This window comes from Vulpes lagopus, chromosome X (assembly GCF_018345385.1).
Source record: "Vulpes lagopus strain Blue_001 chromosome X, ASM1834538v1, whole genome shotgun sequence".
In the NCBI taxonomy this organism is placed as follows: domain Eukaryota; kingdom Metazoa; phylum Chordata; class Mammalia; order Carnivora; family Canidae; genus Vulpes; species Vulpes lagopus.
In genome coordinates, this window is record NC_054848.1 from 38,737,436 (window position 1) to 38,809,524 (window position 72,089).

Here is a 72,089-nt window from a genome sequence, read left to right on the forward strand (position 1 = left end):
AAATGCAGAGGCCAGTTGGCAAAAGCCAATAACTCACTGATTTTCTTAGTCTATTTTATGAAGGGCTTCTAAGAGACCATGCATGGTTTCCAAATCATCTTTTAATCAATTGCCACCTGTGCCTTCTTAGTAAATGTGCCCATAGCAGCCATTCACATTTTGGTAGAAACTTAAGTCACTGTTCTAGAAGTATTTATATTCAATTTATATTGAAAGATCTTCAAACACGCTCAGAAAAGCTGCCAAAAACAGTACAATGAAATCCCGAACACCCTTCACCCACATTCAGCAATTAACATTTGTCACATTTGTTTTATTATTGTCTCTCTGTTTCTTTTTCTCTAATTTTTACTGAATCATTTGAGAGTAAGTTGCAGACATCATGGCTCTTAACTCCTAAATTCTTCAGTATACATTTCCTAAGAACAAGGACATTCCCTTATAGAGTAACAGCTAGATTATCCAAATCAGAAAATCTCATGTTAACGTAATGCTATAATCTGATATACAATCTGTATTCAAATTTTGCCAATTGTCACAGTAATATCCTTTATGGCCTTTTTCCTTTTCTTTGGATTCCCTGAATCCAATTCAGAATCACAGATTGCAATTAATTGTCACATCTCTCTAATCTCTCTTTTTTTAAAGTTTTGTTTAAGTCATCTCTACATTCAAAGTGAAGTTCGAACTCACGACCCCAATAGCAAGAGTTGCACACTCCTCCATCTGAGCCAGCCAGGAGCACCTAATCTCTTTTGATCTGGAACAGCTTCTTAGCCCTTTTTCAGCTTTCATAACATCAATGTTCTGAAATAGTACAGGCCAGTTATTTCCTGGAGTGTCTTTCAATTTAGTACTGCATGAGATTTCCTCATGCTTAGATTCAGGTTATGCATTTTTAGTAAGAATACTACATAAATGGCATTTATGTTTTAAATTCTATTTCTATTTGTGATGAAGACAATATGTAATGTAATTTGAAGACTATCAGGGACAGAGAAGTTAACTATTTTACCTATATTTGAAGCTAATATTATTTCTTTGTGAAGTATATTCATTGTGATCTAAAAGAATAGCATACTTTAAAAAGAGCATATTGTAATTACTGTCATGCAGTAATTATGGGAAGGTTTTGGCTCAATATAAAAAACTTCCTAAGTTTTAGAGCCACCGAAAAATGTCTTCAATTTTATGAACTCCCTAGTCGTGAACAACAGTGCTGGGAAAGACAAGGAGGTCATTTAGGTATCAGATCAGAAACAGACTAGATGACAACTCGGGTGCTTTCTGACCCTGATATGTGTTCCAGAAAGGTTGATATCTGCATTGGCTCCAGCTTTCTAGTTGCAAAGATATCACTCTTTGAATCAACTGGAAATTGTTTAGTCTACATATGAAATGAGAAGATGCTCAATTTCACTCAATTAAAGCAATGTAAATTAAAACTGTGCTGAGATACCATCTTTTATCTATGAGATTGGCAAAAATCTAAAGGTTTAATAACAAACTGTGCTGGTGAGGATGCGGGAAAATATTCATGTATCATGAGGATATGGGGAAATATGTATTATGGTAAGAACACAAATTGGTATACAACCTCTTTGGAATGTAGCAATGGCTATCAAAATCATAAATTTATCTCTGAAAACTATAAAACACTGATGAAAGAGATTGAAGATGATACAAAGAAATGGGAAGACATTCCATGCTCATGGATTGGTAGAATAAATATTGTTAAAATGTCTATACTTCCCAAAGCAGTCTACACATGCAATGCAATCCCCATCAAAATACCACCAGCATTTTTCACAGAACAAACAATTCTAAAATTTGTATGGAACCACAAAAGACCCCAAATAGCCAAACCAACTTTGAAAAAGAAAAACAAAGCTGGAGGCATCACAATTCCAGACTTCAAGTTAGATTGCAAAGGTGTAGTGATCAAAACAGTATGGTACTGGCACAAAAATAGCCCCATGGATCAATGGGACAGAATAGAAAACCCAGAAATGGACCCACAGTTATACAGTCAATTAATCTTTGGCAAAACAGGAAAGAATGTCCAATGGGAAAAAGACCATCTCTTCAACAAATGGTATTGGGAAAACTGGACAGCTACATGCAGAAGAATGAAACTGGGTCATTTTCTTAAACCACACACAAAAATAAATTCAAAATGGATGGAAGACCTAAGTGTGAGACCTGAAACGATAAAAATCCTAGAAGAAAGCATAAGCAGTAACAGGTTACCAACTTCTTTCTAGCTATGTCTCCTGAGGCAAGGGAAACTAAAGCAAAAATTATTAGGACTTCATGAAAATAAAAAGCCTCTGCACAATGAAAGAAACAATCAACAAAGCTGAAAGGTAACCTGTGGAATGGGAGGAGATATTTGCAAAGGACACATCTAATAAAGGGTTAGTATCTAAAATCTATAAAGCACTTATGCAACTCAATACCCAAAAGACAAATGATCCAATTAAAAAATGGACAGAAGACATGAACAGATATTTCTCCAAAGAAGACATCCAGATGGCCAACAGACACATGAAAAGATGCTCAACATCACTGATCTGAAGGGAAATGCAAATCAAAACCACAATGAGATATCACGTTACACCTGTCAGTGGCTAAAATCAACAATACAAGAAACGGCAGGTGTTGGCGAGGATGTGGAAAATGGGGACCCCTCTGGCACTGTTGGTGGCAAACTGGTGCAGCCACTCTGGAAAACAGCTTGGAGGTTCTTCAAAAAGTTCAAAATAGAGCTACCCTACCATTGAGCAATTGAACTGCTAAGTATTTACCCAAATAAAAAAAAATGCTAATTCAAAGGATACTTGAACCCCAATGTTTATGGCAGCATTATCTACAATAGCCAAATAATGGAAATAGCCCAAGTGCCCATCAATTGATGAATGGTAAAGAAGATGTGGTATATATAGACAATGGAATATATGTGGTATATATAGACAATTGTCTATATTGGAATGGAATGTGGTATATACAGACAATTGTTGCAAATGGCAAGATCTCATTCTTATACTCCAGTCAGAAAAAAGAATGAGATCTTGCCATTTGCGACAATGTGGATGGAGCTAGATAGAGAGTATTATGCTGAGCAAAATAAGTCAGTCAGAGAAAGACAAAAACCATATGATTTCACTTATATGTGGGATTTCAGAAACAAGCAAAGAGGAAAAAGAGAGAGAGAGAGAGAGAGAGGCAAACCAAGAAACAGACTCTTAACTGTAGAGAACAAATGGGTGGCTACCAGAGAGGAGGTGGGGAGGGATGGGTGAAACAGGTGGTGGGGATCAAGGAGGGCACTTGTCGTATGGAACAACACCGGGTGTTGTATGGAAGTGTTGAATCGCTATATTACACACCCAAAACTAATATTACCCTGTATCTTAACTAACTGGAATTTAAATAAAAGCTTTAAAAAATTATAAATTTATTTGCCCTTCAATGAGCAACTAAATGTTGGGGAATGTATTCTACAGATACTCTGGCATACTTGGAAAATGATACATACACAAGGATACTTAATGCAGCACCATTTGTAACTGCAAAGGATTCCAAAATAATGCACATCCATAGCAAATTGTTTAAATAAATGTTTACCTATCTGCCCAATGGAATACCATGCAGATGTCATCAAAAGAGTGGTAAGGGGAAACCCTCCCAGTACTGATGTGGAAGGAACTCTAAGATATAGTAAGTGAAAAAAAAATGCAACAATTTTTATAGGCAGAACAGTTTTTATACTACCCCATCCTTTGTATAAAAGGAAGGAGACTACAAGTCTGTGCGCGTGTTTGCTTGTATGCCCACATACAAGCGCAGATGTCTTGGCAGATGGGGGGCAAGGGTCAGCAGAGACTTTCACTGTGTATCTTTTTGTACTTCCAGGCTTTTCAATCACAGAAATACCTTACCTATTCGAAACATAAATTTAAAAATAAATGAGCAGAGAATGGTAAGACAAACAAAAACGAATATATTTCCCTTCCTGTCCATCTGGAGTTATGAACTCCAGAGGCAACTTTCTAAAATTTAAGACTTTTCCTTTGTTACATGGGAGAACACGAGGCCCGAGTATCAAAAGGCATTTTTAGAAGTGAGTAAGTGAGAAAGAGATATATAGAGAGAATGACTAAATTTGTTTTCTTCCAGAAAACCAAATCCCCATGTATTTGTATGATACATGTGTGGTAGAGCTGACCCTGTTGGTGCTCTGTGTAAATTCCCTCGGATCCCTGTTACGTTTTCTGTGAACTCCCCCTCCCCCGACTTCTGTGTGTTCTGCTTATAATGGCCTGCACCTGTGACACTTTTGGGCTGTTAAAGCTACTTTGGGCTGTTAAAGCTATCTTGCCCACTTGCAAAGAGAGCAAGAAATGCTTGGGTATTTATTTGCCCTGGGGAAGCCTTGACCAGTTGACTAATCAGTGCAGGAGTATGAAGTCCTAGCTCCTTGCCTTTGGTCCAAACAAACTTGGAGGTATAATTTATGTTCCAGAGTCCTTCACAAGATCAACCTGAGGCTGGGACCTTGCTTGAATTCACACTTTTTTGGCTTCTTTCCCTTCCATGCCCCACCTCTCCCACCCCCTTTCTGGTTTCTCCCAGGAGGACTTCACTTCATAAATCATCTGTACAGGAGTCCATGTCCTGGGATCCCTTTGTAGAGAACATGGCCCAAAGCATACGGTTTATTAGATTTGGAATAGCTATACCATGACACCAAAATTTGATTGCTTCTAATATATAGATTTGAGAGATTGGGGTATCATTATTATAAGTTCCAATCCCACCTCTCGAACATTATGAACACTCCAGATTATACCTCATTATGTAATTATTTTATGAAGCATAATAATTTCAATACCTTGCTTCTGTGAGCAAATGGGTTTTACCACATGCCTAATCATATTACCAATTCAGTTAATGTCGAAGTCCTGCCCCTAGGGTACAGTATTTTAAAAGACTATAAATGGAATTTACAATGTTTCAGGTAAAATAATACGAGGTAACAAATGAAAAAAACCCTCCCATATCATCTTGGGTTATCTGCTACCCTCCTGAAGCACGAGATTTGATTTGATTTCCTTTATTATTAGTTTTGCCTGCCTACCTAAAGGTGTCATTAAAGTTCAAAGGAGAATGCAGCTAATTTAGCAACTGCACATTTGTATTCCTCCCCCTATGAACTCATTTTCTCAACTCTAGCACATCTTTACTCTTACAAAAGGACTAGTTTCCTGAGCAAAATTTTCTATAACCACTTCACCATAAATATCACTTTGGCATCTGGAATTGTCCTACAGGTAAGGGCTTTGATCAAATGTTTGATCGTGTTAAAAAGCATCCACAGTACGGCAAAAGTCAGAGAGAACATTCTTGCCGTTTGTGGGCTCCCAGTCTGGGACAGAGGAATTAACGTCTACATCAGAGGTCAGCAAATCATACAGGCCAAATGTAACCTACTGCTTATTTTGTCACCACCCTGTGAGCTCAGAATAGCTTGTAGATTTTTAAATCATTGAGAAAAAAAATAAGAATATTATTTTGTGACACAAAAATTATATGAGACTCAGATTTCAGTGCCCATAAATAAAGTTTTATTGGAACACTGCCTTACTTACTCGCTTATATATTGTTTATGGCTGCTTTCAGTTGAGTGGTTGCGACAGTGACAGACTGGCCCTCTGCAGTAGGCAAAATAATGCCCCTTCCCCAGCTATATCCCTGGGACCTGTGAATATGTGACCTTAGATGGCAAAGGGGACTTGGCAGATATAGTTAAGTTTATGGACCTTGAGATGAGGAGATCATCCTGGATTATCCAGCTAGGTCCAGTCTAATCATAGGAGCTCTGAAAAGCCGAGAACGTTCTCCAGCTGGAGTCCGAGAGAGGTGACAGAGAGATCAAGGTATGGGAAGGATTTGACATGCTGTTACTGGTTTGAAGATGTAGGGGACAACAGGCCAAGGAAGGAGCTTGTCCACTAGCTTTCTGAGAGTTCAATTTGATAGGAGAAAATGAATTTGAACCACAGGCCAGTTTTTTCTTGGCCTGATCCTACATTTGGTTATCCAGCCAAGCTACCTCTTTCCCTGCCATAAAGCACAATTATGGTCTCTCATTATTCAGTTGGCACTACTAACAGATGTAACTGAGGGGAAAAAATGTATGTTCTATCCGTTTATGTATAGGCACCACTTTAAACACAGAATATTAATTTGTTTACTTATTTATCATCTATTTTCTCCTACTGAAACATATTCTTCTTTGGTAAGGGACTTTGTCTTGTTCATCATTCCCATTCTAGAACTGCACCTGACACAAAGGAAGTGCTTGGAAAATATCTGTAGGGAAAACAGACTGCAGCCATTTGGATAAATACTATAAAATGTTGTCAGATATGTATGGACATAGGAGTCAGGCAGAAAATGTCTTCTGCTCGTTTAGATCCTGCTGGTCAAAGAAGTCAATTTCTAGCTCAGATATTTTCAAATCCCACTGATTAGGATGGTAAGGGTTTGGGGGATGAGAAAGGTGGTAATAGAAGTTTAAAACAGAAATATGTAACGTGGTTCCTATTCTATTGTCAGAACATTTAAGGTTGGGTATCTAAACTTTAGGATGAAGATAAACCTTTGAACCTGAATCACAACACATATGATCCAGACTGTTTTTCAAAATAAAAATTTGAAGCCAGTCTTTACAATCCTTTTCATAGCAGCCAGTATGCGTTAAGGCAGAAGTAATTATTATAATGATTGATTTTAATTTAGCACAATTCTGTCTTTAATAAATGAAACCTTTTCTCTCTTAAATCTAAAATATCTTGGAGTGGTTGTCAAGAGAGGAGAGAGCTAAGCTTTGCAAGAAGAAAAAAGGAAGAGAGCAAGCGAAAGCATGATGTTCTTATGGGGAATTCTGAAGAGTATTAAAATTGACTAATTCATTAGAAGAGTCTTTTGTGAGCTTATTACACGTTCTTCATTATTACAGGTCTTCCAAAAGAGCTTAAAGGGCTTTTGAATGCAAAATGAACACTACATCTTGCTTTGATGTTTCCCAAATATCTGACTTTTTGAAAATACAGTAAGTAGATAAAAAAAAAATCCATACATATTTTCAGTTTTCCCGGTGATTTTAAATGTTGTTCTATAAGATTCAGATAGTTCAACAATTTTTGGTTGTTATTCCACTTGGTTCCATAACATCTTTAGCTCATACACAAAATATGTGTATTAGCGTATACAAACATATTTTATTAACTCCTTACATACTCCAAGTTTACAATGCAATTCAATCCTTCAGGGATATTAGCACCCATCACGATCCCCTCATTTTTTGATGGGGCCATGGTTCAGTATAAAACCATGTAGATACAAAAAAAAAAATCCTCTTTTTCCTCATTCTGTGGTTGCCGTTGGGCCAGCTCCCTGGGTATCTGATGCATTTAAGGCTATTTGAAACCCCATTTTGAGTGGAAACCTTGCCATCTCCTCTTAAAAAAGGTTTCAATTTATATGCTCCCCAAATATTCATCCTCCATCTGGTAACTGTTAAGAAAAATTATAAAAGAGTGAGAGACAAGGGGAAAAGGCAGATGTCATAGCCTTTGAATATCAAATGGAGAAGAAGGCTCACCCAAGGGTGGTCTAGGGGAATGTACCTTGTTTGCTCACTTGACCATTCATTAAAAGTCAAAGACTTTGTGAAGTTATGTAAGAACTTAAAGAATTTTGTCTTCTAGAGATTCAAATAATTTCTGTTCAGTAGAAAAGATAACCCCAGGGGTCATAGTTTTTTTTTTTTCCCTGTAGAAAAGTTTTGTATCTAACCCAGCTATGTCATCCTTTATTAAACTACCTATCCGTATCGAGCTCCTGACATGCTCTTCTATACTCAATATCCTACTGGTTTCCACATTCATTAATGAGTTGAATAAAATCTTCGGCTTACATACCTTTTGTATGTGCTCAAGAATCATGATTTCACTTTTTTCTGGAAATTATACCTTAGTGCCAGTAGCAAGTAGGTTCCAAATGACCCCTGTAAGAAAGCAGATCAGAGAGAACTTTAATACAATAAATAAATAAATAAGAAAAATTACTGAGGTAAGGAAAAAAATACCTTCAATCTTTGAAGAGAAAAAAATAAATAAATCAGTCACCATGGGAACCAACACGGTAATGCATCTTCCTCAGCCCTGGTTCTGTTCCCTTTATTAGGAAAAGGAAAGGATTGGGTTCAAAAGTCCCTGGGATCCTTTAGCTGATATATACTCTTCATTTCCTTTTTGCTCATTAAAAAAAAAAAAAAACTGATCCCTCATTTTCCTGAAGCATGACTCTTACCTCCTTGCCTATCCCCCTTTTCAAAGGTCACCTGAGTCATGTTTCAGGCTTGAGTGAGCATTTGGTTATTACCAGATTCTTATCACCAGTGTCAGTCAAGTAAGGATAAGCCATGTCCCCTCCCCTCAAGGAAGTCTTGGCCTCAGAGAGAGAGAAGGCAAAGGAAACAAGTGAACACAGGTCAATGGAGGACAGAGGGATAGTCTGGAAGGATCTACTAAGATTTGTCTACAAGTAGGAGTACTTCAGTCTATACTGAAAAAAGAGGTGAAGGGGTTCCACCTCGAGAAGACTTGCGCCTCAAGAAATAAAGACAGCAGGTTGAAGTCCAGTTGGATTTTTAATTATTTTCTAAGAAATGAGTAGAGAACCTATGGATGAGATACCCTTCCTTTAAAAATTGGGTTAGACTCTGGGAAACGAACAAGGGGTGGTGGAAAGGGAGGTGGGCGGGGGGTGGGGGTGACTGGGTGATGGGCAATGAGGGGGGCGCTTGATGGGATGAGCACTGGGTGTTATGCTATATGTTGGCAAATTGAACTCCAATAAAAAATTTTTTTTAATAAATAAATAAAAATTAGGTTAGAGCTCTTAAACCTTATAATGTGTTCATTTAGCAAACATTTTCTGAGAGGATCAAATTTGTGTTAATGTCTTTTTAAATTTATTTTTGGTAGGAATCTCTATACCTAACTCGCACTTGAACCCGTGACCCCAAGATCAAGAATCACACGCTTTTCTGACTGAGCCAGCCAGGTGCCCACAACTTGTGATATTTTTAACTTTTTCAATTAGTGAAGAGCAATAACACATTCTCAAATGAAGTTGCCTTTTTTTAAAAAAAAAGATTTATTTATTTGTGAGAGACACACAGAGAGAGGCAGAGACATAGGCAGAGGGAGAAGCAGGCTCCCTGTGGGGAGCCTGAGGCGGGACTCGATTCTTGGACCCTGGGACCAGGATCTGAGCCGAAGGCAGACACTCAACCACTGAGCCACCCAGGAGCCCCCCTGAATGGAGTTGTCTTATGTGCTAACCTTTGGCCTTCTCTCCAATCGTGGGGGGTAGGGATTGGAAACAAAGCCTCAGGGGACCTACCAGTGGGACAGCAGCTTTGGAAAGGAGACAAAAGCCAAGTGTGTGACATAAAGGGAACATAAAGCTTGGGAATCCAGTCTGGGGCAAGAAATGTCCCCTTGGGACACAAGTAACTAGAGCCCACATATTAATGGTATATCACTGAGCTGGCCCCTCTGCCATATACACTGCTCCAGTTGCCCATGAGTGACTTCCTCCTCCTACTGCCTTGAATTTCATTTTAACAAAATTATCTGCTCATTTGTTCTGATGTAAATGTATACAAGCTAGGGAATAAAGAAAACCACCAAATAGAAATTGCCCCTGCCACCTCACAGAAGTAACACTCAGTATCTTGATAGAGGCCCTCCTTCTGCGTGTATTTTTTTTTTTACATACCTTTATTAGTTTGCCATAACAAAGTATCAGAAACTGGATGGCTTTGACAACAGAAATGTATTTCTTCATAGTTCTGGAGGCTAGAAAACAAAAATCAAGGTGCCAACAGAGTTGGTTGTTTCTGAAGCACTGTGAGGGAGACTCTGTTCCAGAACCCTCCACTTGGCTTGTAGATGGCTGTCTTCTCCCCTTGTCTCTTCACATTGTCTTCCTTCTATGTATATCTGTGTTCAGATCTCCCCTTTTTTTAATAAATTTTATTTTATTTTATTTTATTTATTTATGATAGTCACAGAGAGAGAGAGAGAGAGAGAGAGGCAGAGACACAGGCAGAGGGAGAAGCAGGCTCCATGCACCGGGAGCCCGATGTGGGATTCGATCCCGGGTCTCCAGGATCGTGCCCTGGGCCAAAGGCAGGCGCCAAACCACTGCGCCACCCAGGGATCCCCCAGATCTCCCCTTTTTATAAAAACACCAGTCATATTGGATTAGGGTCCACCCTCATTATTTCATTTAAACTCAATACCTCGGGAATGTGAACTGGTGCAGCCACTCTGGAAAACTGTGGAGTTTCCTCAAAGAGTTAAAAATAGACCTGCCCTACGACCCAGCAATTGCACTGCTGGGGATTTAGCCCAAAGATGCAGATGCAGTGAAACACCAGGACACCTGCACCCCGATGTTTCTAGCAGCAATGTCCACAATAGCCACACTGTGGAAGGAGCCTCAGTGTCCATTGAAAGATGAATGGATAAAGAAGATGTGGTTTATGTATACAATGGAATATTACTCAGCCATTAGACACGACGAATACCCAACATTTGCTTCGATGTGGATGGAACTGGAGGGTATTATGCTGAGTGAAATAAGTCAATCAGAGAAGGACAAACATTACATGGTCTCATTCATTTGGGGAATATAAAAAATAGTGAAAGGGAATAACGGGGAAAGGAGGAGAGAAAATGAGTGGGAAATATCAGAGAGAGTGACAGAACATGAGAGACTCCTAACTCTGGGAAACAAACAAGGGGTAGTGGAAGGGGAGATGGGCAGGGGGATGGGGTGACTGGGTGACAGGCACTGAGGTGGGCACTGGACGGGATGAGCACTGGGTGTTATGCTATATGTTGGCAAATCGAACTCCAATAAAAAAATATACAAAAATAAATAAAATAAACTCAATTATCTCTGTAAATACCCCATGCCCAAATAAGGTCACATTCTGAGGTATCGGGGGTTGGGATGTCAACATATCTTTTTTTGGAAGACACAATTTAATCCATAGCAATACTGACATATTGACTGCAGGATATTCTCTGTTTGCATCTCATTTCCCACCTTCTCAGTCTTGCTCTATGTCCAGAGGCTGACCTGAATGGATGGCATCAATGGCCGCTCTTCCTCTGGTTTCCAGTTGAGTTGAGCCAATAGAAGGCATTGACTGAAGAACAGAGGGCAGAAGGAGGATGAGAGTTGGCATTTATTTACTCAATTTCTCCCCTTTTTGTCAGATCTATGGATAGTAAGGGTTTCCTACTTGTCCTAGTGCCTAGAAACCTCAACATCTCTTTTTGATCTTCTTAACCCTATTCCCCCTCCCTGCCTCACTCCCTGCCCCACAAGTAGTCTGTTTATTAAACACTTCCCAGTTAAAACCTTTGGGGTGGCACAAATTTCCTGTGTGAGATCTAATACTTAGACATTCAACACATTTTATATCACTGGCATATTATTTGTTAAGAAAAAATGCCTAAAAGTTTGGAAATAAGGCAAAGGAGGGGAGGCACGTCATCTCAGTGTTGTACTGGGAGCATTGTGTCATAGAATTATTTAATTCTCTAAGAAAATGTCTCTGTGTTTGGCTTCACTTTTTACTATTTGATTAAAGCCCAGACACTGTGAAGTTGTAGTCAACTTGTATATTATTTCTGTCTGGTACAAAAGATAACTCTGAAGGTTATGGTTTTATAGCCTTATGAGTTATTTAATCAGATTTGTACCTTATATAGTGCTTATTCTAATGTTCTTTATTCATGCCTGTGGATACCCAGTTCACTAATTGCTCTTTGAACCAGCTTTACAATCTGTCAATGCCCTCACTAATGAATCAAATGAATCTTTGTTACATGTTTAGTCTATATTTATATAAGTTTAAATTTTAAGTGTTTGAATATTATGCTTTGACATACTTCACAGTTTTGCACTGATTTTTTTGCACCTTACATGTCATCAATTAATTTCACTCAACTACTCCGTAGGTGTTGAAGATTTAGGTTACTTGTAGTCTTTAGCTATTACAAATAAGCATTGCTAACGATATTCACTCTTTTTGAGAGAAAGAGAGAGAGAGAGAACTATAGGGGGAAGAGGCAGAAGAGAAGGAGAGAGAGAATCTTAAGCAGGCTCCACACCCAGCACAGAGCCTGATTTGGGGCTCGATCTCATAACCCTGAGATCATGTCCGGAGCCCAACCAAGAGTCAGGTGCTTAACTGACTTAGCCACCCAGGCACCTCTGATGATATTCACTTCCGACTGTAATTCACATGTAGGCAAATGTTTGTGGGAAGGGGAATGGTATAAAGTTTGTATTTGGGCAGCCCGGGTGGCTCAGCGGCTTAGCCCCACCTTCAGCCCAGGGCCTGATCCTGGAGAACCCGGATTGAGTCCCATTTCGGGCTCCCTGCGTGGAGCCTGCTTCTTCCTCTGCCTGTGTCTCTGCCTCTCTCTCTCTCTCTCTCTCTCTCTCTCTCTCTCTGTCTCTCATGAATAAATAAATAAATAAAACCTTTAAAAAAAAGTTTGTATTTGGCCTTCATCCTGCATATTCAAGATAATCCTGCTCTCCCTTCCTTTCCTGTCCTACCTTCATCCCATCTTACCCCATTACAGGCACCAGGGTGCCCTTCTGGGACTTACAGTCAGTTTGGAGCATGGCCTGAGCGCACTCCTTGCTAACAATAGCACCTGACATGCATTGAGTCCTTACTTTATACAAACACTGTAGTAAGTGTCTGATCTGCACTATCAAGGTCCTCATGAGTATCAGTCAGCCAGGCCCTATTATTAATCCCCTTTTCTCTGTGTGAGGAGGCTAAGTTGGGATTTATTTTTTTTATTTTTTAAAGATGTATTTATTTATTTGACAGAGAGAGAGCATACAAGCAATGGTGGCGGGGGGGGGGGCAGCAGTAGAGGGAGAGGGAGAAGCAGGCTCCCGGCTGAACAGGGAGCCTGATGTGGGACTCTATCCCAGGACCTGAGCCAAAGGCAGACATTTAACTGCCTGAGCCACCCAGGAGAGCCCCTAAGTTGGGATTTAAACCCAGTTCTGACCATAACGTCCATGCTCTTAAGCACTAAGGTGGGAATTGACTGCATAGATATTAGATACCTGGGCAGATGGATAAATGAATGGTCAAAGCCCTCCTGAAAGGGCCAGAGTAGCTGAGTCTCACCAGCTGGGTACAATGCTGGTTGGGGCTGCCTTGTCAGCCTTCTTCCTTGTTCCTTCTAGGTTAGGGGTTGCCAAGCTTTTCTAGAGGGCTAGACAGTAAATATTTTAGGCTTTGCAGGTCAAAGAGAATGTCTTTCACATATTATTATTATTTTTTTAAAACCCTTCAAAAATGTGAAAACCATTCTCTCCTGGGCCATACAAAAACAGGCTATTAGCCAGATTTTGCCCACAGGTTTTAGTTTATAGACCCCTGTTCCAGGTCACTGATTCTCCCTCTAGATTTGTCTAACCTGTTACATCCAACCCCTGAATTTTTAATTTTGGTTATTGTATTTTCTTTTTTTAGCTCTATCGAATTTTTTAGTGTAGTTTAGAATTTTTATTTCATTTGTTTTAATATTTGCAGTTCTCTGCCAAATTCTTAATTTTGTTCTTTATCTCCTTGGGCATAAGGAGGATCATTCTTTTCTTTTCTTTTCAAAAGATTTATTTATTTATTTATTTGAGAGAGAGAGCGCGCGAGAGAGCTAGAAGGAGAGAGAGAGAGAACACGCATGCCCACACACTGGGGGAAGGAGCAGATTGAGAGGGAGAGAGACTCTCTAGCAGACTTAGTGCTGAGCACAGAGACCAGGATTCTGAGATCACAACCTGAGCTGAAACCAAGAGTCAGATGCTTAACCAACTAAGCCACCAGGTACCCCAGAAAGAACTATTATTTTAAAGCCTGTGTCTCATAATTTTAGTATCTATAGCCTGTGTGAGTCTGTTTCTATTTTCTGTAATTTCTGCTGGCTTTAATTTATGGCATCTTTTCTTCTTATGTGTCTCATTATTTCTTGTCAAATGCTGGATATTGTATTTGCAAAGCTGTTTGCAGAAACAATTTGATGTATAGCTGTTCTCCTCCACAGAAGATACATGTTTACTTCAGGAAGGAATCTGGGCATGCCAGGCGTTTGGGATGCACAGAAGTACTAGCACACCAGAATTTACTTATTCCGTGTTTGGTGATTAAGGTGATTCCAGGCTACAGCTGTTGGGAGAATTTGCTTCTGGTTATAGGATGCAGCCCGTTGGGGTAAACACCCGTCGTCCCGTATATCGTTGACAGGTTCCTCAGTTTGGCAAGGCTGTGAAAAGTTCTGTTCAGCTTTTCAGCTTTCCTATTAGAATTAGTATAAGTGCCCAGGGGAAAAACCGCTCCCTGGGTCTCTTCCTTCTCCTAGATCTTGGGAAGGTAGATCAAGGGACCTCCCTTGAGCCTTCACACAGACTTTTTTTTATTTCACCCACCTTCTCTAGTTGTCCCAAAGTCATGCGTGCGCGCCAAATTCCCTAGTCCACCATTTCAGAATCCAGAGATAAATTCTCTATGCATATGAATTTGGTCTTGTTATGGAAAGAGAAACTTGAGAAGAGGCTTATACTATCCTTCAAAAATTCCAAAGAAGATGGATCAAGCAAACAAGCAAAAACATACGAACACATACCTACTAATTTGTTCTAAATTTCCTCTGCAGCATATTTTTATATATAATGGTTAAATCCTTGATCATCAAAATAATTTCTAGGTAATTATTAATTATCTGTGATACTCTAAAATCAACAAAAATTAACTGTATATTTTGAGATTATGAATAAAGCCTAGGTTTATCAGCGAACAGGTTTCTGTATGGACATGAAATTTCCTTTCTCCATGGTAAACATCCAGAGGTGAGATGGCTCAGTCTCACAGGAAGGGTATGTTAAATCTTACAAGGAGCATACTGAGCCATTTTCCAGAGTAACTATATTATTCTGAATTGCGACCAGCAAATTGTGAGACTTCCAGTTGCTCCTCATCCTTACCGGCACTTGGCACTGTCATTATTATTAAAAATGTTATCCATTAGGGGCTCACCTGGGTGGCTCAGACCATGGAGCATTAAGCTCTTGATCTCAGCTAAGGTCTTGGTCTCAGGGTCGTTGAGTCCAATCCTCATTGAGATCTATGCTGGGCATGGAGCCTACTTAAAATAAAATGTTATCCATTATAATAGGGATGTAGTGGTATTTTGCTGTGGTTTTTTTTCAAGATTTTTTAAAAATGTACTTATTTGACAGAAAGAGAGAGAGGAAGCAGAAGCAGGGGGAGAGGGAAAAGCAGGCTGATATTAGTATAGCCACTCCAGATCTCTTAGGATTACTGTTTGTATGGTATATATTTTTTCTGTCCTTTTACTTTCAAAGTATTTGCGGTTTTTTTTAAAGATTTTATTTATTTATTTGACAGAGAGAGAGCGAGAGAGCACAAGTAGGCAGAGCAGCAGGCACAGGGAGAGGGAGAAGCCTCCTGCCGAGAAGGGAGCCCAATGTGGGGATTGATCCCAGGACCCTGGGATCATAACTCAAGCCAGAAGTAGATACTTAAACCACTGAGCCATCCAGGTGCTCCTATTTGGTTTTGAGACTATTGTGTGTCTCTCGTAGACACCATAGAGTCAGATCATGTTTTCTTATCCACTCTGCCAATCTCTGCCTTTTGATTAGGGTGTTTCCAGGGAACTGCAACAAAAAAACAGATAAAGGCAATTCTTGGGATGAGGCTTGGGGGAGCTCCAAACCTCTTCTGCCCCCTGTGGCTATTAGGTTGCTAGTTTTCACAGCTACTTTTGTTGTGAGATTGCTGGATTTCAAGGCTTCCAAGGAGACTGGAAGAGGAAGATGTTATGAGGCAAGTACCACAAAGCTCCCATTCTTGCTGAGATTCCACTCTTTTTCTTGAATAAACATTCTGTGAATTGTTGCAAGCCTTCACTTAGTTTCCAGAGTTCTGAAAAAGTTGATTTTGACATTTTTTGTTAGCATTCTCATTGTTCTTATTGGGGAGAATTTTTGCGGATATTTTTGTGCCACCATTCCCACGGACGTCACTCCTCTGAATCTGCTTTCATATCTAACAATCTATGAAGGAAAATCTATTAAGTGTTTATTTTTTACAGGATTAGAAAGTACATATCTATATATTTTCTGGTACTTGAAAAATAAAACTGAAAACACCTTAATGAGCAGGCATATTTATTTATTTATTTATTTATTTATTTATTTATTTATTTTTAAATTTTTATTTATTTATTTATGATAGTCACAGAGAGAGAAAGAGAGGCAGAGACACAGACAGAGGGAGAAGCAGGCTCCATGCACCGGAAGTCCGACGTGGGATTCAATCCCGGATCTCCAGGATCGCGCCCTGGGCCAAAGGCAGGCGCCAAACCGCTGCGCCACCCAGGGATCCCAATGAGCAGGCATATTTAGAAGATACAAAGAAATAAGGAACAGAGAATAAATTATATATAATTCGGAAAGATAAGGAGTAATTTGCAACAGAGAAGCAAAGCAACTCAGATTTTAATTTTAATTCCACAGTTTACAGAATTCAACAAATTAATGAACCCAAACTCAAAACTCCCTGAACATTTTCATCTAGCACCTGGATCTTCCTAGTATACTATATTAATTTTCTATTGCTGCCATAATAATAACCATAAGCCTCATGGTTGAAAACAACACTATTTCTTTGCTCACCATTCTGTGTGTTAGAGGTCTAGGCAGACTCAGTACTTTCTCGTTCTGGGCCTCATAAGACTGAAATGAAGGTGTTGGCCAGGCTATATTTGTCTTTGGAAGCCCTGAAGAATATTTCTCCTTCAAGCCCATTGAAATTATTGTTGGAATTCAGTTCTTTGCAGTTGTCGGACTGCTGGCTGTCATCAGGGGCTGATTTCTGCTTCTAGAGACTACCTGCATTCCTTGGCTTATGGCCCCCTTTTGCCCGTCTTTAAAGCTAGCAACAGTGAGTTGACTTCTTCTCGTGCCTTGAGTCTGATGTCCTCTTTTGTTGCCAACCAGAAAAAAAAAGTCTGTTTAAAGAGACTCACATAGTTAGAATTGGGACCACTGGGATAATCTCCCTATTTTAGGGTCAGTTGTGCTATGTAACATAATGTAAGTCGGGGGGGGGGGGAGGCTGTTTTTATGGTACCCACAGGACCTGTATTAGGGCATAGAATCTTGAGGGAGCCATACTTAAAATTCTGCCTATGTGAAAGCCAGTTTGCAAAATGATTGGCCTGACTGCAAGTTTGAAGGCAAGGTAGAGTCCTGCACAGAGAAAACTTTTCCCTAAATTTTGACTTTGGAAAGTTGCAAACATACAAAAAATTTGAAAGAATAGCGTAATGTACACACACATATATAATCAATAAGATTCAAGAGCTATTAAAATTTTCCATGTTTGCTTTCTGTATCTGTTTTCAAGTATGATGCTATGAGAGTCCTTAATATTTGAACATGCATCTCCCAAGAATAAGGACATTTTCTTAGATCACCACAGTGCCATTATCACACCTAAGAAAATTAACGATAATTTCCTTATAATAACTGCTATGTAGTTCATAATCAAAATTCCCCAGTTGTCCAAATATGTTTTATGTAACTGCTTTTTTTGAAAAGTGATTTAAAGTTGATGAAATGTATTTGTCATATCTCCTTTGTGTCTCAACAAAACTGTCTCAACATCTATTTATTTATTTATTTATTTTTAAAGATTTTATTTATTTATTCATGAGAGAGGCAGAGACACAGGCAGAGAGAGAAGCAGGCTCCATGCAGGGAGCCCGACGTGGGACTCAATCCTGGGACTCCAGGATCACGCCCTGGGCCGAAGGCAGATGCTTAATCAATGAGCCATCCAGGGATCCCCTCGACATCTTTTTAATTTGCACTCATAGACTTTGAAGAGACAAGATCAATTTGTCATCTTGTTGAATGCCCCACATCATCCTGAATTTGACTGTTTCCTTGCGGTATCACTTAACTTGTTCTCCTGGCCCCTATATTCCACGTGAAAGGTTGAAAGGCAACACTATTTCATAGGTTATGCTGTTTCCTTCATATTGTATCAGACTAGGTGTATGTAATGTCAGACTTCCCCAGCCTTAGTGCTGTTGAATTTGATTCCTGAGTTGGTGACAACCACCAGATTTCTCCACTGCAAAGGAATGCATTTCCCTTTATAGCAGGCGAATTATTTGTGAGGTGACAATTTGGCACCACGCAACTCTTCTGTTCACCAACAACCTGACAGCTGACCATTTTGCCATACATTCATAATCCCTTCTTGAATCAGTTGTGCCACTAGGGTTTACACATTGGTGATTCTTTACTTCTATCATCCTTCTATACTTATCAATTGTAATTTTTCTGTAAAGAAGAGGCTTCTCTCTTCAATTAAAGTAGAGGAAAAACTTATTTTTTCTAATTACAAATCACCAGAGAAAAAGTTGATGTAGAAATCATCTGCAATGCTGGCAAATGAGTGGTTTTTCTTTCTCTTCCTTTTCTTTTTTAATTATCAATATAAACTTAAGTATTTTATTCATTTTGGGACACCTGGGTGGCTCAGTCAGTTATTTCAGCTCAGGTCATGATCTCAGGGTTGTGAGAGTGAGCCCTGCATCAAGCTCCATGCCCACCTTAGGATTCTCTCTCCTCTCTCTGCTCGCCCCTTCCTTCTTCCTCTCTAAAAAAGAATAATAAAAAAAGAATTTTATTTGTCTTGTGTATGTTTGTTATCATCATTATCATTATTTGATACTCAAATTGCTCAGTCAAATTGGACAGTGGGAACCCTTCAATGTAATGCCAAGATTCTTTTGAAATGACTCCATTAATCTTGGAGATTTCTTTGGTTTTGTTTTGCTTTCTGAAACAAGATAATTCAGGCTCATCTTGAACTTTTCCTGCAGAGATCTGGAATCAGCTCTCTCTGAAAACCCTTGATTGCTTTTAAGGGAATGCAATTCAAAAGCCAACATAAGTGCTAAATGTTCTCATTGTTATTGGGGGAAGGGGCATGGATTCTATACCAAGGGTCAGAAAACACAACAAACTCTGGCCCTTTAGCTACTGCTTGCTTTTGTAAATAAATTTTCATTGGAATACCATCATGCTCCTTTGTTTACATATTGTCTGTGGCTGCTTTCACACAATAACAGCTGAGTCAAACAGTTGCAGCAAGATGAAGTGGCCTGCAAAGCCTAAATTGTCTACTATCCAGCCATTTCAGCCATACAAGAAAAATTTGCCAATTCTGGTGTAAACATCTAGGAATTATATATTATAATAACATTCCATGTTTCTGTTTTTCATTCAAATTGGAACTCAAGTGTTTTTCTTGACTTCTTTGATTTTATTTTTGTATCTCTATTTTCTTAACTGAAAGTCTTGTTTTTTCATAACATGGACATAGTTATATGTTTTACTTTACTCTATAATACATAAAAATAGCTCCAAAATTGCAATGTCAATATTACTTCTAAAAATAAAATGACTGAGGAGAGCTTAAGGTTTCTTTGTAGTGTTTTATGCCTTTATAATATATTCCACCAAGAATGTACACAGTACTGTGCACAGGCCACTTAAAATAAGGCTTTTCCCTGTGGGTTCATTTGTTTCACTCTATTTTTAATTTTGGAGTTTGCCTTAACATTCCTTTTTATATTGATATTATCTGAAAATATGGGGTGCCTGAGTGGCTCAGTGGGTTAAACTCTTGGTTTCAGCTCAGGTCGATCTCAGGGTGGTGAAACCGATCCCTGCATTGGTTTCCGTGCTCAGCACACAGTCGGCTTGTCCCTCCCTTACTGCCCCCACCCCCAGCACTTGAGTGCATGTGCTGTCTATCTCTCAAATAAAGTCTTAAAAAAATTATGAAGATATGTAAAACACAATCCTAATGGAGGATGTTAACAGGCGTATTAGAAACTAGTAAATTAAAGCTATAAAATCCAAGGGAGGATATAGAAGAATTGGCAATACCATTAGCAAGTTTGAGAAAACTCCCCAATTCATGTTATAAAGTCAATATAATCTTGGTACCAATAATGAAAGAAAAAACATAGGAAAAGTATAGGCTGATCACTCTTACAAAGGCTGCTACCCAAACCCCTAACTACAAAAGGAAAATTAGCAGACCAAATCTACTAGTATGTGTGCATGTGAGATAGGTACTTGATGGAGAGATCGATGGATAGACAGACAGGCACACAGAAGGCAGGTTTAACCTGGAAGTTGAGGCAGTAGACTGGGAAGCCAGAATGCCAAAGTTTGAATCTCAGCTTCACATACTGCTATCTGTATAAACCTGGGCAAGTCATTTAATGATTCCGTGCCTTAGTTTATCTGCGAAATGAGGTTAATGATAGCACCTACCTCCTAGGGTTGTTGTGGGCCATTGATCAGTTAGTATAGGTAAGATACTCTATGTAAGAGTGTTAAGTAAGTGTTAACCTGCTATTGTTGTTTTTCTGGTTGGAGGACATCTTGTCTCTAGAGTGGTTAGAGTTCAGGGCTTCTACTCAGAGTTAGCCAGACTTGAGGTTAGGGGCACCAGCAGTATATGAGAGACATGATGATTGGTTAACAGGACTGACTGGAGGGGCGCCTGGGTGGCTCAGCAGTTGAGCATCTGCTTTCGGCTCAGGTTGTGATCCCCTGTCCTGGGATCGGGTCCCGCATCGGGCTCCCGGAGGGGAGGCTGTTTCTCCCTCTGCCTCTGTCTCTGCCTGTCTTTCTGTGTCTCTCATGAATCAATATATAAAATATTAAAAAAAAAAAAAAAACAGGACTGATTTGAATCCCAAAATGATGGGAAACTCCCATAGAGTGCAGGGCAGTAGACCTCCACCCCCTACCCCAAATCTGCCTCACCCACTTCCAGGGCCAACAGGGATGAGAGAGCAGGAGGCTGAGCAGGTGGAGCATTTCACGTGTGTGCTCCTGCCAGGGCCCTGTGTCTCGAAAGCAAAGCAGGGTAGAGGCCAGGAGAGAAGGTTCTGGAGTTAGACTGCCTGAGTTTAAATCCTGGCTCTATTTCATACGCATGCCGCCTACTGCAGACTTCCTAATCTCTGGGAGCCTCCATTGGTCCGTCTCTAAGATGCCAATAATATTAGCACCCAGCTCAGAGAGTGTGGATCACTGAAAACAGGGCATGGCACTCTCCAAAAGCGTTCGCTGTCACTGTTCTGTGCCATGTCTGTGAACTTGTCACCATAGAGGCACGCCTTTAGCACTGAGGGCTGTCTACCTCTCTCCTGGTCATGAGGGAACAGGAGACATTAAGAACCCACATTGGCCTAGAAAGTTCCAACTGAAAGAGTCCTCAAAGAGCTGCCCTCCACCTCCCCCCCCCCCCCCCCGCCCCCGAGTTGGGATGACGCCTGATCAGCGGGTTCACTTAGGGCCTGTGGGGGTGAGGGGAGCCGGAGAGTGAGGCTGAGCCCTGGGCTTGCATTGTTCAGAAAAGGAAAATCTGTTTTAAAAGATTTTATTTATTTATTCATGAAAGACAAGGAGAGAGAGACAGAGACATAGGCAGAGGGAGAAGCAGGCTCCTCGCAGGGACCCGGATGCGGAACTCGATCCCGGGTCTCCATCCAGGGACTCGATCCAGGGACTGGATCCAGGGAGTCGATCCAGGGAGTCTAGGATCACGCCCTGAGCCGAAGGCAGATTCTCAACCACTGAGCCACCCAGGCGTCCCAGAAAAAGGAAATCTGATAATGCAGCTTGCTCCCACTACAGCCTGAGGCCTGCCCTTACCCCGCCCCCCCCCCAAGGTAGGCAGCAGCACTTCCTCCCAATCATGTGGCTCGAGAGACGTCCCTTCCCCCATAGTTGCACAAACAGGAACTGCTTCTCAGCATTCTGCTCTTGACATCCACATCAGACCCTCTAGATTGCAGCCGCCAGCCCACAGGGGCCTCACCCAGTTTCCAGAGTTCTCTGCATTTGGCAGACGTCTTAGCAGCAGAATGATAGAAAGCCAACTAGAATCACTTATGCAAAAGAGGATTTGTGGCAAGGACACTGTGGGTAGCTTCTAGAATCAAGGGATTTGCTAAGCACACAGAGTCACGTAAGCAAAATCGGGACAGCTCCAGGAACCTCAAAGGATGGAAAGAAGTTCCTCAGGATCTGTGTGCTGTCTCTTACCCTGTGACATTTTCTCAGATCCATTTAGGCCCAGAGGCTGAGACCAAGGCCCTGGAAGCTTCCAGCCTCCTATCTACTCAATTTCACGGCCCCATAGGAAAGTGGGAAAGTGGTCTCTCTCTTTTGTGCTAATTAAAATTACTCTGGTGGGCACGGGCCTGTCTTAGGTCACAAGCTCATCCCTGAGTCCCACCACTGTGACCAGGGATCAGGCCACTTTTGGCAGGCGCCACCTCTAACCAATCACCATGCCCGAGGAGGTGGCGTCTGTGAAAAGATGGCAACTCCCCTTTGACCCTCGGGTTAAAGGAGCATCTCCCCGAAGAAAGCAGAGTCTTCAATCCGGAAGAAAGGAGGGGAGTTTGATATTAAAAAAAAATAATAAATTAATAAATAAATAGATAACCTTACCTTCTCATTAAAGACAAAAATCGAACCTGTGAGACCTTATACAAAGTGACATGACTTCCAGTCATTGAGATGAATATTCATAATGCTGCAAGTCCAGACTTAACCCACGTGTGAGAAAATGTGTCCACCTAAGTGATTTTTCTAGCTAACAGAACTTTCTCTTTTTAAGTGCTAAAACTTGTTTCTTCAGCTCATTTTCTCTAGTTTCTCTAAAATATAGCCCAAACAACTTTCCCTTCTTTTATAAAAAGAGCATCCTGAATAAAATTTCACCACGACTTGTCACCACGTGATGGTTGTCAATTAATGAACATCAATGATGTTCTCCTGGATCACTGAGGCAGGTAGAGCTGTCTGCCTCTATGCCAAGGGCAATGGACTGTGCATTTTGATTTCTTGTTTCACTTTTAAGTTTCTGTCTCATGTTCTGAGATGTTTTTTTCCCACTACTGTCACTGGTACCTGTCCCTACTATCTTTCCCCCTTAAGCATTCCCCCCACCCCCCTTGCTTATTTGCTAATTCTAATCTACCATGGATTAGGAAACCAGATGACCAAGAATGTTACAATATTGTGTAAAATATTTGCAAATTCAGAAGCTAGAATTTACTGCCGTGTGAAGAAATGGTCTCTGAGTGAAAGCTGGGGAACTTGTCTATGAATAAATTATGAAAACTCGAACACTTATTCAGGTATTTCTGCACACCTGTCATTTTTTTTTCCAATGTTCGTCTGTCTCTGCTCAGAGATGCATTCTAGATGGTTGTGTTACCAAAAGTACGATTTTACTTTTTATTTTTTATTTTTTTTCAAAAGTACAATTTTATAAGAACTGAGGTATTTCCTTACTTCTTTTCTCCATAGTATCTCCTTACTAGATTTTTTTTTTTTTAATGCTCTCTGCATTTAAAAACATCTATTTATCTGTGAGTCCTCACTCAGCTAACTATTTTAGGCCATTTCCAAGAAGTCAAAACCTGGGCCTCCTGTCCCCCACCCCTCCTTTAAATCAGTAAATGAATACACAGGGGACAAATAGCATTAAAATTTGCACTGACCCAGCAGCTTCCAGTCACCGGAATAGAAAATTATAGAGACAACTTTTTCTATAGATAAATCCCTATTAAACACTGTGATTTCAAAATTAATGCTGGGCAGTGCTGAATTCTGGAAACCGATAAAATATTTCCTTGTGGGAAAGAAAGCTTGCAACAAAAATTGACAGGGAATTGAGAAGAGATCTGAATTCAAATACACAGATCCTGTTTTTACCAGAGATAATAAAAATAGAAGAAAAAGAAAAAAAAAAAAAACCAGCCCACTTCTCTGCTACTAAATGAGAGTAGATTGAAATGATTATGGCCTGCATGTCCCAGATATGAAGACCCACTCTGGGAACTTCATCTCCAAAAATAGCAAGTCTGGCTCTGTCTATACCAGGCTAAACAACAGTTCGATGGCTTGATTCAGGGGAAAATAAAACTGATTGTATGACGAAGTTAAGTAGATATTACAGTTACTTTGGCTGCATAATAAACCACCCAAAAACTTGTAGCTTAAATCAGCAGCATTTATCTTGCTCAGAAATCTGCAATCTGAACAGGGTTCAGCAGGGACAGCTCATGACCGCCCTGCTCCATGATAGTGGAGGGGACTCGAAAGCCAGCTCCACTCGCCATTGGCAAGGGATGCTCCAAGGCTGGGATCTGGAACACTCCAAGGCTCATCTACTCACAAATCTGGATGTTGATGCTGGAAGGACTCAAACAGCTGGAGACCGGGACACCTCAGGCAGTCTTTCTGGGTCTCCATGTGGGCTCTCTAGCATGGTGGCCTCCAGGTAGCCAGACACCTGACATGATGGCACTGGGATCCCAAGGCAGGGATCCCAAGAGCAAGAGCCTAGCAAAAGCTGTATTACCCTTGATAACTCAGCCTCAGCAGTCACTCAACTGTCACTTTGTCTGCATTCTGTTGGTGAGAAGTGAGTCACCATAGGCCAGCTCATGTTCAAGGGGAGGAAATGGTGGCTATAGTATACAAGAATTTGTGAGTATTTTAGAACATCCCAGTTGGTGACCCTGTCTGCCCAAGGAAGGCCCAACAGATATTGCTACATCAGGCTTCTTAATGTGGCAACTCCAGACCTAATTCCCTTCCCTCTTAATTATTCTAGCCAGGGAGCAACTCTTCCTGGCATCTGCTCAAAGGCATCAGGTTTCATGAGTCTGCTGACTTATTTTTGGATGAATTTGAGACAGAGGAAGAGAAGAAACAGAAGGGGTGCCTGGGCTTAGTTAGTGTTTACCCCTTTCCAGAGGCCTGGCAGCGAGGAAGCTTTGCTGAGAACAAGGTGAGCGCACACATGTTTGGGTTTCGTCAGAACAAGATTCTCAGAGCCAACGCCTACACAGAAGCTGCCGTGGTGAGAACCTCAGGGAACCCAGCCTGAGCAAGAGATTGAGACAGCTTAGGTTTACAAATGCTCCAGAGTCACCAAACAGTCCCTTTATAGTCTTTTACATTTGTGAGGTAGGGATTCTTAAACATAGGAGCAATCAGCAATTGCACTACTAAGGGTTTTTTTGTTTTGCTTTGTTTTTTTAAACTTTTATTTGGGGCACCTGGGTGGCTTTAGTCAGCTAAGCATCTGCCTTCGGCTTGGGTCATGATCCCAGGGTCCTGGGATTGAGTCCCACGTCAGGCTCTCTGCTCAGCAGTGAGCTTGCTTCTCGCTCTCTCTGCCTGCTGCTAAAAAATAAAATAAGTAAATAATAAAAAAGATTTTATTTATTTGACAGAGAGCAAGTGAACACAAGCAGGGAGGAGCTACAGAGGGAGAATGAGAAGCAAGCTCCCCACTGAGCAGAAAGCCCAACTCAGGGCTCGATCCCAGGGCCTTGGGATCATGACCCAAGCCGAAGGCAGGTGCCCAACAAACTGAGCCACCCAGGCACCACACACTACTAGGTGTTTATCCAAAGGATACAAACAGTGATTCAAAGGGGCAAATGCACCCAATATTTATAGCGGCAATGTCCACAGTAGCCAAACGATGGAAAGAGCCCAGATGTCCATCAACAGATGACTGGAGATATATATATTTAATGGATTATTACTCAGCCATCAAAAACAATGAAATCTTGCCATTTGCAATGACATGGATGGAGCAAGAAAGTATTATGCTAAGCAAAATAAGTCAGAGACACACAACTATCATATGATCTCATTCATATGTGGAATTTAAGAAACAAAACAGATGAACATAGGGGAAGGGAAGGAAAAATAAAATAAGATGAAAACAGGGAGGCAAACCATAAGAGACTCTTAACTCTAGGGGAACAAACAGGGTCACTGCAGGGGAGGTGGGTGGAGGGATGGGGTAACTGAGTGATGGGCATTAAAGAAGACACTTGATGGAATGAGTACTGGGTGTTGTATGCAACTGATGAATCACTAAATTCTACCTCTGAAACTAATAAAAAAAATATAAGAGCAATCATAATAAATGCTTTGGAGTTGTAAATTACTTTGGACCTTATAAAGAATATCCACATAATCCTCTCAATTTCTACTCTGTATGGCAAAACTTCTGATTATTTCTTCTCTACCAAAAGGCAGGGGACGACACTATTAACTTCATCTTCAAGGAGGAAATTGGATCAGTCTTTGAAAAGATGGCATCTTATGTTAGGGGAGGCTTGGGTAGCTGCTTGCAGTGGTGGTTTCTGCTGATCAGGGTGATTTTTTCCGGAAGCTCTCTCTCATACTCAAGCTGGAAGGAACTACCCCTTTCTCTTCTCTCATAGCACAATGATCACATCTTTATTTCACGTTTATTCTCTTGTGGGTGCCATTTTGGATAGCTCTTCTCATATCCCTACTGTATTCCCTAAACTCACCACACAATTGTGAACTTTCGAGCATTGTGAACTGTTTTGATCCATTTTACTCCTTGAAGCACTTACATGCTACCTCACACGTATCTGTTTGTTGAGGAGTGAATGTATAAGTGAGTCAGTGAAGGGTCATGAAAATGTAGTATATGGAAACTTCAATATAAAAAAATGTGAAGTCTTATGAAAATCACACTCATAAACATGAAGGATGTCTCTTTTAACTAGAAAAGACAAAGAAAAAATGTAAAAGCACATAATCTCGTTTATGCATGCTATGAAGAAGTATTTCAATATCACTATCCATCCATTTTGATAAACACGTGCTTGGTGTATCTTAGTGGGCCTACATCAATATTTGCATCATTATCATCAAAAGAGAATAGACTTAATATTTTATAGCAATTTTATGACCCTATCATTTGAAAATTGCATAGATATTATGAGAGACTCATTGTTTTAATAAGCTAGATTTATGGAAGATATTTCCAGTATCAAATGAAGAGGAGCCTCATCGTACTTTTGTTGTAAATGACTTTTCATATTGCCAAGTCAGTTATTATGGTTCTGAGACACTGAACCCAGAAAATTCATTTCAGAGTCAGGAATACTCGATCTGTAAGATGTGAAGGGAATGGATGCCTTTACGTTGAATTATTACCAAAACCAAAGATAGACAACCTATTAGTTTTGGAGGGAAGAAACTCAAAAGCCAACGAGATGAGACAAATTATTCACCTCATGGGCAAGTAACTGATTGTCCATGTAAATAAGCAAACCATGGGTTCCATGACAAGGACAATGCCACTCACTCCATGAGGAGACTATAAGACCGTTTGGCGTGTCCAGGTAAGGGGGCAGAGTGCATGCTGGCATAGCCTGGAGCAGGAAGAGGGTAGGCTTCCATGCACCTGGGTCAAAGTGATGGCCATTCTATCTCAGAGACCCGCTCACTCAACTACCAGGCAACAAGAAGGATCTTACTGGCTATAATGGACAAATGTTTCTGCCCCCAAGGTAAGCAACCCCAGGAGAAAGGGAGAGGGCAAAGCAGATGTTGTTCCTCTTCATCCTTGTGAGAAGGGCCCTGAATAAACAGAGAGGGGAAACTGGGAAGATCTGAGTTGATCTAAGTAGATTCAGAAATCTGATGGATTTGAATGTTTTTGTTCCACAAGTAATTAGCACCGGCCTATGTCCCCCAAAGGAAGAAACAAGGTCCATTATGGGAGTGAATGAAGCTCATGCTCCAGACCCTCCAACTTCACTAGTATTCCAGAACGACTTCTTTCCCTCCCTGGTGGCTTGAGGGTCCTCAGAGACATCACCTGCACCCTGTGAACTTTCTCCCTGTCACCTTAGGCTACCTGTCTTCTCATGGCTTGCAGGCTGACCCCTGCCAAGCCAAGCCCCAAGTCACTTCTCCTGGCACCCAATTTCTTGCTTTTCTAACTGGGTTTGAGCTGCATCTTCCCATGAAAGGTGGGGAGAAGGCCAGTGTCTCCCCAAGGTGTCTTTGTTTTGGGGCACGAGGCAGAGCCCACCATCTGTACCCTCAGGCTCTTCCTGAATCCCTAGAGGCAGTGGCCCATCATGTGGATCAGTCTGTCCATTTTTTCTTTGAAACCCAGATCGAGTCTTTGTGGGGAGGCAGTTCTGTCTTGAGACAGCATAAGGGGCACTGCTTGGGCTCACAGACAATGAATGTCTTCTCCCCACAAGTCCCTTGCCTCAGGCTGCACCCTGGATCCTCCTCCCCCACCTCTCTCAGCGTGAACTCCCAATCCATCTATTACTGTCTGAGACTTTATGGGGTGCTTGGTAGACTGCTGTTTTAGGGTGTCTCACCCCTAGGGGGAGGGGCAGATCTCAGCAACCACTAGGACCAAAAGGTCTTTTGTACCCACTCAGAACAGACCATTCCAAGCGGACAAGTGGCATGAGCTGGGCAGGACCACACCAGCATGCTGGACAGGAGAGGCCAAGAAGAAAGATATCAGGGCCTGAGAAAACAAGAAGGAATCCCATTGCAAGCAGTCCATCCATCCCATGCCTGGGCAGACCAACAGACACCACAGAAGGGCAGGATCCAGGGGACAGATAACACAGGCAGTGGCCAGATGCAGATATGACAGGGTGGGCAAGGTAGTCCAAAATTCAGTGATTTACCTGCAAGGCCTCTTTCCTCGGGGCTAGGGTAGTGTTGTTGAAGGGGCATGGCACCTGCCTTTGTTCAAGATTCCCCCACCATATGGCTTAGGACAAGGACTTGGTTGCAGGTAGTTTATTTGGAAGGTGACCCCAAGAATAAGAGTGAGGGAGTGAGGAGAGTGAGACAGGGAAAGAGAAAAAGCCAAAGGAATGGTGCTTTGTTGGGCTGGTTACTGCTGTGGACTCATTCTCACTGGGAACCCATTGATGGATCAGAGAGACTGAGCTTCGGAAACGTCCTTCCAGAGGACAAGAGGTGAGACCGTTTATCCATGGACTCCGATCTCCCTCTGGTTGGTGGGTACCCCTGGGGCTTTGCCTCCTCTAAATTTCTGGATGTTTTATGGGCTTAGACAAGTTCACTAAGCTTTGGTAAAAAGCCCTAAGTTAGAGAAGCTAAGAGGCCCTGGAACACCTATGCCAGCTGAAGTCCAATAAGGCCAAGGGCATGTGATAAAAAATACAACAAGCATCCTCCACCACTCCCTAACAGCCTTAGCGGGCCAAATACACCCAGGCCAGAAGCGGCGTGATCCCCTGAGCTCACAGTGGCACATACTTGACACGCTCACACTGGCTCTGCTGCTGTTCCTTATGGAGGCCAAAGTTTGCCAATGGGGCGGTGGACGGGGGCTCCCATCTCTTCCCCAAGAAGATTGTTACCCATACATTCTTCTTGGCCACCTGTGTCTATGAGAGCTGCCTGGATCAGAAGGTGTCAGTTGGACTACCTGGTGCCCAGCTTACTTCTTTTCTCTTGCCTTGTCTGCAAAGTTTTAGATGACAGCGGTTTTCCTCTGGAATCTATAAAACCCTGTTCTTCCTCCCATTGCTTAGCTCATCTAAACTATAAATTCCTTGCCAATGGGCAAAGAATGACATCTATCTTCCTCATCACTGTACACACAGTGCCTGCCTCCCACTTAGTAGGTTCTTATTAATAAATGCTGAATAAGTGAATGGATAAACAGATGGATAAGTAGACCAATAATATTGTAGCTCATTCTGATGCCCCTATTCACCCTTTCTGATGCCTTGAACATCCCCATGGCTTCTATCCACCTTCTGGAGTTATGTTTTTCCTTTGACATTTTCTCCCCCAGGGTTTGGTCCAGTTGCTATTAGCTCAGTCCAGGGTTCACAGGCCATTGGCACTTGAGGACTAAGAAGTGGGGTCAGGGAGGATGTTGGGCAGAGTGGTACAAAGACCTGAGGATCTTGGTATTAAAGATCTTGAGTGAGAGACTGGGGAAGAGGGCCTCGAATGCTGGCCACAGGAAGACTCTAATGACAATGGCCTTGATGGTAAAGGTCAAGGACTGGTTGGCCTCATCATCTGGACTCTGTGCATATGAATGATGCTTTAAAAAAAAAGATTTTATTTGAGAGAGAGAGAGCACTAGAGAGAAAGCAAGCACAAGTCAGGCAGAGAGAGAAAGAGAAGCAGACTCCCTGCTGAGCAGGCTCCTCCCCCCCAAACACACACACACACACACACACACACACACACTGTTTAGGGACTCGATCTCAGGACCCCGGGATCATGAACCTGGGCAGATGCTTAACCCACTGAGCCACCCAGGTGCCCCTGGACTGTGGGCATACAGATGATGCTTTATAGCAGATCCTCTTCTAAATTACACAACATAGAAAAACATTTCAAGTGATCATTTTCTTAATTCTTCCAAAGACGGTACATAACTAGTTTCATTCTAGAGAGATTGGAGAGAAATTACTTTATTACATACAAATGGGTGCCTTAAGGTGTAATTCTCTCTTTCTCCAGCTGAGAAAGGCTGGTCTATACTAAAATTTTCTTTCTGGTAATAGACTGTGCCTTTTCATCTTTCTCACCTTTCCAAAGGTAAAGGAACAGCTAAGTTGTTTTTTTTTTTAAGATTTTACTCTAAAGTAACCTCTACATTCAACATGGGGCTTGAATTCACCACCCCAAGATCAAGAGTCACATGCTCCTCCAACTAAGCCAGGCTGCCACCCCAACAGGCACAGCTAGGCCTATATATAAATCCAAGTTACCTGATCAGGATCACATAGGCCACACAACTTCTGTTACCTAGTGCTCTGTCCTGACCATTCTCCAGGTCATGAAGAACTACTCTGAAAGCTCAGCCTTCAATGCCTAGACAATAAGTAACTTCATTACATAAAGGAGACAACGTGCCTCCAAGTATTTCCCTGCTGTTCAACATCCTGGCTGCCTCCAATTTCCCATAAAGCTTTTTTCTTTTTTAAATTAAAGCAACCCCAGCAGCAATATGGAGTCTGGATCACTTAGCCAGCTATTGCAATGGCTCAGAATGAGACCCCAAATCCAGATGAAGGCAGAAGGAATACAATGGAATAGACTAAACTGGATACGCAAGAAAAAAGACATTTGGGCCTTTGAGATATACAGATGTCTGTTTTGCTCTACACCCATAGCTTTTTCAAAATTTAGTTGTTTTATTTTTTAAGATTAATTTATTTATTTGGAAGGGGGAGGGGCAGAAGAAGAGGAGAGAATCTCCAGCAGACTCCCCGCTGAGCAGGGAGCCCAGTGCAGGGCTCCAGCCCAAGACCCTGAGATCATAACCTGAGCCAAAATCAAGAGTGGGCAGCTTAACCAACTGAGACACCCAGGTGCCCCTCAAAATCTATGACTTTTATGACATAGTTAACCAAGTTTGAATTCTTTATAATATGCTTTCTTGAAATGTAGCATAGCACTCTGGTTTCTGGGCAATTGTTTCTTCTCCATTTTTCCCCTTGAGCAAACTCTAACTCTCCCTAATTCTGGGTATCTGCTGTCAATGGCTTTGCACACTGCATGGTGTGCCTAGTTAAGAGAGAGCTGAAGTCAGCTGACTCCTTGGGGGTCTTCTGCCCTGAGGACACGTAGCAGGTTGCACACCTCTGCTGGAAGTCAAAGGCTGTTGGAAGCAAAGAGCTCCCATTTCCAGCAAAATTGTTCATATCACTGGGGCACCTGGGTGGCTCAGTCAGTTAAGTGTCTGCCTTTGGCTCAGGTCATGACCTGAGCCCTGCATCCAGCTCCCTGTTCTGTGGGGAAACTGCTTCTTCCTCTGCCCCTCCCCCTGCTCATGCACACTCTCTCTCAAATAAAGTCTTTTTTTTTAAAATTTTTATTTATTTATGATAGTCACACAGAGAGAGAGAGAGAGGCAGAGACACAGGCAGAGGGAGAAGAAGCAGGCTCCATGCACCAGGAGTCCGACGTGGGATTCGATCCCGGGACTCCAGGATCACGCCCTGGGCCAAAGGCAGGCGCTAAACCGCTGCACCACCCAGGGATCCCTCAAATAAAGTCTTTAGAAAAATTGTTCACATCACTAATTAAAGAAAAAAATTAATTATCTTCAAATTTTATGATTTTTCTCTACAGAAAGTCATTACTCTTACCAGGACAGAATCTAAGTTTAGGTGTCTAGCTATGTTTTCCTGAGGAGTATACCTTCAGTCCTAAGAGCTGAGAGTCAAGATTCTGGATTTTGGATAAATCCAATGCGGGGCTCCATCCCAGGACCCTGAGACCATGACAGGAGCCAAAGGCAGAAGCTTAACCTACTGAACCACCCAGGCGCCCCAATACCAATGTTGTTTAATTCAAATTCAGAAATGCTGATTCCTGATATTTTGGAAAGAGAGATATATAACCAAAGTAAAGATACTTTGCAAGAGCTCCACACGTGATCTCCACCATATCCCTGCTGTGGTTGCCTATGCAAGATTTTAAAATGTCTTCTTAAAAAAAACAAAAAAAAAATAAAAATAAAAATAAAAATAAATAAATAAATAAATAAAATGTCTTCTTAACACCTTGCCAAGCAAATAACGTAAGCCTCATAGAGAATTCAGAAATCTGCTTTGCTCTCTTTCTGGTGCATGCTTCAATCAACACAGATTGTTTTTTTTCAAGATTCTAGAGTTTGGTTGCCATCAGATTCTCACTTAGCTCTTCAGCCTTGAGACCTTTCCTCAACGTAGCAGCCATTGGTTAAAAAGGAAAAAACAATCCTTCCAGATGCCCAGTTGCATATTTTTCTGTGTTAATTGTATTGTCTTCCTTCCAGAAGAATTTGAAAAAAAAATAATAAGGATTGTCCCTACTTTCAGTTATCAGAGACAACAAAGTTCCCTCAATGGGTGGGATGAGCTCTAAAGAGATATCCAGCTCCGAATCGATGGTTTTTCCAGTCACCTTCCAAGTTGTTTTTGAAATAGCTTTCCTAACCAACAACAAAAGGAAACTGAATTTTCCTTCTGCAACAGTCCTGTACACCCTGAATTAGTCAAGGTCAAGGTCAACTATGAACTTTACAGTGAAGCCACACTTAATGTCCTCAAGTCCAAGATGGTCATAGCAAAGTGGAAGGTAGGGAGATCGTTGGCGTTTAGAACCAGAGAAAGTGGTAAGAAGCCTCTTGATGAAGATAGAAGAAAGAGCATGTAAATATCAGGGAAGCAAATTGTGTAATGAAAACTGAACACTTTATTTTGGTCAATTTGCACCTGGGCCTACAGAGATCTACTGTTCAAATGTCAGCAAATGTTGCCTTCTTATTTTTCGTGCATCCCTGTGACATGGAGTCCTTGCTAACCATGTCTCAGCAGAGAGACCCTTTAGAGGCTGACTGGCACCAGCCTATGAGGGGAGCATTGCCCCTGGTTCCTGTCATTCCTTATACATCTGCCTCTCCGAGTTCCTTGACTCTATTGGTCACAGTGCCACAAAGCAATGTGGCCTTAATGGAAAGGACAAAGACAAGAGATTTAGGGAAATTTGCTCTAGTCCTCCCAGTACGAATACCCACAGAGTAATCGCCAGCATAATCTCATTAGCTTTCTGGGCCTCAGTTTCCTCTGAGGTGAAATAAAGGACTTGGTCTAGATAATTCTGTAAGTAGTTATTTCTCTCCCATGTGAACATACTTCTGGGTTTAGGACTCGGGGTCTGTCAAGCCAATGAGACTCTGAGCTGTTCAGAACAGCTCTCTGTTGGGTAAGAGAGGACAAATATCTGCATCCAGCCCAAAGCACTCGCAAGCCACCTGGCCATGTGTTAAAGCTCGTTCTGGGAATGGCCCTGGTGGGATTTTAATTGGCAGCCATATGTCACCCACCGGTAGGGTGATCATCCTATTGTGCTTGAGCCCTGGATGGGGGTCCAAAGCTAAGTAAGCCCTCTTTAAAGATCCTAACGATCTTTAAAAATTAGGAATTGATAGCCCCCAGGTGCTTTCAGCTGTCACAGCAGCTAGCAAGGCCCCTTGGAAGTGCGCAAGAGATTCATGGCCTATGGTGTTCCCTTCCTGACCCTAGTAATTCATGATTTCTCAACATCATTCTATCATAAGTAGTTTGGAAACATGGACTGGGCCATCTCATAATAGAAGCTATCCTTTACCACAAGTTGACTCTGGGCCAAAGACTTGCAGTGCTTAATTTTCCCAGAATTAAGATCAATACTTGAGCAGCCTGCTCTAATCAGTACCATTATTATCTTCATAACCCAGATCAGAAAACAGAGTCCCTCACGGGCCTAGTAACTTGCCTACAGTCATCCAACTGATAAGCGGCAGAGTTGGAATTCCAAGCTAGGGAGCATTATTCCAGAGCCCACACTTCAAAAAATAACAAAAGTGAACAAAAGACTTTCATTTTGACACAATTTCTAACTTCAGGTTGCAAGAATGGTGCCGAGAATTCCATACACTCATGTAGTCAGATTTTTCCAACTATTAACATTTTACCACAATTTGCTTTATTTTTCTCTTTGTATGTGTATACATATGTTTATATGTGTGGGTGATACCTAATATATATATATATATGATATTTATAATCATTTTTTAACCATTTGGGAGTAGATGGCACACATGAAGTTTCTTTACCCCTAAATACTTCTGTGTATATTCCTTCCAAACAAGGATATTCTCATATAAACACTGTATAATTGTCCCTTACTGTCAATGAACATGGAAATGACATGATTAGATCCTCAGATCTTATTTAGATTCTACCAATTCTTACAATTACGTCTGTTATAGAGAAAAGTCTTATGGTTCAACATCAAATCCTTGATCACACATTGCATTCAGTTGTCATATCGCTTTAATCTCTTAACCTGGAACATTCCTCTGTCTTTCTTCACCCTTCATAATCTTGACATGGTGGAAGAGTACAAGCCAGTTCTTGTATAAAATATCACTCAGTTTGCTTTGTCTGATGTCTCCTTGTGTTTAGATGCAGCTTACCCATTTTTGACGAGAGCACTGCACAAATGACTCTTAACACCATATATAACTACTGCTAGGCAATCCGCACTCTGGTAGCCACTGAAGATACGAAGAGCCTCCATGGAATTCTCCTCACAGATAGCTTATAATTATTGGGAGGACAAGTGGGTGGTGATGTATTACTTCACTATTCATCCACAAATCGTTCTGTGAACCCCACAGACAATTAGAGTCCGAGGAATTCAGAGGTAGAAGTGACTTTTGAGGCATAAGGGTGGCTTGGAAAGCTGCTTTGGCAAGAGAACTGGGAGGGAGGATGGCTCTGGCCATCACCAGGAGGTGGGAGGGGTCAGTTTAGGAGGAACTGATTTCGGAGGGCAAGAACAGGGTGCCAGTTTCCTACTTGAGGGATCCTGGCAGCCATTCTGAAGGGCTGCTTGCTGGGCACATCAGCTGGACCAAAAAAAGATGAAATTCAAGGCCTCCTGGGAGCCAGAGGAGGGGTAGGGTGGCTGACCCAGAGCAGCATTGAAAAATCTGGCTGAGTGATTCCCTTGCTCCATTTTACCAAGTCTCAACAGCATGTACATGTGGACATACCTGTTCTCAGGACATGCTCATGGTATTTCCAGTGCCAAGCCAAGGACATTCAGCCAGAGTGGAGGTTCTCCGTGTAGGAATAATGTGAGCTACGGTAGGAGGGGATAGATGGGGATGGATTGGGAGACACTTGGGGGCTCCATTCAAGAATTATTTGCACTGCCTCAGCATAGAGATTCTATGGACATAGATTGTATCCTGTGCCCACACAATGAAGTAATGGAATCAGAGGTTAAAATTCTGTCTCTCATTTCACTGGCTAAGCCTAAACTCAAATGAAAATCTTTTCAGAACGCCATTTTCGCCTATTTCTGTAGTAAGAATGGGCCCTAGCACTTCTCTGAAGTGCCCTTTGCCTCCAATCTGGCTCAGAATTAAAGTGCCCTAATTAAATGGAGACCTCATTATACTCTCCTGTAATCTGTGGCCCAATCGTAATGCAATGATTACCTTGAACTATTATTGCACATACTTCCACCCACTTATTATTATGTCTCCGTACTTTAATTATATTTCAATGAATATAATTCCATACCCTTCAATACTTAAATAATATTCACTTTAAATATAACTGCGTGCCTATAATTCTCCATAAGCATGAGTGCTCACATGGCAAATAACAAAAATTACTACTGCTCTGGAGGCGGAAAGAAACTAAACCATTCCTGAAAGAAATCAGTTGGCATTTTAATAGAATTTTAAAACATTGAAATTTGTTACTAATTTATTTTTCCAAAAACACATTTTAAGAGGGTGATTTTTGTAGGCTTAAAGACAAAAAAGAAAAGCTTTGGAAGGAAACAGCAATTCTCTAGAGGCTTTGTTGCTTACTAACCACTTCACCAGGGACTTTGCTCCTATAGGGAATTGATTTAAAAAAAATAAAACTTTGCACTGATTTTATACATATATATGTATATGTATATGTATATGTATAGAGATATATTATTTTCCCCAAGCATTGGCCCTGGAGGAAACTCCCTAGAGAGTTTCATAGGTCAAAGGTGAAACCTCAGAATCAATAACCAGGTAACTGGCATGAAGGCCTTTTATCTGCTCTATTCATCTGCACATGCCGTCTTATTACCCAGGAAAAAGAGTGACGTCAATGCTTATATTGTTTCTGGTGTGCAGTCTTAGCAAACCATATACGCCCTTCTTGCTGCCAGGATCTGTCTCAGAGGATACCTCATCTTCGGAGAATTTTTTACGTTGTGTTGTACTTACTAGTATAGCTAGGACAGCTACATATGCTTTGGCTGGTATCTATTTCAAACATATGGCCAACAATAACTTGGACTGAAAAATAATCATTTGTGATAAATTAACTCATGACCTCATGCTATGGAACAACACTCCCAAAGAACTAGAAAAACTGTAATCTTCCCTTCCCTTCTAGTCCCTGACTTAAAAATACAGTGTGTGAGCTATAGACCTCAGCCATAGGTTTTGTTAAGAGGAGAGAGAACTAAAACAATGCTGTTTTGACCATCTTTGATAAGGAGTAAACACAGAGTAAGTTTTATAAACCTTCCGGCTAGGTAAATCTTTCAAGTACAATCTCGGTCCCCCATTGTGAGCTATTCCAAAGTCATTGTCCAGGAAGAGTGCTCTGCCATTATCACTGCTGGAAAGAATCAATGTTATTAAAATAACAATTCTTCCTGAAAAAATGTGTCTGCAACGCTGGCCACTCAAGGCCATGGAATAAGTGAAGCCATTATATAAATTGGTTACTAAAGTTTCATCTCAAAAGAAGGGATGTGAAAAGAGGAAAAAAAGATGTCAAACTGGATGGTGAGGTAGGAAGTAGATTGAATTTTTCTTTTTTTACCCCTTGTGCTGAACCAGAAATTGTGGATCTGTGGTTTCCTCCTGGGTACATTTGGCATGCTAATGACTAAATGAATTCAATCAAATACTCCAAAATTTAAAGCATGTTGTATTGAAAAGAAAGAAGGTTAAGTGTAGCCCATCATGATGCTGTGAGTTAATCACCTAGATACCATGTTCTGTGTGTGGTTTGGAAAAACAAAAAGATAAATTGGGCTTCATCAAAATTTAAGACGTTTGTGGTTCTGAAGGACACCATCAGAAGGTGAGAAAACAACACATAGGTTGGGAGAAAATATTTGCAAATAGTATATCTGATAAAAGACTTGTAGCTAGACTATATGAAGAACTCTATATGTCAATAATAAAAAGACAAACCAATTAAAAAATGGGCAAAAGATCAGAACAGACATTTTTCCAAGGAAGATATACAAATGACCAATAACCACATGAAGAGATGCTAGTCACTGTTAGTCATCAGATCATCAAATCAAATCAAGACCACAATGAGATACCATTTCATAGGATGGTTCTAATAAAAAAGTCAGTTAATAACAAGTATTGACAAGGATGTGGAGAAATTGGAGCCTTCATACATTTATGATTAGATTATAAAGTGATTTTTTTTTTAGCTGCTTTGCTAAACAATTTGGCAGTTTCTCAAAATGTTAAACATAAAATTTCCATAGAAACCAACAATGTCACCCCAAGTTATAGACTCAAGTGAAATGAAAATGCATAGCCACACAAAGACTTGTACACAAATATCCATAGGAACATTGTTCATAATAGCCAAAAGCAGCCCGAATGTTCATCAATGGATGAATGGATAAATGAAAGTGGTATATCCATATAGTAGAATATTATTTGGCTATGTAAAGGAATGGGGTACTGACAGATGTTACAACATGGACCAATCTGAAAAGTTTAGGCTGAATTAAAGAAGATGGTCACAAAAAAACCACGTAGTATATAATTTCATTAGTATGAAATATGAAACAGGCAAATCTAGAGAGATGGAAAGCAGATGAGTGGTTTCTTAGGGCTAGACAGTGGGTAATTAAGGGGTGATAGCTAAAGGGTGCAGAATTTCTTTTCAAGGTGATGAAAATGTTCTAGAATTGTTTGTGGTGGTGGTTGCACTTATCTGTGAATATATTAAAACCATTGAATTGTATGCTTTATTTTTATTTGTTTTTGTTTAAGTAGGCAGTATGCCCAAAGTAGGACTTGAAATCATGACCCCTGAGATCAAAAGTTGCATGCTCTACCGACTGAGCCACCCAGGCACCTCTGTCCTTGAGTTTTTAACAGTTACACTGAGATATAATTCTTTTACTATACAATTCACCCATTTAAAGTGTACAACATACCAGCTGGCTCAGCTGGTAGAGTGTCCAACTCTGGGTTTCAGCTCAGGTCATCATCTCAGGGTCATGAGATTGAGCCCCAAGTCAGGCTCTGAGCTCAGCAGGGAGTCTGCTTGTGATTCTCTGTCTCTCTCCCTCTGCCCCTTCCCTCCAGCTTGTGTGCACATGCTCGCTCTCTCTTTCTAAAATATATAAATAAATCTTTAAAAAAATACAGTAAGGAAAACAAAAAGATAAGTGCCAAATGTGATGGTACTTCACGATAATTGGATGATCTAAATAATATATAAATTCTGTTCATCATAGTAAGCAGCAACACACAGAAACCCTGAAATTAATTGATCTGTGTTCTGAGAATACAATTAGTTAATTAATTAATTATATTATGTATATATTCACCCAAATTTCATTGGACTTGTAATTTTCTTTAAAGCACTTGCCTTTGGTGGTGAGAACACATAGAGAGGATTCATGATATTCCTTGGCTATCAGGGTGACCAGACATATAAATAACTTCCATAGGGTCCAATAACATGACCTCAGAATTTGTTAATGAGGTCAGATAGAAGTCACCCTCTGAATGAAAATTACCATAAAACAAATGAGCTCAGCCATTTAAAGGAGCCACCCTACCTAACAGATGGTTTATAAATGTGTTTTTGAGATACTTAGAAATCACCAGTCAGATGCACTAAACAGGACCTGGTCTGTGTGTGTGGAGGTCTCTAAGTGGGGGGGGGGTGGTCATAGCCCTGACACAGGCTCTGAGTTCTCTACAAGCCTCTGTCATCATCAGGAGACCATATCCATGAGAATTAGTCTGAGTACAGTCTCTGCACCTCTGGCTTTGGCCTCGGATCTACTTCGGGCTTTCTCTTGTTTTCCTTCCTGTTGTCACTTCCTATCTTTCAGCCTCAATACCTGATTTAGTCATACTTGTAACACCTCTTCTAGCTGTTGAAGCAGGCTGCAGCATCTAAGGCAGATCTTTCAGTATCTCCTCCCCTGCCCCAGCCCACGTCCTGTCTCAATGCTAACAGCACTGCCTGATCTTGCTCAGGTACCCGATGCATATAGGACTGTGGGGACACATCTGCAGGAAAGCCTTCCCAGAATGTGAGTTAACCTACTTATGTGTTTTGTCTGGTGAATGATGTGCTGAAAGAAAGGGGATATTCTGCATAGAATATAGAAATAAAGAGAGCAGAAGGACAAACCTGCCTGTGGATCCCCAGGATGGTCAAGAGGTGAGGTCTCTTTCTGACTCACTGTCCCATGTGTTCTGGAATTTTTAGCAAATATGGCTTCAGAAGGCAAATGGCTCTGTCAGGAGACAGTAGTTTTATGACACCACTGATTTTAACCATTGATTTCTTGTGGTCTGATTCTCATGCTTACCCAATAGTCATTTGGTCTCTCGGGTATGTATTTCTACAGGGAAAAACATGTGCTGACTGACTCACATAAGTAGTCCTATTTGGCGATCTCCTATTTCTCACTGTAATTTAATAAATTGATACTGTGGTCTCCGGTAAGCTAGCAGTCTCCTGAATCTAATTGTGTCTGGGTTTCATGCTGAACTCCCATGTCCCAGCCTCCAAAGTGAATCCCATTACCCATGAGGCACTGCTGGCAAGAATCACTGGCCTCTTTCTCAAGTTTCTATTAATGCAACCACTGTTTTTTTTTTTAATAAAATAAAATAAAATAAAATAAAATAAATGCAACCACTGCTTCTCAAAGAGAGACATAGTCTAGAAGAATTATAAACTAAATGCCAGGAAGGCACAGACTCTGAGGGACTGATAGGTCTCGAGTGGAAGGGAAGTGGCTGCTAAAGAAAACCCGACAGAGGAAATACTTGAGTTTTCAAGGAATTTTTATTTGGTGTAATACTTTGAGGATCATTTTTCTAATTATAAAAGTAATGCATGTTCAATGTTGGACATTTTAAAAATACAGGAAAGCATAAATAGGAGAAACTGTAAAAAGATGATCAAAATGTAGGCAGTTGAGGGGCAGCTGGGTGGCTCAGTGGTTGAGCATCTGCCTTAGGCTCAGGTCATGATCCTAGGGTCCTGGGATCAAGTACCACATGAGGCTCCCTGTGGGGAGCCTGCTTCTCCATCTGCCTATGTCTCTGCCTCTCTCTCTCTCTATGCCTCCTTAGGTTATTTTTACCTGCATCAGAGTTTGGGAACCACTTTTAACAAAGCTCTGTGGGGTAATGAAAATGGTGATTTGGTGATGCGAATGTAGGTACTTTTTTTTTTTTTAAGATTTGTTTATTCATTCTAGAGAAAGAGAGAGAGAGATAGAGAACATGGTGCACAGGGCAAGGGAGAGGGAAAAAGGGAGAAGCAGACTCCTTGCTGAGTGTGGAGCCTGACCTGGGGCTCATTCCCACCACCCTGAGATCATGAGCTGAGCTGAAATCAAGAGTGGGAGGCTTAAGCCGCTGAGCCACCCAGGTGCCCCAAATGTGGGTACTTTAAAACACATCTGGGGATGCCTGGGTGCCTCAGTTGTTGAGCACCTTCCTTTGGCTCAGGGCATTGTCCCTGGTCCAGGATCAAGTCCTGTATTGGGCTCCCTGCAGGCAGCCTGATTTTCCCTCTGCCTAGGTCTCTGCCTCTCTGTGTGTGTCTCTCATGAATAAATAAATATAATCTTTTTAAAAACAAACACATCTGAAGAAATCGGGACCCTTGCATGCTGCTGGTGGGGATGTAAAATAGTCTGACACTCTGGGGAACAATATGCAGTTCCTCAAAAATGTAAACATGGAATTACCATATGATCCAGCAATTCCTTTTGTGGGGAAATACCCCAAAGATTCAAAAGCAAGAAATGAGAAAGATTTTGCTACATCCATGTTCATAGCAGCATCATTCACAGTAGCCAACAGGTAGAAGCCAAGTGTTTTGTCAACAGATGAATGGATAAACAGAATGTAGTCTATACACACATGGACTGTTATAGAGCCTGAAAAGGAATGAAATTCTGACACATGTTACAATATGTTACAGACCTTCAAGGCATTATGCTAAGTAAAAGAAGCCAGTTACAAAAGGACAAATATTCTAAGATTCCACTTATACAGGGTACCTAGAGGAGTCACATTCACAGAGATGGGAAACAGAGACAGTTGCCAGAGACTGTAGGGGAGACAGGAAATGAGGAGTTGGCATTTAATAGGTATGGAACTTGGGGAACATTAAAAAATTCTGGAAATGGATAGCAGTTATGGTTGCACAGCAAGGAATACACTTCATACTACAGAACTGTACACTTACAGAAATGGTTAAAATGGTACATTTTATGTATATTTTACCCAGATTAAACACACACACACACACACACACACACACACACACACATCTGAGACCAGTGATTCTTTTACTTTGTCTGAAGTGAAAAATCAGAAAGGCTTTACCCAGGGGGGCAGTCACAAAAGTGTGGGCCAGGTTCAAGCCCAAATGCAGAAGGTTTTAACCGTCTCACAAAATATCCAGGCTTCCCAGAAGACAAGAGTTTCCAATTTGCTTCTGGGTGTGATTTAAAGTGCCCAGTTGGGGCTGCAAATCTAGATCTGGTTAGTGAAAAGTCACCAGTGTCCCTGATTGGCCCAGCAGGATGAGGAATTACAGCCCTGAGTTCAAAGCAGAAACAAAAGCCAGCAAAAGAATGCTCTTTTTTCCTGGGGTTTGAAAACGTTAGTTAACAGCTACATAAGGCTGTAATTACTTATGTCTCCTACTAAAAAGCCCTGGATTTAGAAAGCCGATGTTCTCAGGGCAGTGTTGGTTGCTGCCAATCTATATTTTCCCTCTTCTTTACTGTTGGGAAACTGACCAATTTTACTACATAAAAGGGGCAGAGTCGAGTGGTTTGCAAGCTATTTAGAGCAATTTTTTGACATGTACAGGCTGCTTTAGCAAAAAGCTTTGGAAGGCTGGAGGTAGTCATTGGTGAATTTCTAAACTCAATAAACCATTATACAATCTCTCTAATACTACTTTTTAAAAAGATCAGAACTATGGATTTCTAAACCTTGAGACTTAGTTTTTCAAATGCAAGCAGTCAACAAGCGACAGCATCATGGCAGACCTCCTTGAGTAAAGTGAGATGAACTTGTTTCGGTTTTTGTTTTTAGAACCTGCCCTTATTTCCAGGCTCACTGGCGACATGCCTCTTTGATCCGCTGAGCAGCTGAGCAGTCCGCCCTCAGCAAACCAACTCCCCGAGGCTCATGTAACAAGACATGCTCTTGCCACATTGTTAGCAGTTCAGAGAATGAACAATAGAAATGGACTACATGGCACGTGCCAGTGAGGATTCTTTTTAAATGTGTTATATAGGGCAGCCCCGGTGGCTCAGTGGTTTGGTGCCGCCTTTGGCCCAGGATGTGATCCTGGAGACCCAGGATCGAATCCCACGTCGGGCTCCCTGCAGGGAGCTTGCTTCTCCCTCTGCCTGTGTCTCTGCCTCTCAATCTCTCTCTCTCTCCCTCTCCCTCTGTTTCTCACGAATAAATAAATAAAATCTTTAAAAAAGTGTTATATATACGTGGAGAATGACCTAAAGGAAGCACATTCAAATTTTAGTCTTATCTCTAGGTTTGAAGCTTGGGAGTGAGGTTTATTTATGTGCATGTGTTGATTTAAATCTGTTCTGTGGGGTGCCTTAGGTGGCTAAAAGTAGGTTAGGTGTCTGCCTTCGGCTCAGGTCATGATCCTGGGGTCGTGGGATCGAGTCCCACATTGGGCTCCCTGCTCGGCGAAGAGCCTGCTTCTCCCTCTCCCTCTGCTGCTCCCCCTGCTTGTTCTCTCTCTCTGTCAAATAAATAAATAAATAAAATATTTTTTAAAAATCTGTATTTTCTAAAATGTCCTATAATAAGCATATAATTCTTTTGTAACCAAATGCAAATGGATGCATGTTATTTAAAACAAAAGAATAATGAGTTCGCCTCTGGATCTGTTTTCTTTGCGGTTGGTGTCTTCCGGTACATGCCCTCGATGTGAACTATCATGCTGACATGTGGGCATGAATCTTGCCTTCTGTCTCCTCCTGGCAGCCCCCGTTCCTGACCTGTGATTCTCTGTATGTGCCTTAAACATGCTATCAGCTCTCTGAGGCCCTGCCATCCTGGCTACCAGCCACAGGCCGCGGACTTCCTCCACCCTGACTGGTCGCCGTGGCCTTCCCCATCTTGCGTTCATTTTCTGTGGCCACTGCTGTGGCTCAGCGCAAAAACAGGGGCGGAGGCATAGGTTTTGGGTTTTTTTCTTTTACAGACGTGTCCTTGTATTGTCAGCGTGTTAGTCTGCTCAGGCTGCTGTAACAAAATGACACAGCCTGTGTCACTGGAACAACAGACATTTTTTTCTTTACAGTTTTGGAGGTTAGGAGTCTAAAATCGAGGTGTCGGCAAGGGCTTGCTTTCCTCTGAGGCTTCTCTCCTTGGTCTGCAGACTGCTGCCTTATCTCTGGGTCCTCACTGGCTTTTCCTCTGTGCATGGGCCCCTGCTGTCTCCTCTTAAAAGGACACCCATCACATTGGCTCAGAGGCTGTCCTAACCACCTCATTTTAACTCAATCACCTCTTTAAACTACCTCCAGATATAGTCACATTCTAAGGTACTGGGAGTTAGGGCTTCAACATATGAATTTAGAGAAGACATAGTTCAGTCCATAATAGTCAGGGTTCTCAGCTGTCAACAAAACTCATATCCTAGGTAGTTTGAGCAGAAATGCCACTTATAAAAGGATAGTAAGTAGCTCACAGAATCTCCTGGAAGACTGGAGAATCTGGCAGAGACTTTCCACAGGCCAGACAGGATCCAAACCACATCTCAAGATTGCTTCTGTGGAGACACTACAGCCACCACCAATTGGCCCAGAAAGTTCCCACTAGGATTTTGGCCTCTGCCTCTGATGAACAAATGCCGCTCAGCCACGGATTTCCCATATGCATGCCTTCGAATGTCTCTGGCTTCTGGACAGAAATTTCACTGCTATTGTTCTGCGTGGTCATGAAGAACCTCCATCAAAGGTTTGTGCCTTAGCTGCAGGCCAAGCTGGGAAAATGAGCCATTGTCTTCCACTTTGGGGGAGGGAGAAATAGAGTCAAGAGGTAGGAAATACCTAAGTATAGGAAGGCTTTGAAAAGGTGCCTGGCAGCCAAAAGCAAGAAAAATATCTATCACACTGCAGATAAAGATATTTAAGAGCACAGAGAGTTACATTCTGAAATGGATCCCACCCCCTCTTTCCACCTTGAGTTCTTTTTTGATTTTTACATGGTTCTGTTTCTAATTAGAAAGTAATACGTGCTCAATGAAAGAAAATTTGAAAATTCAGAAGAACACAAAGAAAAGGATCTTATTTTTCTAGTTTTTTTTTTTTTTAAGACTTATTTACTTGAGAGAGTGAGAGTACACACAAGCATGGGAGGGAGGGGCAGAGGAAGACGGAGTCCCAGATGAGCGCAGAGCCCAATGAGGGGGTTCCATCTCCTGACCCTGAGATCATGGCCTGAGCTGAAATCAAGAGTCACATGCTTACATAACTGAGCCACCCAGGCACCCTAAAGAAAAGAATTTTAAATACTTAAAATCTTACCACCCAGAGATCAACTCTGTTGTGATTTTGGTATGTGGCCTCCCATTCTTTTTTTTTTTTAATGTATATGTACAATACAGACTACTATGTAGGCCATTCTGTAGTCTTCTGCTTTTACTTATCAATATGTCATGAATGCTGGGTTTTCTGAGTCAATTTCCCCCCCAAATCACTTTACACTATTAAGGGGCCTAACAGCCTTTAATTTAGCCTATATCAAAGTTAGAATTTTTTTCACTGGGAAGAGCTAATTTTTATATGTATCTTTCCTCGAGTTGTCAATCCTGGGAAAAAAGATATTTGCAAATGACCTATCAGATAAAGGACTAGTATCCAAGATCTATAAAGAACTTCTTAAACTCAACAGCAATGAAACAAACAATCCAATCATGAAATGGGCAAAAGACATGAAGAGAAATCTCACAGAGGAAGACATGGACATGGCCAACATGCACATGAGAAAATGCTCTGCATCACTTGCCATCAGGGAAATACAAATCAAAACCACGATGAGATCCCACCTCACACCAGTGAGAATGGGGAAAATTAACAAGGCAGGAAACCACAAATGTTGGAGAGGATGCGGAGAAAGGGAACCCTCTTGCACTGTTGGTGGGAATGTGAACTGGTGCAGCCACTCTGGAAAACTGTGTGGAGGTTCCTCAAAGAGTTAAAAATAGACCTGCCCTACGACCCAGCAATTGCACTGCTGGGGATTTACCCCAAAGATACAGATGCAATGAAACGTCGGGACACCTGCACCCCGATGTTTCTAGCAGCAATGGCCACAATAGCCAAACTGTGGAAGGAGCCTCGGTGTCCATCGAAAGATGAATGGATAAAGAAGCTGTGGTCTATGTATACAATGGAATATTCCTCAGCCATTAGAAACGACAAATACCCACCATTTGCTTCGATGTGGATGGAACTGGAGGGTATTATGCTGAGTGAAGTAAGTCAATTGGAGGAGGACAAACATTATATGGTCTCATTCATCCAGGGAATATAAAGAATAGTGAAAGGGAATAAAAGGGAAAGGAGAGAAAATGAGTGGGAAATATCAGAGAGGGAGACAGAACATGAGAGACTCCTAACTCTGGGAAACAAATAAAGGGTGGTGGAAAGGCAGGTGGGTGGGAGGATGGGGTGACTGGGTGACGGGCACTGAGGGGGGCACTTGATGGGATGAGCACTGGGTGATATGCTATATGTTGGCAAATTGAACTCCAATTAAAAAAATAAAATAAAATAGTTTAAGTAACTATGAAAAAAAATACAATTATAACAAAACCAGGCTGTTGGCCTGCACGGGTCTGGAGCTGCCGACGGAGGCAGCGCCCCGCCCCGCCCCGCCCACCTGCCCCCCCTCCAAGCCCCCCCACCAGGACCCGCCCCGCCACGCCCTTCTCCAACAGCCACGACGCGTTGAGGGAGGTGCTCCCCCCCCCCTCGGCGGCCACGGCAACCACATGGCCAAGGTGCGGACCCCCGAGCTGTATGAGGAGCTGCGCGCCAAGAGCGCGCGAGCGGCTTCCCGCTGGACGACGTCATCCAGACCGACGTGGACAACCCGGGCCACCCCTACATCATGACCGTGGGCTGCGTGGCCGGCGACGAGGAGTCATATGACGTGTGCAAGGAGCTATTTGACCCCATCCTCGAGGACCGGCACGGTGGCTACGAGCACAAGACCGGCCTCAACCCCGACGACCTGCAGGGCGACGACCGGGACCCCAACTATGTGCTGAGCTGGCGGGTGCGCACGGGTCGCAGCATCCAAGGCTTCTGCCTCCCCCTGCACTGCAGCTGCGGGGACCGCCGTGCCCTCGAGCCGCTCGCCGTGGAAGCTCCGTCGAGCCTGGCCGGCGACCCGGCCCCGGTACTACGCGCTCAAGAGCAGGACCGAGGCGGAGCAGCAGCAGCTCATCGACGACCACGTCCTCTTCGGTAAGCCCGTGTCGCCCCTGCTCCTGGCCTCGACTCCTGTCCACGACTGGCTGGACGCCCGCAGCATCTGGCAGAATGACAATAAGACCTTCCCGATGTGGGTCGACGAGGAAGACACCTGCGGTCATCTCCATGCAGAAAGGGGGCAACATGAAGGAGGTGTTCCCTGGGTTCTGCAACGGCCTCACCCGGATTGAAGCACTCTTCAAGTCAAAGAATTACGAATTCACGTGGAACCCTCACCTGGGCTACATCCTCACCTGCCCATCCAACCTGGGCACAGGCCTGCAGGCAGGTGTGCACATCAAGCTGCCCCACCTGGGCAAGCATGAGAAGTTCCCGGAGGTGCTCAAGCGGCTACAGCTTCAGAAACGAGGCACAGGTGGTATGGACACAGCTGCTGTGGGGGGCATCTTTGAGGTCTCCGACGCAGACCGCCTGGGCTTCTCAGAGGTGGAGGTGGTACAGATGGTGGTGGATGGTGTGAAGCTGCTCATCGAGATGGAGCAGAGGCTGGAGCAGGGCCAGGCCATCCATGACCTCGTGCCTGCCCAGAAGTGAGGCCCCAGCCCGCACCTGCACCACCACCAGCCCCGCTGCTTCCGAACTTACTGCCGGCACACTGCCCCCCATGCACCCCTCTGATGTTCACCACTTGGTGGCTGAGCCCTTAGCCTCCATGTAGAGACTTCTGTCGCCCTTGGTAGAGTTTATTTTTGTGATGGCTAAGATGTTGCTGATGCTGAAATAAACTAGGGTTTCGGCCTGCTACAAAAACAAAACAAAACAATACAAAACACACACACAAAGAATATCTTGAATTTTTCTTTTCTTCAAGTGAAGATCCTCCTGTGACCTTATTTATAAGGCTGTTCCAGCCAATGGTGATTGGCTGTTATTATATTCACCCAAATTAAAATGACTACGGACATTTGTAGTTATTAATATCTTATTGTATCTTTTGACACCTTATCTAATAGCTGATGGATACAAGTGATGTTTGTATTAACCAGATAATATCTAACATCTTTTAGACTCTCCTTGTCACATCTTACATGCACAGATGATTTGATGTTCCCATTTTGTTCATCAAGAGGTCATGAGGGACCCAAGAAGGCACATAGATCTTTCCCAAAAGGCTTGCCACTCTTTTGGGGTCTGGTACAAGCTCTAGGATTAGAGGTCTATAAATTCATCCCTGTATTCACCCCAAAGTTCCTGACTGATTATATTTGAATAATATCTGGGCTTGTCAGGTTTTTTTTCTCTCTCTCTTTTTTAAGATTTTATTTATTTATTCATGAGAGACACAGAGAGAGAGAGAGAGAGAGGCAGAGACATAGGCAGAGCCTGATGTGGGACTCCATCCCAGGACCCCGGATCATGACCTGAGCCAAAGGCAGACACTCAACCACTGAGCCACCCAGGCGTCCATGGGCTTGTCAGTTTTTCATCTCCAAGACTCCTGTATTGACCAGTGAACAAAAAGTCAGGTACCATTCTTTATAGAGGTACTATGCACTTATTCAAGAAAGCCACTGATATCTGTGTTTGAAAATCCCAAATTCATGATGAACCTTCAGTCTCATCTTTTTTTTTTTCCTGGCCTGGAGTAGGCCAAATAATGGCCTTCCAGGGTTAGTGTCCTGCCCTAACCCTTAGAACCTGTAAATATATTACATTACATGGCTAAAGGGATTTTGCAGATGGAATTAAGGTTATGGACCTGAAGATAAGACAATTATCCTAGACTATCCAAGTAGGCATGATCTAATCTCTCAAGTCCTTAAAAGCAGAGAACTTTCTCTGTCTGGAAGCAGAGGAGAGATGTGGCAGAAAGAAAAGTCAGTGATTTGAAGCATGAGAAGGACTCAATCAGCCTTTGTTGGAGGGGCACACATGAAAGCATGAGAAGGAATGTGGGCAGCATCTAGGAGCCAAGACCAGCTCCTGAACCGACAGCCAACAAGAAAACGAGGACCTCAGTCCTGTAATCACAAAGCACTAAATTCAGCCAACAATCTGAATGTTTTCAGAGGTAGATTCTTACCCAGAACCTCCAGAAAGGTCCTGCCAACATCTTGATTTTGGCATCATAAGACCCGACCGAGGCAGAAGATCCAATTGAGCCATGCTGTATCCAGACATCTGACTTACAGATCTGGGAACTAACGAATGGATTTTGTTTAAAGGCACAAATCATGGTAATCTGCTATGGCAACAATGGAAACTAATATGTGGCCTGAAATGAAAATCCACCCTTGAGAAATAAGATTCATTAAAGCTTAGTTATTAGGTTAAAAACAGAAATTTCTGTAACTCAGGAATATTGACATATGAATTATAACATTATAATTAGTCCAGAACACTTCAAAATCAAACAATTATTGCATTACTGCAGACCAGCTAAAATAGCACTATGTAAATTCCCTACTTGCTTTCAGGAGCATTCCTTCAGAGGGTTGGGGATGCTTTGCTTTTAACATTTATCATGTTTAAAGAAGAGAAGAGGATTGATAGTCTTGTAAAAGTTAAAACAGAGTCTAATTCAAGGATTCTATTTACCATCATCTTTGTATGCGTAGGGGATGAGAATTTGTAAAGCTATTTTAAAATCATACTGGTAGGTCAGTCCTGAAACACAGAAAAGCTTAGGATTCCAATCTCATTATCCAAGGTGGCAGTTTTCCTACTCCCCATTCCAACAAAGTTGGAGCCTACTGAAATGCAGCTCGAGCCAGGCAGAAATTAGGAGACAGAGTTGTTAAGAAGGGTTCCCAGAAATGAGAAGCAGCCACAGGCACCCAATTTCAAGGGTCAATACATTGACTGTGTCTATCTTTTTAAATCATTGTATCCTCCTTCAGGCTTTAATGTAGTCAGAGAAAAGAAGCCACAAAGAAATATATCAGGGGCACCCTAATGATGTGCGATGTGGGCTGTGGGTACCCTGAGCCCACAGAGATGCTTCCTTGTTATTAGTAATAATTGCTTATCATTATTGGCTGATTGCCTGATGTGCATGAGATAGATCATTTAGGGAATAAAAATTTTTTGACACTGACACATAGAAGCATATTCCTCCAATCTGTGTCATTTATAAGATGTTCCATGTGTCCACATTGTGACTGAACTCATGTTTGCTTTGGTTTTTAAGATTTCTTAGGTAGCCATTAAGAAAGATGCATTCAATTGCTTTATTAAAAGGTTTCCTGCAAAATACAAATGTCTAATATCCCCCATCCCAGGTGCCATATTAGAGTAAGTATATAAAATACAGGTGTAATTGAAATAGAATTATATCAATATTATCTACAACTCAAAGCATACCCAATGAGAGCAAGGCTAGACACAAAGTTGGAACATATTAACTAGATCACTTATTTAAAGACCGGGCGCCTGGGTGGTATAGTTGGTTAAGTGACCGACTCTTGGTTTCTGCGCAGGGTCATGAAATTGAGCACTGCCTTGAGCACAGTCTGCTTGAGATTCTCTCTCCCTCTCCCTCTGCTCCTCCTGCTTGTGGTCTGTCTCTAAAATAAATAAATCAATCTTAAAAAAAATAAAGTGTTGAGACAAATAATCCTGTAACACCATTCTGTGTGAATGAACACGAAGTCTTATTAAGATTGTGTGCAACAGCCAAACCTACAATCAGATTCCTAAATCTTATTCGAATAATAGAGTTACCTTTGTTGTTTTGGTACCAAATTTATAACTCTGCACCACTTTCAATCTGTACTACAACCTTTAGCCATTGTAAAAGATTGAGTAGTAGTTTCAAAAACATTGCACTTCAAAGGAAAAATGGTAATTTTACTGTGGAGAAACATGGAGGTTACTTCCTTAACGAAGTGATTCAAGTCAGCATCATCAATAATGGGACAAATTGACCTCCTGGTCTCGTGCACAGAGAAGGGCATAATGCTACTTCCCTGCTATTGCTGGCAAATAGGCACAATCTGAATCTAAGTGTCAATAAACTTACAAACCTAAATTGAGGGATATTCTACTAAACAGCTGACCTATAGGATTTTTAAAATGTCAATATCATGAAGGACAAAGAAAAACAGAGAAATTATTACAGATCTTAAAAGCATAGAGAGGATATGATTGATAAGTGGGTAGTATGATCCTGGATTAGGTTCTGGACCAAAGCGGGGAAAGTTTGCTATGAAAGACATTATTGGGGGGCATCTGGGTGGCACAATCGGTTAAGCGACTGACTCGGTTTCAGCTCAGGTGTGATCTCGGGGTTGTGAAATTGAGCACTGAATCTGGCTTCGTACTGAACATGGAGTTTGCTTGATTCTCTCTCCCTTTGCACCCCCCCCCACCTCTCAATCTCTCTCTCTCTTTCTCAAATCTTAAAAAAAAAAGACATCATTGGAACAATTGGAAAAATTTGAATATGGATTGTATAGTAGATCATAACATTGTTTCAATGTTACGTTTTCTGATTTTGGTCATTTTACTATAGTTATGAAAGAAAATGTCCCTGTTCTTAAGAAATACACATTGAAAATATTTAAGGGGTAAAAGGACATGAGGTCTGCAATTAAAGAAATTAATAATAACAACAATAAAATAGAGAACAATATAGATTATATAGATTATATATAATTAATTGTAATTATTTTAAATATATTTATTATATATTTATATTTAATAGAAATAGAAATACATTTAACTTTACTTATATATTTTATACATAATTATAATGAGTTATAATTTTATATATTATATATAGAGAGAGACCCAGAGAGAGAGAGATAAAGTGATAAAGCAAGTTTTACAAAATATTAACAACTGGTAAATCTAGATGAAGGATATACCTGAGAACCTGAGATCTTTATACTATTTCTAAATGAAACTTACTTGTAAGCTTAAATTATTTCAAAGCAAAAAGTTCAAATTAAATATAATAATAAGTAAACATTGAAAACATATTTCAACTGTGACAATTCTGGGTTTCCAACTATATACCCTACCCTGAAGCAGGCAAATGTTAATTCAACTTAATTAAACTGTATAAGCCTTTTGGTTAAATTTGTTCATAAATATTTCACCCCAAGTTAATGTTAATTCCTTATCAATGTTCTCCTTGTTTTCTCACCAACAAATATTATGCAAAGGGATGTTGCTAGAAGGCAACACTGCATTGAACTGAACCATTGACCTTCTGAGAGATTTGTGCTTCCTCAAAGCAACCCAGAGGGACTGAAACAGGCAAACAGGATTAAAATACACCTATTAGCCAAGCTGTTTACAGCCCAATTTCAGTGCTACTCTTGAGTGGAACTGACCTAGAAACAAGGTACATTCATGGAGACATGGCTGCCAACTCCCCCAGAAATTAACTTATACCAAACTTTTCATTAAGAAACTGAGGATACTCAATTCTTTTTTCCACTACTGTTTTACTCTTGTGGAAATATGAGAAAGTTAGCACTGGAAAATTAAACTCTGCTTATTTAGATAAGAGGAAAGGTAATGTCATTTCATTTTTAAACAAGTCTTCCTTTAATAGTGTATTTTAAAATAGTCTCTCCCTCAAAAAGGAAAATATGATATACAATTTTGAATAGAATTTTTATTACAAAATCTGTATCTCAGTTGTCAATGAATGTGCACGGTTTAGATAGCATATTTTAGGTTGAAAAATAGAGGCCATCAGAAAAATACATTATACCCTAAGACTTTAATTTTCCCTCAGCTTATTTATGACAGATACAGCTAGCCAATAAAAAGACAAAGAATAAAGATACAGAAAAGAATCCTAGCCTTTCTCACTGCATTGTGCCCACATCCATGATCCCCCGAGGGACCAGTTATAATTGCCCCCCTAGGATGAAGAAAGAAGACACACAAAATCCAGCTCTGATTATGTAATCAGATTGCTAATCACCAAGACAATGGTAATCACAGTACTAAACTGCAAAATCCAGAGACTATCAGCAAATGAGTCAGCAGCAATTATTTAACAGTCTAAAAACCAGCTCGATGGGGAAAATTCTTTAGGATACCTTGAGTCTTAAGGGTATTGGGCTCTCTTTAAAGCATTTCTTCAAATACTTTATTTTTTTTCTAGATTTATTTTATTTAAGTAATCTCTACACCCAACAAGGAGCTCAAACTCATGACTCTGAGATAAAAAGTCACACACTCTTCCAACTGAGCCAGCCAGGTGCCAGCCCCTCAAAAATTTTATTTTATTTAAAAGATTTTATTTATTTATTTGAGAGAGAGAGAGAGAGGCAGAGACACAGGCAGAGGGAGAAGCAGGCTCCATGCAGGGAGCCCGATGTGGGACTCCATCCCGGGACTCCAGGATCCCGCCCTGGGCCAAAGGCAGGCACTGAACCACTGAGCCACCCAGGGATCCCCCTCCTTTAAATATTTTAAAAACAAAAGAGGGGCAACTGGGTAGCTTGGTCAGTTAAGCATCTGGCTCTTGATTTCGGCTCAGGTCATGATCTCAGAGTCTTGAGATCAAGCCTGCCTTGGCCTCTGTGCTCAGCAGGGAGTCAGAGATTCTCTCTTCCTCTCTCTCTGCCCCTCCCCTGCTTGTGCGCTCCACCCCCATCCTCTGCTCAAATAAATAATTAAATCTTTTTTAAAAATTAAAAAAAGAAGAAAGGAAACCTGTGCAAAGTTTTTACAGCCTGTGAAATCATTTTAAAGATCCAGTACCAATGCCATGTTTTGGTATCCATTTTTTATTTGGCAGTATATTATTTTGTAAAATTTCAAACCTTTAGAAAAGTTTCAAGAAGAGTAAAATGAACACCTATATGACTTTCACCAAGAGTCACCAGATACAGCACTTTTATATTCTCCCTCTCCCTCCTCCCACTATGTACATATTTTTTAATTTCTTTTCTCCCCCCATTTCTCTTTTTCTTTCCTTCTTTATTTTCCTGAACCATTTCAGAGTTCGTTGCAGACATGACACTTCAATTTTAATATTTCAATGTGTATCTTTTAAGAATAAAGACATTCTCCTACATAATCACATTATGATTGTCACATTGCAAAATTCAACAGTGGCACAATACTGTTGTCTAATATACAGTTTAAATTTCCCCAACTTTTCCCAAGATGTCCTTAATAACTGGTTTTTAAAAATTCAGTTTCTGGGGCGCCTGGGTGATGCAGTCAGTTAAGCATCTGCCTTTGGCTCAGGTCATGATCCTGAGGTCCTGGGATCCATCAAGCCCCACTTTGGGCTCCCTACTCAGTAAGGAGCCTGCTCTTCCCTCTCCCTCTGCCCTCCCCCCACTTTCCCACACTCCTGCATGTGCTCTCTCTCAAATAACTATATAAATAGAATCTTTAAAAAGATAATATAATAGGGATCCCTGGGTGGCTCAGCGGTTTAGCAACACTTGCGTTTGGCCCAGGGCGTGATCCCAGCATGGAGCCTGCTTCTCCCTCTGCCTGTGTCTCTGCCTCTCTCTCTTTCTCTCTCTCTCTCTTTGTCTCTCATGAATAAATAAATAAAATCTTTAAAATAAATAAAATAAAAATTCAGTTTCTAATAAAGGATCATACACTACATACCTCTTTAGTCTCCTTTAACCTAGTAAGGGTTCCTAGTTGTTTTTCCTTGTTTGTTTTTTGGTCTTTCATGACACTGACATCTTTAAATGATCCAGGCCAGTTGCTTTGGAGCTTTGACATACATTTTGGGGGAAAGGGGGAAACTAAGCCCCAAAGTAAGTTAGGAATGGAATTAGAATAATAACTTTGTAGTTAGATTCAAAGTCCAGTCTTAGTAATGACTTGAAACAAGTTTCTTAATCTTCTCTGAGCCTTGGTTATCTGATTTGTTAAATGGGAATAATGATCCTCATTTTACAAGGCAGATGTGAGGATTATAAATTGGTGCAATCTCTTTAGAAAGCAACTTGATGGTCTGTATTGAGAATCTTAAACAGACTCATATTCTTGGACTCAGTAATTCTATTTCCAGCAATTTATCCTTAGGAAATTATCAGAGATATTAGACAGAGATATAGGGAATGATAGTCATTACCATGGGTGTCAGAGGAGTGGGTGGATATGAATTGTGCTTTATACTCCATCTCCTTCCTTATCATCCTCAGGCTCCTTCTCTTCATCACTCATTGCCAACATTTATTAAAGGCTACCCTATGTCCAGCACTGTGCTGAATTATAGATTGCTGTGGCAACTTTAAAAGTCATGCTTAAGAGAAGCATTTGATAACATGGAAGAGAAGAATACAGGGTTTAATGAAGAATCTAGACAAGTCTCTGTATATAATGAGATCCCAATTTTTCTTTATGTTTACACAATTATGTTTATAGAGGGACCTAGAAAGAAGTAAAACAACATTTTTACACTGGGAGGTGAGATTTGGGGTAAATTTTGTTTATAACAACAAAAACAAGGGAATTTGCCTATTAATTTTATGCCAGTATATTCAGAGCCCTGTGCTTAGCAGGCATCAATTCCACTCATAGTTGATTGGAAAAATTGGTCACATGACCACTCATAAGTGAAAGGAGGACTTTGGAAAATTAATCACTGATGGATTAGTCATTTCCCACCTATAACTCCCTATAAAAAGGAAGAGATTTTAAATGAATAGCTTGCTATCTCTGTCATCATAAAATCTATTTTTGTCTGATATTAATGTAACCATACAACATTTATTTTAGTTAGTTTTTGCTACCCATATATCTTTTATAATGTTTTCTCTTCAATCTTTTTGAAGCATTGTGTATTGTTGGTAAATTGCACAAACCTGGATTTTATTTTTTTATTCTGACAGTCTTTGACACTTAATTGATAAATGTGGTCCATTTATATTTACTGTGATTGCTGAAGCATCTGCAATAATTTCTGCCATCTTATTTATGCCTTTGTTTTTCCCCCACCTATCTATTTTTTTCTTTTTCCTGCCATATTTAGGATTAAATTTTTAAAATTTATTTGCGGGGTGCCTTAGTGGGTCCGACTTGGGGCTTGATCCCAGAACCTTGAGATCATGACCTGAGCCAAAATCAAGAATCTGACACCTGACTGAGCCACCCAGGAACCCCTATTATCCATTTTTATATTTTGGACTTTTATCATGGGGTCTTTCTTTCTGAAGAATGTATGGTAGCAAATTCTCAGTTCTTCTTTATCTGGAAATATTTTTACTTTCTCCTTGTTCCTAAGAGCTACATCCCTTAAAACAGTGTCATAGTAAAAAGAGAGGAGGAGGATACTCAAAGACTCTGAATTTCAAAGTCAAATTCCCTCCACCTACTCTCCACGATGTGACTTCAGACCAAGATACAACCACAGTTAAGAGATTCTTGGAGGGCGGAGCAAGATGGCAGAGGAGTAGGGTCCCCAACTCACCAGGCCCCCCCACCTTACCTGGATAACTTTCAAATCATCCTGAACACCTAGGAATTCAACCTGAGATTTAAAGAGAGAACAGCTGGAACGCTACAGAGAGAAGGGTTTCACTTCTAACAAGGTAGGAAGGTGCAAAAAATAAAAAATAAAACAGAATCCAGTGAGGGAGGGGCACCGCGAGGAGTTGGGTGAAGGAGGGGGCGTTGAGAGCCCCGGGACAGGAGAGCCCAGCACCAGAGAAGCGGGAACTTTAACAATCTGCCCCAGATTCTTCTCGGACAGAGAGGTGCTCAGCAGGGAAACTAGGCAGGATCATGGGAGGGGCAGTGAAGCCTCAGGTTCCCGGGTCACTAACAGAGGAGGGGTGCCTGGGGGAAAGGGCCTTTAGGAGCCGCAGCCCCAGAGTGCCATTCCAGCAGCACAGGCCTCGGATCCCAGGGCGCCGGGGGACATAGCCCAAGATCCTGTGCTCCCCCCGGGACAGGCAGAGGCAGGGAGGGCCCAGGACAGTGAGGACGCTCCTGCCGCCGGGTGCCCTTGAGCTGAGCAGGTCAACACCCCCCGCCCCCGCCCCCAGAGCATCCAGGCCAATGTGGACTGGGAGACTGTGGTAGTCACTGCGGGAGCTGACTCTAGAGCTGGAAGGCTGGCCACCGCCAGCATGGTTGTTCCTCCAAGTGTCACCCTGTGCCTGGGATGGAGTGGGGTTGCCAGGGAACAGGGACCTCACAGGATAAACAGCTCCTACTGAGCCTTGCACCTGGCGGGGGGGGGAGGCGGGGCAGCTCCCCCAAGTGCACACACCTAAGAATCAGCACAGCAGCCCCTCCCCGTGAAGACCCACTGGAAGGACAGGGAAAGAGCAAGTTCTTGACCAAGCAGCGCTGGAAAGCTCCAGGGGATGTCAAGGAATTCACAGTATATAGAACCAGAGGGTACCCCTCCTTTCCCCCCCTTTTTCCATTACAACTCGTTTTTATACCAGACTAAAAATTTCCAATATTTTTCTTCTTTTCCCGCCTTAACTACAATATTTTACCACCTCTTAATTTTTAAGTTTCTTCCTTTTTTGACTTTCATATTTCTACAATTATAGGTCTTAGATATATTTTCCACTTCTAGATTCCCTTCAACATACTCAATTTAATTTTGGGAGATATACTAGATATGTTTTTTTTGTTTTTCGTTTTTTGTTTTTTCTGACTCATTTTGTTCTACAATGGCAGAAGTTAATACCTTCTAAAAGATGACCAGCATGCACCAGGAACGAAGTGGTATACTGTACTGGTTCATTCTGTGAAATTATATTCTCTCTTCATTCCCATTCTACCCCCCTATTTTATCTGTTTATGTTTTGATGGACAATGTTGGGGCTTTCTACAAGTATTGCTGGTTTATATAAATTTGGGACTGAGCATGTTCTAACATACAGAACTTAATGCACTCAAAACCAAGAGGATCACCCTCTAGGACCCCTCAGGTAGACTACATTCTCCCTCCACTACAACTTCACCACCACCATCTCCCAATCCCCCCACTTTTTTTTCTTTTTCTTTTTTTCTTCACTTTTTTTTCCTGTTTTCTTTTTCTTTTCCTCTTTACCTTTGCTTTTTTCTCCTCTTTTTTCTCTTCTTCTTTGGGATTCTTGGCCTTTCATTTTTTACTACCTTGTTTTAAAATTTGTTTTTCACCATAATGGTCCTTTTGTTTTATTTCATTCTGATCCCTGTTATCATTTTCTGGTCTCTGACCTCATCAGAATCATCTAGGGTGAAATTTACTTCGGTTGTGGTTGACATTCTTGACTCAGCCGGCTCATACAGCCACTCTGCACTAAGAAAAATGACTAGAAGGAAGAACTCACCACAAAAGAAAGAATCAGAAACAGTACTCTCAGCCACAGAGTTACAGAATATGGATTACAATTTGATGTCAGAAAGCCAATTCAGAAGCACAATTATAAAGCTATTGGTGACTCTGGAAAGAAGCATAAAGGATTCAAGAGACTTCATGACTGCAGAATTTAGATGTAATCAGGCCGAAGTTAAAAATCAATTAAATGAGATACAATCCAAAGTGGAGGTCCTAATGATGAGGGTTAATGAGGTCGAAGAAGGAGTGAGCAACATAGAAGACAAGTTGATGGCAAGGAAGGAAGCTGAGGAAAAAAGAGAAAAACAATTAAAAGACCATGAGGAAAGGTTAAGGGAAATAAATGACAGCCTCAGAAGGAAAAAAATCTATATATAATTGGGGTTCCAGAGAGTGCCGAGAGGGCCAGAGGGCCAGAAAGCATATTTGAACAAATCATAGCTAAGAACGTCTCTAATTTGGGGAGGGAAACAGGCATTCAGATCCAGGAGATAGAGAGGTTCCCCCCCCCCCAACAAATCAATAAAAACCGTTCAATACCTCAACATTTAATAGTGAAACTTGCAAACTCCAAAGATAAAGAGAAAATCCTTAAAGCAGCGAGAGACAAGAGATCCCTAACTTCTATGGGGAGAAATATCAGATTAATGGCAGACTTCTCCACAAAGACCTGGCAAGCCAGAAAGGGCTGGCAGGATATATTCAGGGTCCTAAATGATAAGAACATGCACCCAAGAATACTCTATCCAGCAAGGCTCTCATTCAAATAGAAGAAGAGATAAAGAGCTTCCACGATAGGCAGAAACTGAAAGAATATGTGACACCAAACCAGTTCTGCAAGGAATATTAAGGTGGACCCTGTAAAAGAAAGAGGAAGCCCAAAGAAATAGTCCACAAAAACAGGGACTGAATAGGTATTACGAGGACACTAAATTCATATCTTTTAATAGTAACTCTGAACGTGAATGGGCTAAATGATCCCATCGAAAGATGCAGGGTTTGGGGCTGGATAAAAAAGCAAGACCTGTCTATTTGCTGTCTACAAGAGACTACTTATAGACCTAAGGACACCTCCAGCCTGAAAATGAAAGGTTGGAGAACCATTTACCATTCAAATGGCCCTCAAAAGAAAGCTGGGATAGCAATCCTCATATCAGATAAATTAATGTTTATCCCAAAGACTGTAGTAAGAGATGAAGAGAGACACTATATCATAGTTAAAGGGTCTATCCAACAAGAAGACCTAACAATCATGAATATTTATGCTCCTAATGTGGGAGCTGCCAAGTATATCAATTAATAACCAAAGTAAAGACATACTTAGATAATAATACACTAATAGTAAGAGACTTCAGCGTAACACATTCTGTAAATGAAAAATCTTCTAAGCACAACATCATCAAAGAAACAAGGGCTTTAAATGATACACTACTGGACCAGATGGATTTCACAGATATTTACAGAATTTTCCATCTGAATGCAACTAAATACACATTCTTCTCAGGTGCACATGGAACTTTGTCCAGAATAGACCACATACTGGGTCACAAATCAGGTCTCAACCAATACAAAAGGACTGGTATTGTCCCCTGCATATTTTCAGACCACAATACTTGGAACTCAATCACAAGAAGAAATTTGGAAGAAACTCAAACACATGGAGGTTAAAGAGCATCCTGCTAAAAGATGAATGGGTCAACCAGGAAGTTAGAGAAGAATTAAAAAGATTCTTGGGAACTAATGAAAATGAAGATACAACTATTCAGAATCTTTGGGCTACAGAAAAAGCAGTCCTAAAAGGGAAATACATTGCAATACAAGCATCCTTCAAAAAATTGGAAAAAACTCAAATACACAAGCTAACCTTGCACCTAAAGGAACTGGAGAAAGAACAGCAAATAAAACCTACACCAAGCAGAAGAGAGATAATAAAGATTTGAGCAGAACTCAATGAAATAGAGACCAGAAGAACTGTAGAACAGATCAACAAAACCAGGAGTTGGTTCTTTGTAAGAATAAGATAGAGAAACCATTAGCCAACCTTATTAAAAAGAAAAAAGACTCAAATTAATAAAATCATGAATGAAAGAGGAGAGATCACAACCAACACCAATAAAATACAAACAATTTTAAAAATGTATTATGAGGGACACCTGGGTGGCTCAGCAGTTGAACGTCTGCCTTTGGCCTAGGGTGTGATCCTGGAGTCCCGGGATCAAGTCCCACATCAGGCTCCCTGCATGGAGCCTGTTTCTCCCTCTGCCTGTGTCTCTGCCTCTCTCTCTCTCTCTCTCTCTCTCTCTCTCTCTGTCTCTCATGAATAAATAAAATCTTTTTTAAAAATGTATTATGAGCAGCTATATGCCAATAAATTAGGCAATCTAGAAGAAATGGACACATTTCTGGAAAATCACAAACTACCAAAACTGAAACAGCAAGAAATAGAAAACCTGAACAGGCCAATAACCAGGGAGGAAATCGAAGCAGTCATCAAAAATCTCCCAAGACACAAAAGTCCAGGGCCAGATGGCTTCCCAGGGGAATGCTATCAAACGTTTAAAGATGAAACCATACCTATTCTACTAAAGCTGTTCCGAAAGACAGAAAGGGATGGAATACTTCCAAACTTGTTCTATGAGGACAGCATCACCTTAATTACAAAACCAGACAAAGACCCCACCAAAAGGGAGAATTATAGACCAATATACCTGATGAACACAGATGCAAAAATTCTCAACAAAACACTAGCCAATAGGATCCTACTATTGTTAAGAATATTAAGAATATTACTCACCATGACCAAGTGGGATTTATCCCTGGGATGCAAGGCTGGTTCAACACTCATAAAGCAATCAATGTGACTGATCATATCAACAAGAGAAAAAACAAGAACCATATGATCCTCTTAATAGATGCAGAGAAAGCATTTGACAAAATACAGCATCCATTCCTGATCAAAACTCTTCAGAGTGTAGGGATAGAGGGAACATTCCTCAGCATCTTAAAAGCCATCTATGAAAAGCCCACAGCAAATGTCATTCTCAATGGGGAAACACTGGGAGCCTTTTCCCTAAGATCAGGAACACGACAGGGATCTCCACTCTCACCACTGCTATTCAACATGGTACTAGAAGTCCTAGCCTCAGCAATCAGACAACAAAAAGAAATAAAAGGCATTCAAATTGGCAAAGAAGAAGTCAAACTCTCCCTCTTTGCAGATGACATGATAGTGTACTTAGAAAACCCAAAAGACTCCACCCCAAGATTGCTAGAACTCATACAGCAATTCGGCAGTGTGGCAGGATACAAAATCAATGCCCAGAAACCAGTGGCATTTCTATACACTAACAATGAGACTGAAGAAAGAGAAATTAAGGAGTCAATCCCATTTACAATGGCACCTAAAAGCATAAGATACCTAGAAATAAACCTAACCAAAGAGATACAGGATCTATACCCTAAAAACTACAGAACACTTCTGAAAGAAATTGAGGAAGACACAAAGAGATGGAAAAATATTCCATGCTCATGGATTGGAAGAATTAATATTGTGAAAATGTCAATGCTACCCAGGGCAATTTACACATTCAATGCAATCCCTATCAAAATACCATGGACTTTCTTCAAAGTTGGAACAAATCATCTTAAGATTTGTGTGGAATCAGAAAAGACCCCGAACAGCCAGGGGAATATTGGAAAAGAAAAATAGAGCCGGGGGCATCACAATGCCGGATTTTAGGTTGTACTACAAAGCTGTGATCATCAAGACAGTGTGGTACTGGCACAAAAACAGACACATAGATCAATGGAAGAGAATAGAGAACCCAGAAATGGGCCCTCAACTCTATGGTAAACTAATATCCAACAAACAGGAAAGACTATTCCCTGGAAAAAGGACAGTCTCTTCAATATATGGTGCTGGGAAATTTGGACAGCCACATGCAGAAGAATGAAACTAGATCATTCTCTTATACCATAAAGATAAACTCAAAATGGATGAAAGATCTAAATGTGAGACAAGAATCCATCAAAATCCTAGAGGAGAACACAGGCAACACGCTTTTTGAATTTGGCCACAGCAACTTCTTGCGAGATACATCTATGAAGGCAAGGGAAACAAAAGCAAAAATGAACTATTGGGACTTAATCAAGATAAAAAAAACTTCTGCACAGCAAAAGATACAGTCAACAAAACTAAAAGACAACCTACAGAATGGGAGAAGATATTTGCAAATGACGCATCAGATAAAGGGCTAGTATCCAAGATCTATGAAGAACTTATTAAACTCAACGGCAAAGAAACAAACAATCCAATCATGAAATGAGCAAAATACATGAACAGAAATCTCACAGAGGAAGACATAGACATGGCCAACATGCACATGAGAAAATGCTCCGCATCACTGGCCATCAGGGAAATCAAAACCACAATGAGATACCACCTCACACCAGTGAGAATGGGGAAAATTAACAAGGCAGGAAACAACAAATATTGGAGAGGATGTGGAGAAAGGGGGACCCTCTTGCCCTGTTGGTGGGAATGTGAACTGGTGCAGCCAATCTGGACAACTGTGTGGAGGTTCCTCAAAGAGTTAAAAATAGAGCTACCCTATGACCCAGCAATTGCACTGCTGGGGATTTAGCCCAAGGATACGGATGCAGTGAAAAGGCAGTTCACCTGCACCCCAATGTTTATAGCAGCAATGTCCACAATAGCCAAACTGTGGAAGGAGCCTCAGTGTCCATCGACAGATGAATGGACAAAGAAGCTGCGGTCTATGTATACAATGGAATATTCCTCAGCCATTAGACACGACGAATACCCACCATTTGCTTCAATGTGGATGGAACTGGAGGGTATTATGCTGAGTGAAGTAAGTCAATTGGAGGAGGACAAACATTATATGGTCTCATTCATCCAGGGAATATAAAGAATAGTGAAAGGGAATAAAAGGGAAAGGAGAGAAAATGAGTGGGAAATATCAGAGAGGGAGACAGAACATGAGAGACTCCTAACTCTGGGAAACAAATAAAGGGTGGTGGAAAGGCAGGTGGGTGGGAGGATGGGGTGACTGGGTGACGGGCACTGAGGGGGGCACTTGATGGGATGAGCACTGGGTGTTATTCTATATGTTGGCAAATTGAACACCAATAAAAAATAAATTTATTTAAAAAAAGAAACAAACAAGGGGTAGTGGAAGGGAAGATGGGCAGGGGGATGGGGTGACTGGGTGATGGGCACTGAGGGGGCACTTGATGGGATGAGCACTGGGTCTTATACTATACATTGGTAAACTGAACTCCAATAAAAAAAAATATATACAAAAAGAAGATTCTTGTGTATTGTTCTATGTGATTTTATTTATTTATTTATTTATTTATTTATTTATTTATTTATTTATGAATTTATTTACTTGAGAGAGAGAGAGAGAGGAAGAGAGAGCATGAGCAGGAGGGGCAGAAGGAGAGGAAAAGAATCCCAAGCAGACTGTGCTGAGGGTGAAGCCTGACACGGGACTTGATCCCACCACCTGAGATCATGACCTGAGCCAAAACCAAGAGTCAGATGCTTAACTGACTGCGCTGCCCAGGCTCCCCTCTTCTTCTGTATGTTTTTAATGCACATATCTCCATGTGTTTTTACAAAAATGGGATTATAATATGCACATGGCTGGGCTACTTACTTTTTATAATTAAAAAAATAAGTACTGGATATATATCTATATCATTATAATAATTATATAGTATTCCATTTAATAAATATACTATAATTTGTCCATCCTCATGTTTATGGGTATTTTTTGCTTCTACTAATAGAGCTGCAATAAACATTTCTTATACACATACTTTTGCCTATGAATTGGACTTACTACAGGCTGAACTTAATGGATGCAAACAAAGATTTTTAAAAAAGATAATCCATCTGAGTAGACAATTGTAGGTTAACAATTATTTTGCTTTCACACTTTAAAGCATAATCCACTGTCTTCTGGTTTTATTTTTGCTGTTGATAAAACTGTTGTCAATTCAATTGCTTTCCATTTTTTTGTGATCCTCTTTTTTCTTTCTAATTGCTTTTAAGATTTTTCTCTTTGTCTTTGGTGTTCTTCAGTTTTACTATAATAAGTCTAAGAATATATGTTTTTATTAATGTTCTCAGAGCTCATTGTAGTTCTTCAATCTAAAGATTCATGCATTTCACAAATTCTAGAAAATTCTCCACCATTATGTATTTGAAAATTACTTTTCCCTTATTCTTTCTGTTCTCTCCTTCAAAATACTCACTTAAATGCATATTGAATTATCTCATATCATCCATTATTCTTGTCATCTCATATTTTCTGTCTCTATGCTTCTAAATGCTGAATTCTGTGAAATTTTTTTTAGATTTCTCTTCCAGTTCACTTGTTCTGTCTTCAAACTATCTAATCTCTTTACCCCATTTATTGAGTCTATAATTTCAATAACTGTATTTTTCTTTTCTAAAAGTATTTAGACTTTTAAAAATCTGTTTATTTTTCTATGTACTTTTGTTCCTTCTTCATATTTGTAATTCCATTTCATATTTCTTTCAATAGCTTAACTAGTAACTCTAATTGCCTTTCGAGAGGGGATTAAATGATGGTGAAAGATTAGAAGACTTTTGAATGCATCTCTTTTGATGGCATTTCAGATCTATTGAATCAACTGATGAAATTAAACTTAGAGTGACTTTTTAAAAAAGATTTTTAAAAATTTATTTACTTGAGAGAGAGAGGTAGCGAGAGAAAGGGCACAAGCAGGCAGAGTGGCAGAGGCAGACGGAGAGGGAGAAACAGACTCCCTGCTGAGCAGGGAGCCCAATGAGGGCTCTATCCCAGGGCTCCAGGATTATGACCTCAGCTAAAGGCAGATACCTAACCAACTGAGCCCCCAAGCCACCCCTTAAAGTGACTTTTTAAACATACTAATTTTATAGTTTGAATTTGACACATCTAATATCTGAAATTCAGGAAGGTTTAATTCTGTTGCTTTTTTTTTTTTTTTCTGCTGACTCTATATTGGCTTGTTTCTTCAAGTGTTTTCTAACTTTATATTGGCTTCTACATGGATGAATTTCATGGAAATCCCAAGGAGTCGTGTTTGAGGGCCAGATTCTTCCGGAGACAATTTCCATTGTCTTCTAGCAATCACCACAGTGTGTTATGAAGCTGGACCACTTTAAATTAAATCCTTTAGGTGTTTTATGTGATATATATATTTGAATTCTAAGCACATATGAAGGCAGGCTTATAGTACAAATTTTCAGGGGGAAACATTTTTTCCCCACCTAGAGGGGAAATTTTTTTAATTTAATTTAATTTATTTATTTATGAGAGACCCAGAAAGAGAGACAGAGACACAGGCAGAGGGAGAAGCAGGCTCCATGCAGGGAGCCAGATGTAGGACTTGATCCCAGGACTCAGGATCACGCCCTGAGCCAAAGGCAGATGCTCAACCTCTGAGCCACCCAGGCGTCCCCTAGAGGGGAAATTGAGACAGATTAGACTCATTTTCTCCCCTTGCTGAAAGTGGATTGCTTTTCTGGCTTGTCATTTGACTATGTTTTTAGAGGGTCCTGACTTTGTGTGAGGTTGTGGTTCTAACACTCTCATTGTGTGAGCCCAGAGCTGGTGTCCTGTGTCCCTGTGCAGGCATTAAAAACCAGAGTTCTATGTTTCTAATAATGGCAACTATGAGTGGCTATGGGCTTCCCTATCACTTTGGTTTCTGTTTTCTGTTCGTTTTTGACTCCTGGAGATTTCCTTTACTGACTAGGAAACTTGTATTTTATCCAGGATTTCTAGATGTCTTATTATGGAAAGCTTTATTGAACAATCCAGTTTCCAGTTTTTCATGTAATATGAAGTAAACAAAACAAAACAAAGATCCTTAAATCTTCATAATAACTCTACAAATTAAACATTTATTATCCCCACTTTATGATTGTGGAAATTGAGGCTCAAGCAACATAAGGATCACATAGTTCTATCAAGTACTAGAGCCTGGATTTGAATCTGGTACTGTCTAGCACCAAAGCTCATAATTATGTAAACACTAAGCTATATTGCCTCTTACTATACTCTATTTTTTGTGTATTCTTTTCCTTTTCAAAAATTTTTTTAAAGATTTTATTTATTTATTCATGAGAGACACAGAGAGAGAGGCAGAAACACAGGCAGAGGGAGAAGCAGGCTCCATGCAGGGAGCCCAATGTGGGACTCGATCCCGGGACTGTAGTAGGATCATGCCCTGAACTGAAGGCAGACGCTCAACTGCTGAGCCACTCAGGTGTCACTGTGTATTCATTTCCTTTTGGAAGATGTTAATTATATCTATCATCAGAAAAAAATCAAATAGCTTTTAAAGGTACTGTAAGTTAAAAAAAAATATTCCTTGCTTATAAAATGTATTCGTTTATTAAACCAGATAACCTCTGTTATCAGTGCCCTGTAGGTAGGCCAAGGTCATCCGTTGTATCTGCCAAGTACCATATGGAGAGAAGTGAGTATTTTCCGGTGCATAAATGATAATATCTAAGTCAAGGTATTATTATACCTTTCCTTCCCTTCACTTTCCTGTGCTTACCTTTTCCCTATAAGCCCATTATTTTCTACATTACTCTCTCCCCAGGCTGCTATTAGCTCTAAAGAGTAGTAATAAATAAGATTGGGTCCCTGCTACACTTTTGGCAAGCAGGAAAAAGTCTTCTTAGACACAGTAGATAGACCTTATCGGTCTAGGTTGTTGATTGGAAAAGCATGCTGGAGGACATGTAAGCCTTAATGAAGTCTGAGTAGATTACATCTATTGCTTCACCAGGATCAGCATGACATGGCACTCAGCAGGAAACAGAGTCAGTCTGGCACACTGGCTCACCATGGACTCATACTGCTAGCCACACACTGATTTTTGCTTTCTTAAGTGCTGGAAAATTGTTTGGTATGTAATTTGTTCTGACATTTCCCCAAGTATGTTGGTATCTATAATTACTTGGATTACCCCCCCTTTTTTTCCCTTTTCAAAACACACACATACACATGCACACAGAATTTGTCCTTTCTTGGGCTTTAGGGACACTCAGGCCCTAAAGTTGATTTAGTTGTTGAGGATGCAGTGGTAACCCTTTTAGACAAGTCTGTGATCTCGTAGACTAAACGGTCTGACGTGGAAGTCAAATAAACAATTTCAGATAGGTATAAATGCTATGAAGTATTTAAAATAGGTGATAAATACAGAGCAACTGAATTGTGGGTGGAATGCTACTTTAGAGATTTTCAGGATTGGTGGCCAAGAAAGACTTCAGAATCTGGGCCATCACTCTTTCTTATGCCCTTTCTACTTTTCTGCAATAATTTTCCTTCTTCTTTCCAACCTCCAAATATTAGAATGTCCCAGAGATCATCTCTGGATTTCTTTTTGATTTTCGTTCAATGCCTGGATCCCATCCAGTTCCTTGATTTTAAATATTTTCTGTACTTTATCCTAAAATGAGCAAAGTATGTACAGAACACTAACATTTGTCTAAGAAGTGAGTAGTGTAGGGGCAGGCCGGGTTGCTCAGTGGTTTAGCGCTGCCTTCGGCCCAGGGCATGATCCTGGAGTCCTGGGATCGAGTTCCACATCAGTGTCCCTGCGGGGAGCCTGCTTCTCCATCTGCCTGTGTCTCTGCCTCTCTCTCTCTCTCTCTCTCTCTCTCACTCACTCTCTCTCTCTGTCTCTCATGAATAAATAAATAAAATACAAAATATACAAAAATATGTGTGTGTTGTTGAGAATTGTAAAGGGTCGACGATTTCATCAACAAGTTAGCTTGCCATAGTTTCATGGATTCTGGTAGAAAATACACGATTCTTGAGTCTTATAATTCCATCTCGTATTTCCTTTGACAATTTAACTAACTTGTGACTCTAATTGGCTTCAGAGAAGGGACTGAATGACTATGGAATAAAGTTGGAAAGAAGACTTTTGAATGCATCTCTTTTGATGCCATTTCAGACCTACTGAACAAGTTGATAAAGCCAAACTTAAAACAACTTTTAAAATATATTTTTGTAGTTTGAATTTGACACATCTAATATCTGAAATTCAGGAGGATCAAATGTCTTCAGACTCCTTCTTTCCTCATTACTTTTTCTGTTCCCACCCTGGACGATGCCCATCTTTGTTTCCTTTGGCAACAGTTTCCTATGTCCATTCTTTCATCCCTACAGGTGATTGCCTACACTACTACCAAAGTAATCCTTTTAAAGTAAGATCACGACCCTGTAAAATCAAGGCACTTCTTTGCTTAAAACTCCCTGATCACAAAGAAAAGACAAAAGAAATTATTACAGAAATAGCATGAATCAGACTATTGGCATTTGAGCCAGGTCCTCAAGCTCCAATTCCTAAAGGGTGACATGAAGAGGATCATATGTAATGCCTTCTCATGCAGTGGGTTACATTACAGGAAAGGAACCCTGAGCTTAGGGAAGCTGAATATTTTATAACTGGCCGTAATCCTGCCCTATGCTCCCAGGGGAGATACTGTCTCTATCTTTCAAGGCTGTTAGCTCTATAAACATTCTTGAAAAGATAGACTAGAATAAAAGCAATCAGTGTCTTTGTTCACAAGATGTGCACAAACATGAGAGAACCATGGAAAATTATTTCCCAATATGTATTTGTTCACATTTTTTAACAGAAGGATAAACAAAAACATTTTTAAAAAATTACTGAAAGAGGGATCCCTGGGTGGCGCAGCGGTTTGGCGCCTGCCTTTGGCCTAGGGCGCGATCCTGGAGACCCGGGATCGAATCCCACATCAGGCTCCCGGTGCATGGAGCCTGCTTCTCCCTCTGTCTGTGTCTCTGCCTCTCTCTCTCTCTCTCTCTCTGTGACTATCATAAATAAATAAAAATTAAAAAAAAAAATTTAAAAAAAAAAAAATTACTGAAAGAGGGATGCCTGGGTGGCTCAGTGGTTGAGCATCTGCCTCCAGCTCAGGGTGTGATCCCGGGGTCCTGGGATTGAGTCCTTCATCAGGCTCCCCACAGGGGGCCTATTCTCCCTCTGCCTATGTCTCTGCCTCTCTCTGTGTCTTTCATGAATAAATACATAAAATCTTTTTAAAAAAATTAGTGAAAGAGAAACAAAGACAACAGGGTGGGAAACACAAAGGTGGAAGCTAAACTTCTCTGAATATATCTTGTTATGTATATTTGATTTTGAAACTATCTAATTTATATAATTAGAAAACAAAATTAAATTTTCAAACAGCAATCCCGAAAAACCATAAACTACATGAAACAAATGTATCAAATTGTCTATCAATTAGCAGAAAAATTACACAGAGAATAATTATTTCAAGTTACTTTTAAATACAGTACTTTGTCTGTATATCCCTAATGGGATATACTTTAAAAGCAAAAGGAAATCCAAAACCATCTTAACTCCTATCAGCAATCATGTTGATAATAATGTTGGGGGCAGCCCAGGTGGCTCAGCAGTTTAGCGCTGCCTTCAGCCCAGGGCCTGATCCTGGAGACCTGGGAGCGAGTCCCATGTCGGGCTCCCTGCATGGAGCCTGCTTCTCTCTCTGTCTCATGAATAAACAAATGAAATCTTTAAAAATAATGATAATAATAATGTTGGTGTTGGTATTCTGAGACTGTTTCATGTAATATGTTGATGAAATTAAGAACCAAAATTTTGGGTATGACAAAATAAATAGAGGTACAGATTGAATATCAAAGAGCTTAAGTAATTTAAATTAGAAGTACTAGGGCACCTGGGTGGCTAAGTGGTTGAGCATCTGCCTTTGGCTCAGGTTCTGATCCCAGGGTCCGGGGATCCAGTCCCACATTAGGCTCCCCCATAGGGAGCCTGCTTCTCCCTCTGCCTATGTCTCTGCCTCTCTCTGTGTGTCTCTCATGAATAAATAAAATCTTTAAAAAAAAAAACAAAACATTAAAAAGAAGGTAGATAAATAAGGCCCAACTGGATCTGGTCACTTCCAGGGACTGTTGCTGGAGTGTAGAGACTGGGTCATTCTTTCCCCTTGGAACACCTCTGACGGACAATTCTAGCTCTACAGAGCCCCAGAGGGCTGCCCGAGGCCTTTAATGGGTCTCATGACAACATCTTCTCCGCCCATGCCTGCTTGCTTGCCCAACCTCCCACAGGTGTTGATGCCAAGGGCTCTCCTCGTGAACAGCCTGCATTCTAACCTTGGAGCAACTGCCTGGCATGGTAGCCACGCCCCCTCCGGCAGCACCTCTAACAAGCACCATTATAACAATTTGCCTGCAAAAAGCCAGATATAAACCCCCAACGTGTTCCAGGAAACAGCCAGTCATAGAAAACTCTGACCTTGACAATGAACAATTCTTCCTCTTTTGGAATATTTCCAAACAGCTCCAACCAAGGATGCCAGATGGACCTGACGGCCTATTGTGAAGTCTCCCACTTCCAAAAATCCCACCATAATACAACACTTTCCAGTTAGACACTGTCTCAGTATTTCCTCTCTTGACTCTCGCAAAACATTCCAACACCCTGTAACTCAGGCTAAAACGGAAGTCAGAGCGGATGGGTTCCCTCGCGGGAAGTCCGTGAATGAAGAGCCTATGTTAATTTTGTCTGGCACTTAGTTGACCTGGGATGATTTATCTACTTTTATGCTTATTATCTGTCTCTTCACACAGGTCCCTGAGCCGAGGGGCTTTGTGGTGTCTCCTGCGTTCTTCAGGCCGCTGGAGCTGCGCAGCAACTCACACCCGCTGCTCATTAACCAGGAGGCGGCTTGAAGGAAGGGACCGGCAGTTACACGAGGCCCCCCTGGGATCCAGGCCGCTCAAGCTCCCTGCTCAGCGGGGAGTCAGCTTCCCCCCTCCCTCTGCCCCCAGTCATGCTTCCTCTCTCTCTCTCTCTCTCTCTCTCTCTCTCTCTCTCTCAAATAAATAAACTATTAAGAAAGAAAGAAAGAAAGAAAGAAAGAGAAGAAAGAAAGAAAGAAAGAAAGAAAGAAAGAAAGAAAGAAAAAAGAAAGAAAGAAAGAAGAAAGAAAGAAAGAAAAGAAAGAAGAAAGAAAGAAAAGAAAGAAAATAAAAAGAAAGAAAGAAGAAAGAAAGAAAGAAAGAAAGAAAGAAAGAAAGAAAGAAAGAAAGAAAGAAAGAAAGAACGAACGTTTTGGGGCACCTCCTGGGTGGCTCAGTGGTTGAGCATCTGCCTTCAGCTCAGGTTATGATCCTGGGGTCCTGGGATAGGTCCCGCATCAGGCTCTGGAGCCTGCTTCTCCCTCTGCCTGTGTCTTTGCCTCTCTGCCTCTGTCTTT

The 72,089-nt window shown here is 41.1% G+C and overlaps 1 pseudogene; it reads left to right on the forward strand.

Annotated features, from left to right (window-relative positions):
• Nucleotides 1-21,571: 21,571 nt before the first annotated feature.
• Nucleotides 21,572-48,066, forward strand: LOC121482490 (annotated as a pseudogene).
• Nucleotides 48,067-72,089: the final 24,023 nt, after the last annotated feature.